Genomic DNA, 60,948 nt, shown 5'->3' with positions numbered 1-60,948 from the left:
TGTAAAAACTGCATCTTGTACATCTAGCACAAGAAACTCAGCCCTCAGACAACCACTATTAGTCTGGCATAATTTCTTTAGGTAGAATAGAGTAGCATAGAGCAAGCACTACACTCCCAGAAGAGAGAATAGGGAAATTACAGGGAAAAATTAATGTGGGCACAAGTGCTCCCTGCAGATTAAGGGAAGAATATGTATTTGCCACAACTTTCCAATAGAGGAGTTGAAAATTAAATGAAATTCATGATGATGGGCCATTAGAGTTACTTTATTGGCATTTTTGCAAGATACTTGAGAAGACTATCAAACTTCTCAAAATAGAAGTATTGTCTTTAATATGATGGGAAAACGTGGAGGATGTGTTCTCTGTCCACCTAGCTATGAGCTAGAACTTGTCACTACTGCACTCACCTAAGTACCAGCCTTTGCTTACAGGAAACAATAAGTTTCCCAGTGAGAAAAATATGGAACCTGTACCCCCATTTTCCTCAGCTATGACCTTTCCAGACTGTTTAAGGTGACTGCTTTTGCCGGCTGCTTCCCAAGAGATGCCACAAAAACATTCATTAGAATTCAAGAGGTTTTTGGCAAATACCATTTTGTAGTCATTCCTCCTAGTGATTCTCCAGCTCAAAAGAGTCCTATAGTAACATGGTTTTGATAAAGAAGTGTGAAACCGTTGAATAATCTGTTTCTCAGGAAGGAGTTCATCCCTTATGTAGGCAGCAACAGTGCAGTCTATGGCTTTTCATGCTACTTATGATTAGGAAAAACCAGCTGTTGTCACAAATTGTAAAAGAAGCTTTCAAAAAAGTGTTACGCTGTTCTTGAAGTGGTAACTGTTACCTCAGCATCAGTTTATAAGCAAACAATGTTCTGAGTTTTACCACATTGGAGTCCTTCTGGGCCCAGGAATGTGCACTCAGCTATACCTTCTGTCTAGGTCATCAGTAAAGGTGTTTGTACCAACACACAGGAGGAGCAGTAGTATCCAGAAGACATGTACACTATTTCAATTACTGACAACAGTCTACTGTTGCCATTATTTTAGTGTGGAGCAAAAATGCTTTGTTTGTGTGACAAGCGGCACCAGTGTCCTGCTATGTCCTCTTACATGCTGTAAAGTATTCACAGCATACGGTGCCATACACTACAGAGTCTGAACAGAAGACAGATTTTTGCATCACCCCTGTAAAAGCTAAGTGGTAACTTGCTATCTCCTGCTACTCCATTCAGTTATCTTTTCAGTTGTTTTTTCTGTAATTGTAAAATATTGTAAAACAATAAGAATATTGTTAAGACATTGGCTGGTGTTTGTAAGGAACAATATCTTACTCATCTGTTCAGACAAAGACTGGTTATACAATTGTTTTAAAATTCTTGTTAAGTCTATTTTGGACACACTTGCTCTGTATCTACATGAAAGTTTAGGAAGCCCTTCTTTGCCTCTCTCCTAGCAAGGCAGGTGTTTTAATGGTTATTGCTGCCACTATCTATATGTAAAGACATGTGAATTGTATGTTTACAACAGATACACAATCAGATCTAACCAGATGTTTGCAAGTAATGATTCAAATGAGTATTAGATCATATCACGTGTATCTTTCATTGTTCTCTATATGTGTAACTGGCTCTACAGAGAATAGTGTTGGCATATACTCCACTGTCATCTCTATAACCAACTATGATAGTAGTAGCAATCTTACCAAGGTGAGGAACATGTTAAAAATAAGAAATGAGAAATAAGGCACACTGCATCAGACCTCCTTTCTATAGTTAGTATTTGTTTTTAAATCAGAAGAACACACAGCTGCTGGTAAGGATCATATTGGAGCAACTTACAGTCTGCTTACACCTTGATTTACACAGCTACTGTTAGCTTTCAAGTGGTCTTCTGTCATCCATGTCAAATCTTGGAGAACTCCTTTGGAACACTTGCCTGGGTTAAGGAATTCAGTGCTCTTGTACAGCAAGCTGTTTTCTTCTAGGAAGGTCCTAGACTGCAGAAACTGCCAAACTTGCTGGCTGTCAGCAGGTTATGGGCAATTCATTTGTAGTGCCAGAATGAGCTCAAAAGTGGGGGTGGGAGCATAGCAGTTGTGGAAAAAAATAAACATAAATGAAACTCTCTCTGATGCAGTTGACCAAGAATCATAAATAACACCTCATTTTAAGTTGCCTACCTGAACTGCAAAACCAAACATTAGCGACAACCAAGTCAGAATTACTTGATTGCATTTGTTGTTAGAAATCAGATTCAAGTAGTATGGCCAGGTGCTACTACAAATGGTCAATTTTTATATTTTTGGATATGCTCATAATTCAATAATCCTTTGAGTGAGATGCCTACCATAAATGAACACAACCCAATTGGTTTCCACTACAGCTTCATGATGAGCCAATTTCCTCAATAGTTCAACATTCTCAAAAGGCATGGGCCAAGCTGTCTGTCTTCACTCAACACCCCTTGTATCAGCTGTGTACCACCTCTGTACATACCTGCTTGTGATTCAGCTTACCAACCAAACATAAGTCAAAGTCAGAAAGCAAGAAAATTCTGTTCTAAGTTAAGCCAACTGAACCATCCTGCAGGAGGATCTGGCAAATAGGGATTCCTGACCTAGGAGTAGAGATGGAATAGGAATGAGATCTCCCAATATAGACAACAACACATCACCAGCCTGGGCCTACTAAATCACAGTCAGAGATTGGAACTAAATGCAGCTGGGTGCAATGACATAAGGGAAGACTTCTCTTAATAGTGGCTTTAAATCCTGAAATTATAAACTATACAAGATTGATAAGAAAAGAAAATTAAATACAGGGGTAGGAAAGTCCATGGAGATAGTTTCACTGAGAGTGAAAAACAGGTGTTTGTTCTAAAAAACAACAAAAATGTTTCCCTTCCACTGTGTTATGGGATCCATACTAGCTGGATATGCCAGAATTGGTAAAAATAAAAAGAGTGAGAAAGAAAAGTATTCTGTAAATATTCTGCCATATCTCTTTCAGGCTATCTAGATCATGTAGTCACATGGTGAAAATACTTTGCAATCCAAGAGTATCTAAAGAGAGATATTAATACATCATCTACTAAAACTAAATATTTTTAAACCAGCATATCTGATAAACAACATCTAAGAATTTAGGAAGTTGAATAAGCCATACTATGGATCATTAATTTTTATTTCAGTGATTCTCAAATACTAGAAAGGATTAGAAGATTAACAGAAAGATAACACCATTACAGAAAAAAAGGAAAAAAAAAAGAAAAAAAAGGTGTCAATCCAAATAACTATAATATAGAACTTGGTAAGAAAATTTTAAAAAGCATTTAAGATAATTAGTGTCAATCATGGATGTACCAAATAAAGGTCTTAAACTAATTTAGGATTAGGTTGAAAATCTGGTTCATAAGAATAATAGGGTCAAAGGAAAAAAGGATTTATGTAAGATGCCTGATTTAGAAGTACACAACATTGGGTTTATAACTAGAGCAATGCAAGAACATAATTACAAAATTAGTCTTAAGATGTAACTGAAGAGGGAATCAACTTTAAACACCATTCTGGTGGATTCCTGCAGACTTCATCATATCTAATATTTCTCCAATTACTAATGTTAAAAAAGCTGAAACTTTGCAGACGAGGTTGGAGGACAAAAAAATAAGCTAGGTCTCAAGTGCAGTTTTTAACCACTTCATGTCATCCAAAATGGCAGGAGGATGCTATAGTATCAAATAAGTAGGGACAAAAAAACATCCCTTTGGGATTACGAAGGATTTTCCTGAACTATTATTAACAAGTCACCCAGCACTAGATCTTGTGAAAAGTCTGCAGATCTTCATGGGATCACAAAAGATCTGAGGCTAGAAGAAACACTGATCACCTAGTCACTTCCCAAGCTCAAAGCAGGGACAAAGACCAAAGTTTTACCAAACTTCCTGCAATCTCCACCCCTGTTTTCCTACATTCATGATAGATCATATGAGTCCCTGAAAGACAATTAAGATGTTTGATATGATTCAGGGACATATTATGGACCAAGTCAAATGTTCTTATCCCTCCAATAAAAGCTCTAGCATGAAGCTGAATTCTATACACTATAATATAGTTATGTACTTGCAGAGAAGATACAAACCTTGGTGGAGGGCACCTAGGCACCTTTTTCTTATGTTTCTGAAGACTTTCCTCAGATAATGCAATGTATCAGTGATTCCCTGTTTGGAGTATAGTATAAAAAGGGAAAGGGACCATTTTTCTGAAAAAAAAGATAGGATCAATATTCAGAAATTTTTCATGGCACATAGATGAATCCTCTCCCTTGTCTCAAGGCTTTCAGAAATTACTTCTGGCTTCAAGTTTCCTGAATAAGTGAGAGAAATCTGAGTTTGAGAGAATTCAACAACCTGTAGTGCTACACAGATGTTTAATATCTTTTAACATTGGGCAGCAAGTAGCTTAGGTGTGTTGTAGTAGCATCCCATAGGTAGTATTAGTTAAAGAAAGGCTTTCAGCTCTAGTGCCTGGATACATCCATGCACAGACATGCACCTGCAACACTTCAAAGAAACAATAACCTGCCTTAGTCCTGTGATGATGAATTACTCAACATGGGAAAACAAACTTTGAGATTGCATGGAAATTAATTATCATCATCTATAACAGCAAAATAAATAGATAAATTAAGCAATATATCAGCAAAAAATCACCTTAGACAAGGCCCCCATAAAAAAAACTCAAAAAAACAAAACAAAAAAACCAAACCCCAAAACAACTTATACTGCATTTATAATGATGTGTGAAAGTACTGGTCATGAATGAGATAAAAATCCTTGTTTCTTTTTTCAATTTTTAAACAAAATGCACTAACACGTTTAATGCAGAGGCAGACACATTAATCTTAATATTATTAATTTACCTTCCTTTAAAATCAATATGGAGGCTATTAAAAAAAAAAAGCTGTGGGACTTGCAAAACCAGTGGAATAAAAACCAGTGATTTGAGTCTATTTTATTCTATCAAACCCTAAGGAGTTACTTCATCTCAGCTGATATGAACCTAGGTAGCAAAATAGTATTCCACGTACAGCAAAAGCGCTGTTGTCAGAAAAAAAGTTGTCAGAAGCTTTCCCCGTGTCCTATAGAGCCAATGCCAGCCAGCTCTGAGAGGGACCTGCTACTGGACAAGGCCAAGGCCATCAGTGACTGTGGCAGAACTCCTAGGGTAACATATTTAAGAAGCAAAAAAAAGTTATTGCACAGATACAGTTGCAGCCACAGGAGAATGGAGGATCTTGAGATCCATAGTCCTGGAAGGACTTGTCACCCTGTGGAGAACTCACACTGGAGCAGCCTATCCCTGAAGAACTGCACCCTGTGGAAGAGGGAACCATATGCACCAGTCCTGGAGAGCTGTTGCCTCTGGGATAGATTCACATTGGATAAGTTCATGGAGAACTGTCTCCCGTGGAAGGGACCCCATGTTGGCGTGGAAGAAGGACTTCTCTGCCTGAAGGGCAGGAACAAAGCATGACTGTAACCCTCGTACCCCATCTCTCTGCACTGCTGAGAGGAGGAGGTAGAGCCTGAGGGGAAAGTGGTTTTAAGATTTCGTTCTCATTCCTCTGCTCTTAATTTGAGTGGTAATAAATTCAGTTAACTTCCCCAAGTCAAGTGTGTTTTGCCCATGACAGTAATAAATGAATGATCTCTCCCTGTCCTTATTTCAATCCATAAGACTTGTTATATTCTCTCTTCCCTATCTAGCTGAGGAGGAGAATTACAAAGCAGCTTTGGTGGGTGCATTGCTTCCAGCCAGGAAGCGAACAAAATATTTATCAAGCCAATAATGTCCAGCACACAACCTCATGAAGTTCTGCTCTATACTTTAATAGAGATACTATTTTCTATTCAATGTGTCAATCCAAGAGGGCCAAGTACAGCATCCTTAGCTCTGATGGATGCTCTTAGCACACTGATGGTAGTGGGTGACCATGTCTCTTGTATAAACATTGATTCTTTCACTAAGATAGATGAAAGCCAGCACATTTTGACCACTCAACTCAATCATTTTTGGCAGTGCAAATATCAAAATGATAGATCTCATTGCATACATCCAAACAAATCCTCACTTCCCTCACACTTGGGACTTGTTCTTAGTCTGAGAATTCAAGGTCTTGCTTTTATTTAAACTATGCTGTAATTTGGTCAAGAATAAAACCAGCATCTACAGCTCTGTAAAACAGATTTGGGTGGGAGCACAAAAACATCTGGATGCAGATCTCTAGCAAACCAAAATACAAATGTCCCAGGTCACACAAAGTAAGCAGTCTGACCTTGTAGCCTAGGAATGAACAATAACTCCCTGGGGTCACAGAATCTCTGGATTGTTTAGATTAGAAAAGACTTAAGGTCATTGAGTCCAACCACTAACCCAGCACTGGCAAGTCCACCTTAAACCATGTTCCAAGTGCCATGTCTACATATCTTTAAATTTCCTGCAGGGATGGTTTCTCAACCATTTCTCTGAGCAGATCGTTCCAATGCTTGGCAACCCTCTCAGTAAAAAAATATTTATTGATATCTAATCTAAATTTCTTTTGTAACAATTCAAGTCTTTTTCCTCTTGTCCTATTGCTTATCACTTTGGAGAAGAGACTGACCCCCAGCTCCTCAGTCCTTTCAGGCAGCTGTAGAGGGTGATAAAGTCTCCTCTGAGCCTCCTTCTCTCCTGTCTAAACAACCCCAGCACCCTCAGCTGCTTCTCATAGGAATTGTGGTCCAGACCCTTCATCAGTTTTGGTGTCTTTCTTTGGTCATGCTCCAGCACCTTAATGTCTTTCTTGTACCTTCTCCTGACCTGGTGCCACTTCCTCATTTACATTTAAAAGCTAAGGGAACTCGGTCAATGTCATACAATCAATGTGGATTTTTTTCCTGGTTAAGTGTATATCCAACCTACCAGTCTTGTAATCCTTTTAAATAAGGGCACCTATGGTAAAATCTTGAACAGAAAATTACATGTGTTCTAGGATTTCAAAAATGCCTTTCTAACACATGGAAAGATTTCCTCAAGTCCAGGCTAGGTCTCTACCTACACTGGATGAGAGGTAATAGAAGATTTCTGCATTCCTCTTTCCTTCCTTCCTCTGCGTGACCAAGGTGCCCTTCTACAGGATTCAATTCCTCACTGTGAGAAGCAGCATAGCCTTCAGCCAGGGAAGGTTGTCTTGCCCCAGACCCCTGTTCTGATGGGTGCAACATGTTGTCTTGGGCTCACTTCCTCATTCCAGTGGCATCACAGCACAGTGCAAGATGGATTTCTGGTGCCACCAACTGAAACAGCTATCATGCCATTCTTTTAAAAATCAAATCCAAGCAGAATAAGCAAAACCAACAACTTAAGATACAGATTCGAGATATGGATCTACCTCTCCTGGCCAAAACAAAGCTATTTGATTTTTATGAGGGTTAATGCATAATCTCTCTGAATTCCATTAATTTTTAATCACTTCTGTCTCACTTCCTTTCAATACTTACAGGGGGCTTATAAGAAAAATGGGTATAGACCTTTCAGCAGGGCCTGTTGCAATAGGATGAAGGGTAATGGTTTTAAATTGAACTAAGGGTAGATGTAGAGTACGTATAAGGAAGAGATAATTTATGATGATGGTGGTGCAGCATTGAAACAGGTCTCCCAGAGTGGTGGTAGCTGCCCCATACCTGGAACCATTCACTGTCAGAAGTGACAAGGCTCTGAGCAACCTGATCTAGCTGGAGATGCCCCTGCTCATTGTAGGGAGGCTAGAATAGATGACCTTTAAAGGTCCCTTCCAACCCAAACTATTCTGATTCTGTGATTCTATGATTTACTAACAGAAATACTGACATTTACTGCAGAAATACTGTTGCATTGACACATCTTTTAGATGGATGGAGCAGAGAGGTTTGGAAAGACGATTTATTAAGAGAAAATGGTGACCGTCAGCCAAGTCATGGACACTCCTGGCATGCCCAGGCTCTGAAGAGAGCAGTCAGCTTGGTCTTCCTATTGTGTATTTCTCTGTTGCTCCTGAGAAGGGATCATCACAGGTCACAAGGATGCACTGCCTGAGTGTACAAATGCCATAGACCCAGGCTGCTGCTGTTTTGTGAGGAGGGAGTCAGTCCCCCATTTATCCTCCTTTTTTGTATAGCCAGCAACCTACTCTTTACTGTGGTTCTTTTGTAGATATCTGCTGAAGAATACAGAATAACTATTTCAGGATTAATTAAGTTTGGTTCCAAAGCTCACTGAATGTTGGCAGCAATGCTTTTGTCATTTCTAAGCCTAAAAGTGGACAATTTAAATAAAATAAATGTTCTATATACTTGTATTTCTAAGTGTAGATCTTTTGAGTCTACCTGACTGTTTTGGTTAAATAAACCAAAATTATCTGGATGACTCTTGGCTTCTGCATCATCATCTCATTTGTACCATACCATCACAGCAAGCAAATAGCGATTATAAAGTGAAACTTACCATGCATTTCCTCCATGCACTCTTCAGCAGCTCCTGCTTCAGAGTATACTAACGAAAGGTCAGCTGTCACTGAAACAAAGCGAGTTGCATCAGCCTCGCTGATTCAAGGATCTTCTACAAAGCTTCAAAACGTGCTGTGAATTATGAACACTAGATATTTTTATGATGGTTACATTTTCACCAAGACAGTTTAGGACAGTCTGGATTCTCTCTCCTTAGGTGTTCAAACATCTGAAAACATTCTGTAGATCACACTTAATGTTTTGAGTTGAAGCACTGTCTTAGCACATCCAGTATTTCACATGTCTAATTGCAACAGCTGTGGTTTTATTGACCCATCTTACATTGCACACAACATATTAACTTCTCTTCCATGCTGTAGAATTTTAATCTAGAAGTGACCAGCATTTAGTCTTACTTGCTGCATTTGTGCCCTTGTTTCTAGAGACCGTCATCTTTAGCAAACAATTCATACCAGCTGTCTTTGACATTTATAAACATGTTTGCTAAATTAAAAAAAAAGAGGAATGCAAAGTTAGTAATTTCATTTCTATTTCACCACATTATTGCTGTAAGTAGTGGCTTCCATCAAAATAGCCTCAACTAATTCCCAATAAATAAATCATGAGCAGTTATATTTCTCTGCTCACCATCCCAAATGGTAACCTTCTTGTCAATGCCTTCATGAGTGTTACTGACTGTAACCCCAGAAATAATGTCAAAAGCAATGACTTTCTGGTAGCTCTGGGTTCTCTGTCATACTCTAGCTGTGAATGCACTGCATTTTTTCATAGCTCTAGCACTGCTTTCCATACCAGTCAAAACTACTTTCTCTACTAGCACTAACATCCAAAAACTACTGTCATACAGCTATGTCCAGTCTTAACATAAAAAACTCTCTCAGTACCTTTCTGTATGGTAAAAACCAATATGGCTCTGTTTTTGCCAAATACTATCACTTACATTGTGGACTTAAAACATGCATTACTTGTAGCTCAACAGTTACTATTTTAAAAGTTTAAAAATAATAGTTTAAAAAAAAAAAGTTATCTTAAATCACAGCATATGGCTCAAGATTACAGTTTTATGACTGCAGTCCCATGGCAGGAATCAACAGCCACTTAATGCACTGAAAACTCATACCAGGCTGAGTCAGAATCTTAAGAACTGAAGAATTATACTCTTTCACACCCTTCTGTCATTATGGAGGTCAAGTCCTTAAGCTCAAGACTATGAGAAATCCAAGTGCTGGATGGAGGGGAAAACCTGATGACAATCTTCGTGTCAGAATAATTTTTAGGTAGATGCTAGTGAACAAGCTTGTTAACTGTTACGACTGACTTTTTTTCTTTTTTTAAGTGAAATTTTTGACATTTTAAGTTTGGTATAAGAAGTATTTACATAAAATAAAAAACTATTTATGTAACAGGAAAAGAGAACATATATCACATCAGTGGTCCAATAATTTACTAGATCAGAGAACCGAAGAAAGTTTAGCCTGACAAAATACTTAATCCAGAAATGTGCTCCACATAAGTGTTTTTATTAATTATTTAAGCTCTATGTTGAAAAAACATTGGAACCAGAATCAGGTATTGGAACACTGACATATAAACATAACTAAATCTCTTTATGTCACTGCTGTCTGACTTCATAAAATAGTCTGATTCTACCTTTGATGCTCTGTCACTCTTGGCAAGAATTAACCTTCAGCTTGTGTTTTTAAACAAGCACAGCTCATTATCTTTTGTTGTTTTCCGACTTTTTAAAAACTCTTTACTGGAATATTTCCCTCATCATAGAACATAGGAATTTATTATTATTTTGTTACTTCCCAATCTCCTTATCATGAGACCCTTCACAGCAGTAAATGAGTGTTATACAACTGAAGCCCTTGCAGTCAATGGAGGTCAGGACATAAAGCAGTTGAGATAGCAAAGGGTCACTAACACTCTGGAGCTTACAGTTCTGGAAACCTCAAAACCTTCTACCCCCTGACAAGCTCCTTCCTACACCCAACATATACACTCTTTGGTTATCAATTCAATTCCAAGTTTTCCTTGCTCTCTACCGAAATGCAGATTTCCTGTGAAAAGCTACAAAGAGTTTTCACCCAATCATACTGTCTAACCAAAATATCTCTCTGTCAAGCAAGACTATAATCACTCTTTTCCCCCTGCCATCTATTTTCCCAGCATTTTTCCATCCCTGTTCTGGCTCATCTTGTTTTGACTCACATAAACCCAAACGGATTCACCCACACCTCACTGGTTACCAGGCTGATGCTAACTACCTGGGCAAACTTCAGTCACATTGCCTTGGTCCTGCCACTGCTACAGCATTTACAAATGGCCCGTCTTGATCTTCCTTCCTGGGCTCCTTGTCTGCTCACACAGCTGCTTTCTTGCATGTCACAACTCTCTCATCTCAGCTACCAAAGCCAGCTTCTTCCTCCTTCCACTGCCTGTACCTGGCAATAAAGCCTCTTCTTTCATTTCCACCAGCTAAAGTGGCTCACCACTGAAGCAGATCTGTCATATCTAGGCTCAGCCTGTCTCTAGCTTGCCTAACAAGTTCCCAAGTGTGTGGAGTAAGGCAAATGTTGTTAAGGGACTACTACAGGCTCCTGAAGCAGAGCCTGGTTCTAGCCAAGATGTGGGTTCTATCTGTGTATGGGCCATTCACTGGAGAGGTGCACCCGAGGATTCTTACGGGCCCCTTTCAACTCAGAATATTCTGTGATTCTGTGAAATGGGAAACGTGCCACCAGCACCCTGAGGGGGACTGCTCGCCTGCCTCACCTCGAAGCCGCGGCTATTTCAGGGGCACACTTGACTTTGGCCACCTAAACCCGACTCCAGAGCTGCGTGCCATAGCCGTGCCCTGCGAGCTGCACCGACACCGACACGGACACTGCGGGCGACCTCCGAGCCGGGCAGCGACGCAGCCGAGCCGGGCCGCCGGGAGCCACGGGCAGGCCGGGCCGGGCCTCGGCCGGGCGGGGCGCCGGGCACGGTGGGGGCGGTGCCGCCGCGCCCGCGCTCCCCGGGGCGGCTCGGCTGGGCCTGGCCCTGCCCTGTCCTGCGCCGTCGGCCGCAGGTGCTTAAATAGCGGCGCCTGCCGCGCTGCTGTGTCCTTTGCTCCGCTGCGAGGTAAGGGCCGGGCGCCTGGAGCCCTTCGCCGAACGCGCTTTTTCTACCGCGGGTGGCTTTTTCTACTGTGGCTGTGCTGCCGTGGCGGGGCGGCCGGGCGGGAGGGAGGCAGACGGAGAGAGAATGGGCGGCCCCGGGCCGGTCCCGCGGGGGTCGGGAGCGGTCGGGGCGCGGGCGGCTCGTCCTCCGGCCGCCTCCGTGAGGGGCGAGGGGCCGCCGCGGGCGGGCGGGCGGGCAGGATCGCTCCGCGTCTTCCCGCGGCCGCCGCCATTCCCGTGTTTTCATTCTTACCGGTGTGTGTGAGAATTATCTGGGGTGTAAGTGTCCTGACTTCTCTCTGGAGAGCCCACCGCTCCCCACACTGCTTCCCCTCTGCGGCCTCAGCCATCCCTGAGGGAGGATGGAATATCTCTGAAGGGGTTCTGCAGTTATTCTGGCGTGTAGTACTCCGATGGCCGATGCTGGCGTGCAGCTGGGACGGCACAGGTGAGGAGGTTCAGGTGCTCCTCCGTCACGGAGAGGTGATGGAGAGGTTACCCTGCATCGCTCCTCTCTCTGACAGGATGCATGGCAGCTTTTGGGGCATGGTTCATCTTCCTGAAGATCTTACTGTGACTAAGACTAAGTGACTTAGAATAGACTCTGCCTGATGGGCTGGTGCATGAGGAGAGGTGTGCCATGGAATGCTGCTTTTCCTAAATGGAGTAGAGCTTAATTGCTTGTCCGTTAAATTGTCTGGCTTAATGCCCTAGGCTAGCCTCAGGAAACTGGGACAGGATGGCTTTAGGTAGCTTTTGGAGCCTGCATCTCCCTGATGGTCTCCATGGCCTGTCCTATGGTCAAAGATCTGTAAATCTTTTTGTCTTGTGTCTTTTGCTGCTTTGAGATATATCAGCCCCCTGGGATAGACCTTCCTGTGAATTTCCAGAAACTGGTCTGTCACGTGTTACGTGTTTGAAAAACATCAGCTCTGTTGTTAACAGTATGTGTCTGCTTTCTACCTAGTCTCCCCGCAGGTTCTCCAGAATATAGGAGCTGCTTTGCCGCAACTCTTGTGTGCTACTAGCGTGCCATGTAAAAAGCATCCCACCAACAAACATGGGACCCTTCAGAGCTCATTTTTGAATCTAGGTGCTGGCCTAGTTGCCTACATGGCATCCAGTCAATGGGTTACCAAGCTGTCCTTTGCAAGCTCCTTGCCGTTTAAACAGACTTTTGGGGTCCTCCTGTCCGACTGTGGTGTCAGTATTCTTCCTGGTGATGTGAGTGAGGGACATTTGTGGGCCCATCTTTCACTGTAGCTGCTTTTCTCTTGTAGCCTGCAGAGACAGGAATTGGCAGCTTTGCAGAATGCAGTTCTGTCTGGCACAGTCAGAATCCCTGATTTGTGCTGATTTGTGGTAAGAAAGATCCCTGTTGCACATATCTCTGGAGAGTGGCAGGATTCATCCCACTGTCTGGAATTTCCTATAGCAACTGCTTTCCAGTACTTCCGCAGGTGGCTCCTGCCCCACCTGCAATGATCATAAATAACTGCACAGCATTACTCTTCCTATACTGTAAACTGAAAAAATAATTTTCTTGACCCTTATGGGCAGAGTTCTTGTGGCATCCACTCCTAGCTCAGAAATCTTTATACATACTGTCTAAATCCTGAAATCTTTTATGCTATCTGAGTCTTATGTTCCTCGAGATAAGAGCACTGTCAGGTTAACCAATTAGTAACTACGTACATAAGAGACCAAATTGCATGTATTTGGCATCTCAGAACTTGTTACAGCTTGTAGTTTTGTTTCTTAAATGTAGAAAACTGAAAGTACATTCTGTTGGGCATTTCCCATTAGGTCTTCAAATAAGTGGTTAAAAACATCATGGGGAGGGAAGAGTGTTGGAATGAAGGTTGCACATTGCAATTTAGTTTAACCATCTGTACTCATGGATGAGTGTCTCTGAATGCTAAGTTAAGAGTCCAGTCCAGGTGGAAACTGGGATTTAATGAAGAAGATGGTGTGGGTACAGAAGCAGATATGAACAAAGAAAGAAATTCAGACATGGGGAGCCATTAATATTTTGATATGGAAGTTAAACTGAATGAAGTTGAGAGCATTTTTCCTTACATGTAGTTTGACCAATAAGGAGTCATGGTTTAATTTGAAACCTGGGGAAAAAAATAAAATATCACCAAAATAATTGCACAGTGGCAATAGCAACTTCCCAGTAGTGGTTCAAAACTTGGAAGCATAGGTGCAAAAATGGAAAAATTCAAGTCCTTTAAAAGAGTGGCTTATAAATTCTAATGGAATTTCCATTGTGGACTAAAACTGACAGAGTATGTAGTTTTTGAAATAACACAGATTAGATCTGAAACTTCTGCATGAAATTATTTGTGTGCTTTTGCAAGCAACAAGAGGGGGAATGGGACTTACTCTGGGAAGGGTAAAACAGAGGGGCAGCAGTGTTTTAATTCTTACAATGTTTTTCTTTTAATTCTCTTCCTGAATTCATAATGTCTGCAAGAAGCTATCAAATTTCTAAGATTAAGGGCAGGTAAATTCATAGCCCTGGTGTTTGCAGTAGAAATCTTGGAAAATATGAACTTTGAAGGCTCAAGAAGAATTGTGGTGGAAGTATTTTTTTAGTGGAGTTGTCCGTAATAAGAAAGTTGTAATACAAGTGTTACACAGAAAAATGACAAGAAATCGTGAAGTTATTTCCTGTTCTATATATCTGGCATAGGCCTGACTTACAAAAAGGTAGAGCTCTAAATAATTTAAGTTGAGCTTATAACCAGACTTCTTTATAAGCTATGTTTCCAATTCCTTCTTCCCGTCATACTTAACAGCTTCTACACTACTGGACTGTGTTCTAATGGCTTCTGAGCTGTTATTTCCATGTCTGCTTTCAGACTTGAGTTTAATATGAAGGGAAAATGCCTTTACATCAATATGCCTGTGGAGATATGAGATCTAGTGGCAGTATTTCAAGCACATAGACAATAAAATACTTGCCTCTTTGTTAAAATACTTTTTCTTGAAACACAGGAAATAAGTTTAATCTTGCTTTGAGTTTTCTGATAAAATTTCATGGTAGTGTAAATGGAAATTAGTCCTTCATTGGATTTTCCAGCATAAAATGCATGGCTTTCATCTCCAAAGCCACAACAGACTGTTCTGAATATTCCTTCTTTGTGGCCTGAAAGAATGAAGAAAATGTGTACATGCTTAATTTCTAATGTGTTTTAGCTTAATCTCATAACAACAAGATTGGTGGAAGAGAAGCAGGTACTGTGTTGGAGTAAGGAAGACAAGTCTCTAGACTTTTCTTTGTAATAGATATATATTTGAATTTACTTTTTTTGCCTTATTTTATTTTGTTTTAATTTGCTTGTATTTAAGACCATGTTTTCTTCCCTAGAGCAAACTGTGAAGAAAGGATTCAGGGTTCTATGTAGAGTGTTGGTGTTATAATGGTTAATGTGCCTCAGCAGAAAAGTATCTCAAGACAGTTGTGTTTGAAACCAGGCTTTGCTGGATTTTATTTATGTCTATGTATGTTTCAGAGGTGTTTCACTCAGCTATGTACACTTAGTAAGTCAGGAAACCTGACCCAGCTCAGATGATAATTTATGGGAATTGGGGCATATACAGTTATCAGAAAGAATTTTATTAACTTAGCAAGGACCACTAAAATTGAAGAGCTGACCATTCCAGTCTGTGTTTTTCTGCCCAGAAGTAGAGCCTTCAGACTGACTACAGCTCATGCAGCATTGAAAGTGTGCTGGGCTAAACGTCTTCAGTTTGAAATCAGTCAGGATATGTTAATTTTTTTAGGATTTTTTCTTGTTGGTTTTGTTTTTGGTTTTGTTTTCTTTTCATGACACGCTGTCCTATCTTTAGTGCTCTTTGTAACTTTTGCCCCCCCTAGAGTGAATTGGACTCTTCTACCAAGGGACCCTCAGTTAGCAGTTTTTCAAACCTATCTTAGTAGAAGGTTCTCAGTAGACTGAATTCAAAACACTGAAGAAGCACTTAGCAGTCATAGTTTACAAGTTAACTGTGCACAGTAATGGGATGCATTAAGGGTTGGTCCCTCAGTTTTGCTGTTGAAGATGGCCAGCTAAGAGACTTGGTTGCTTCCTGCAGTGGCTGCCTTGCTCAAGTGTTTCCTTGCCTCTCAGATCTTGTGCTTTGCTTATTGAGCCTTTCACCTGCGGGATGTACTCTGCGTTCTCCTGTGCTCTTGGGGGCCTGGTTTGATGTTCAGCAGTAGAACGTGTAACAATTTCATCATTCGTGTATCTGCTCAGCCAGTTCTTTGACTGGATTCTACACTTAAAATTGGCTGAGTAGTGACTCAATAGATTGCCTTGCATTGCAGGTAAATAATTGTGTATTTGAGTCACTAGTGGGTTCTATGATTGTGTTTTGTTTTCATCCCAATGGGCACTGCAGTTACTGGGGAGTGACACAAACCTTATTTTGGCTGATACGTGTTCAACAGTTTGCTTCCAGAAATCACATAGTACCTTGTTTTTCTTGTGGAATAAGTGTAAAAGAGGCATATGTAAGGATGATCCAATCTGATTTGATGTTTTATCTTCGAGTCATCTGAATTAGTAACAGGACAGTAGAAGTTGATAGAGAAAAGGCTGAAGGTTAACTAACAAACAGCAGTAACTAAGCTGATTCCCTGTTTCCATCCATGGCAAACTCCACCAGTCTGTACGTATCGGTCCTTATATACCCAAGACATAGGTGAAATTGTCTGTCATTGTCTTCCCCTCATCAGCAGTCATCAGCGACTGCTGATGAGGGGAAGAGGGCGGTGTCAGAACACTGCAGCCTAAGCATGCCTAAGTACTTCCTACACTTGGTAGGGAACAACTTTCTTGTGGTCTATCCATGAGACTTGTTATTTTTCATAGTCTGAACTTCTGCATTCCAAGTTGGCTTTTGATGGATGTTAGCCAAGATTTCCACAGTTGCTAGTCACCATCTGGTGGCTAGTGTCCCTCTGGCTCTGTAGGCCAGTGTGGCAAAGTAGCAGAAATTTCCTTGTAGGTAACAGCGGAGTTTGGTGGTTTTTGTACTAGAGCTCACTGACTGGAGCTCTCCTAACTTTCAGTCAGGTTTCCTTTGCCCCAGTAAATCCACATCCAGCTGATTGGTTATGCATGTGACCATATGGGCTGTTATTGGCCTCAAAACTGTTTTCTTCTATTTTGCTGCTGAATCTAGAGTCTTGTGGGCTCAGAAGTCTTCTGGGAGTCACCTTCATTAATTTATTTTAAAGATCTTTTGAGCAAAGACAAAATTCTCAGAAGTAGGGGAAGTTGAATGGAAATGTAGGAGTGCTATGCTTACCAACTCTAACTATGAAATCAGTGAGACTTGAACTGGTCTTTAGAATGTTTTTTGTTTTGTTATTTCAGAACAGAGCCAAAAATCATCTCAGTATTTGCTTTTGCAGTAGTGTAGGACAGGAATCTCATTAAAGAGAGAAGCAGAAAGGTCTTTACTGCCTGTGGAAAGAGAAGCAAGAGAGAAAGTATGTAATAGAAGATTTACTTGGTTAAAAAGTCCAGTAGTAATTGCTCATTTGCATTAACATAGTATCTCTCACAAGCTGTCACTTTCTGCAGTTCAGCACAAACATTTCCTGTAGCTTTCCCTTTTCACAGGGAAAGCTAACTTGTCCTTGTTCCAAATATTCAGCCTTTCAAAGTAAGGTCCTATTAATCATAAGACTATTTCTCTAAAGAAACAATTTAGCTATGCAACAGCAGTTACAGTATGTTTAAGTTAAATTGTAAAGCAAATTCTGTCTTTCCATTGGCATTTAACAGCAAACTTGAGTAGGCCCTTAATTCATAGTGGAGGTACTGCAGAACAGAAAATACAGGAGCACACGCAATAAAGGCTGAGTAACAAATTTGAAAGTAAGAAATATAATGTAGCTAATCCTGCTGGGTTCTCTTCTTTCAGTTTGTTTATTTTCATGTTCACAGATCTGCTGTAGTTTGCTGCCATTTATTTCTAACAACTCATCTGCTTGAAGAGATTCTGTTGTAATGTATTCAGTGGCTGTTCCTGTGTCAGGAGGTGAAGGAGGTAATGGACAACATGGGAAACTTATTTTTTTCCTTTTTGTTTTTGGAGCTGTGTTGCTCTGTTCTGGATTCCTCCTTTCAGTCTTTATTCTCCAGTCATGTCCATCTGGAAGCTTCAGTGACTGTAATGAGGTCCTTAAGGCTGCTGGGCCAGTGCTGGCTGTAACTGGACTGCTTTGTGTTCTACTGGCACGGTCAAGGGCCAGGATGTATATCAGACAAAGACAATTGCAAAATGAACAGGTGTACAGCCTTGTTTTTTGTCGTGGGAACTGTCAGTTTGCCCAGTTTCTCATATTTGGATTCCTGTTTTTAACTAGTGGAATGTTAATTAGCATCCTGGGCATTTGGGTTCCTGGTTGCAGCCCTGGCTGGCATACGATACAACTCAACCACACTGGCACTTCTGACACAGACCTCCAGGGCTGTGGATTCCTGTCACTTCAAATCTTGGGCCCTTTGATTGTGCTCACTGGGTTGTCTTTCTTCGTGATAGCTCATGTTAAAAAGAAGCAAAACTTATATCTCAACCAAGAATCTTGTGAAAGTGAACAACATCCTCAGAGCCCTGAATCTTTTCAGGTTACATTAGGTGAGTAAAAAACTGAGCTGGAACTTTACACTAGGAATTAGGTGGGGTTTTTTTTTTTTCCACTAATAATTTAATTGGCTGGATATTACTTATTTATTATTATTACTTATTTAATATGAGCTCTCAGCATGTCAGTTCTGCCATGTCAGGACAGATGAAATAGAATAATGTTACTTTGTCTCATATGCTTTCTGTATGGTCAGTTCAGTTACCTTTCTCAAAAAGGCAGAAAATCTCTCTTTGGCATAAAAAGTAATGTCTGACTGTGTAGAGCAACATAACCTGACACAAATGAGTCTAACCCCAATTCTCTTCTCAAACTGTGTAATTGACACTGCAGATCAGACTTCTATGACTATATTTAAGATTTATTTTAGCCTTGAGCTCTGGCCCCTTAAACAGAAGATTCTGATTTGTAACCAATGTCCTGTATTTTTAAATTGTGGTCACATCCTCAGTCGGTAAGAGATATAATTATGAGTTTAAACTCTTCAATTACAGAGTGGAAATTGGTAGATTTTTTTGCTGTACAATATATTGATGTAGTGAACTGTGTATCAATAGTTGTGGTTAGCGTGCCTTGAACTACAAGTAACTTTAGTAAGGAAACTGTCACAGCACACAAAATCAGTTCTCAGAGTCATTAATGACTTCTGTTACAGCACTGCAGTACTTATGGAAAAACTTAGAATTACTTATTTTATTTTTAGGAGGGAAACAAAATACTTTCCTATCCTTAAAATATTTCAACAGTAACTGTGTGCTTTGCACTTTGGCTTCTTGTAGACAGCCAACCATATTTGTGTTTTTTAGCTAGATTAAACACTCCCCCTTGTCAGCTGTATTGTCTAAATTAAATCCTTCATTTATAAATATGCTGCATCTTTATTTTGGGATTATTTAGAATGTACCTCCAACCTACTCCAACAGCCTAGAATGTATCAATTCTGTATATGGATTAATTCATCTTAAAAGCTAGGCAAGTAAAAGTTATAGGATGCTGTTAATATAACCACAGGTGCTCAGTTCTTCAGAGGTAGTAATTGGTGTTCTTTCCCCTAGGTGATGCTGTGATGATATTCCCACCCCCACCACCTCCTTATTTTGCTGACCCTATGTCACCAACTGCGACTCATTGTCTTATGCCAAGTGTTTTGCCTACAAGTGAAAATCCACCACCATACCACTCTATCTTCACTGATGGGTAAGACTATTCATCTCTTTGGGAATCTGAGGTATCCAAGAATTCTTTAGGTTTCCAAGACCCTGTTCTTATATAATCACTGTGAATTAACTACAAGGCATGACAAAGTTTTCTAGTGCATAACTCAGCTTACTTCAGATACTTTACTTGAATTGGCATTTAAATACTGTTGTATACTAGGGGAGCTACAAACTGCAGAGTGTCCTTTATGAGGATTAAATTATTATTATGACTGGAAAGAACTTCTGAAGTTCTTAAATCAATATCCCACAGTAGATTTCTTCCACAGATTGTCCAAGAGAGGATGCCATTGACAGCAGTGTGGTAGTGACGTGATATGCATATTGCCAGATTTTAGGAGCCTCTGTAGAAACAGAGCTGCAAGTATTTTATGACACATACCCACAGACCCTGGGAATGTTGCTTTATCTGCCAGTGTGTTCAGTTCTCCCATGTCCCTTATCTCTGCCTTGAAGAAGTGAGGCCTTGGGGTGCTGATTACCTTCTTCCTGCTGTGGCCATGTGTTGAGATTAAAGGATTCCTTGATATCACAGAAGGCTCCAGCATGCTGATAAGGGAGGCTGCAAAGCTAGTTTCATTTAAAGATGTTGTACCTTACCCTTGCAGGGATTCCTTACATACATGGATTATAACAGAATTGCCTGATATTGACACCACCAGACTCGGGGAGCAGGAGCTGCCAACTTACCAAAGACTTGCCTGTGCCACAGGAACTTGCAGGGTTATTTATCCTGGGTTGCCACCACTAGTCTGCTAACTTGAGGGTAAAAGAAGTCACTGCAAGGGCCACACACTAGAAGTCAGAGCTAGGTGTCACATGTCTAGAGTCCCTAACTTATTTTCAGGCCCTTAATGATTCAAAAAGGACTTGAATTAATATCTTTAGAATGGTCCTACATCAGCCTGGGTTTCAGCTGTGAGTAAGTTATGTGGGACTATCATTTAATGACTTTAATTCACAAGACTGTGTGTGCAACATTGTGTCACTGGAAACTGGGAAATAAACTCTCTGACCAATTTGTTAGGTTACAAAGCCAGCATTATTTTATTAGCAGTGCTGGAGGCATGGGTAATTCTCCACATATCATGTTTGCTCAGTAACCTAACAGACCTAGTTATATTCCTGAAACTAATACATATTCATCACATTTGCTGAATACATATATATATTATTTCCATGGACTTATTTGGATATGCTTCCAGATCTTCTGATGAATCATTTCTCCTTGAGAGTGTCTCAAATCAGTCATCAGGTCATAATGTACTTCTCTTACTGTTCTTTGCTCTGACATACAATCCTTTTTCTCAAAACTAAGATATCAGCTACTACATATTAGTCACTGATATAAGGAAGCATTAACTAGAATAAGACATATTAGTCAGAGATGTAGGGAATTAACACAAGACCACAATAGTGTCTGTATTTGTACTAAGCACTGTATGGGACAAAACTAAGCATTAGCATGAATATAGGGGTAGTGCACTTAATATGTTAAAAGAATTTTCCAACATCTTCCCCTACTGCTGCATAAACCTCTTACAGAAATATAACTGGTTTGGTAATAGTTGGAAGCATCATCACTGCTCTTAGTGATGAGTATGGGGAAAGTTGTCTGGCAGAAAAGGACTTGGGAATGGGGGTCAACAGCACCTAAGGATGAGCCATCAGTATGCCCAAGTGGCCAAGGCAGCCAGTTGCATCCAAATAAACAGTAGTGTGGCCAGTGGGACCAGGGCATCTAAATCCTCTGTTCAAGGGCAGGGGGACAGTTTGCTTGTTCCTGGCAAACTGTGGGATGGGAGGCAAAGATTAGAAGAACAAGATGCTTGCAGGGATCCTCTGCTTCTGAATCTGGAGTGTGCTGGCCACACTGAAGCATGCTTGCAGTCTTACGCAGTTGAGGCAAGGGCTTCTAAGGTAACAGAAGCCAGGAGGAAAACACTGAGAGCTATCTCAAAGGAACTAAGGGATGTTCCTCTAGGAAGGCAACATGGCCAGCATTTCAGCTAAAGTGCCTTTACACCAATGCACACAGTATGGGCAGCAAACTGAAGCAATTGTGAGCCACCGTGCTGCTGGAACACTATGACTTTGTTGCCATTCCTGAAACTTTGTGGGATGAATCCTATTTCTGGAGTGTGACTTTTAATAGCTGCAAGGCTGTTCAGAAGAGAGAGGAAAAGAAGTAGAGGCAGAGGAATTGCTCTTTACAGCAAGAGGTGGATTGAATGTGAAGAGCTGTCCCTGAAGAATACCCATGAGCAGATGGAAAGCTGTGGGTAGGAGTCAGAGACTGAGGCAACAAAGGGAACCTTTGGCTGGGCTCTGCTACAGCCACCTGACCAAGGGGAGCCCATGGACCAAACCTTCCTGCTCCAGCACAGGAGGCATTGTGCCTGAGGGTCGTGGCCTGCAGGGGAACTCACCCACCCCAGCAGCTGTTGGGAAAGTAGCTTGGAGGGCTGAGGCAATCGAGGAGACTCCTGGAATGCGTGGAGGATAACTTCCAGAGCCAGGTGACAGCCCTGCCAGAGGGAATGTGGTACAGGATCTGTTGGTCACCAGTGCAAGTGAGCTAACTGGACACCAGGACTGGAGGCAGCCTGGGCTGCAGGGAACATGCACTGCTGGAGTGTGCAGCCCTGAAGGATAGGGCTTGGACAAGGAGTAAAAGTTCAGCTCTTGAACTTTAGGAAAGCAGACTTCCAGTCCTTTGGGAACCTAGTCTGTGGGAACCCCTGACAGACTGCCCTCAGGGACAAGGGAGTAGAAAAGAGCTGGCAGATCTTTATTCAGTTCTTCCAAACAGCATGAGAGCTGGCAATCCTCAGGAGCAAGAAATCACAAGGAGGGCAAGAGACCAGCATGGCTGAGTAGGAATTTGCTGGTCAAAGTTAAGGGAAAGAAACCAGGACAGGTGACCTAGGAAGAGTTTAGAGATGAAGCACAGTTGTGTAGGGAAGTCGTGGGAATGCCAAGGCAAAACTGGAACTGAACCGGGCAAGGGACACAAAGAATAACAGGAAGGGCTTCTACAGGTACAGTACATTAACCAGAAATGGAAGGTCAAAGAAAGGATATCTTCCAATTAAACAATGCTGGGAAAATTATGACAGTGGATGAGAAGGCCAATGTACTCAACAACTTTTTTACCTCTGTCTTGAATGGCAACCTCTCCTCCCATTCAGGGGTGGATGGACAGCAGGATAGGGACTGAGGGGGCAAAGTCCCTCCCACCGTAAGGGAAGATCAGGTTCATGGCTATCAGAGGAATTGGAATGTACATAAGTTTGTGGGACCCGATGATCTGCATCCCAGAGTCCTGAGGGAATTGTCAGTAGATGTCAGTCATATGTAGTTGCCAAGCCACTCTCCCTGATACTTGAAAAGTCACTGCAGTCAGGGCAAGTCCCAGGTGACTGGAGAAATAGAAAAACATTGTACCCACCTTTAAGAAGGGTAGAAAGGAGGAATACTGAGAAATACTGACCTGTCAGCCCCACCTCTGCCTGGGAAGATCACAGAACAGATGCCCCTAGAGCTGTGCACACGTAGGACAGGGAGGTGGTTCAGGACAGACAACACAACTGCACCAAGGGCAGATCCTGTCTGATCAAGCCAGTGGCCTTCTACAGTGGAGTGATGGCATCAGTGGACAAGAGAAGGGTTACAGGTGTCATTTATCTTTATTTTACTGTAAAGCCTTTGGCACAGTTCCCCACAACATCCTTCTCTCTTGACTGGAGAGAGATGGACTCGGTGGACTGTTCAGTGGAATTGGTTTGACAGTCACATCCAGAGGGTGGTGGTCAGTGACCCAGTGGACTTCAGTGAGAAGTTGTGTCCCTCAGGGGTCCATATTCAGACCAGTGTTATTAAATATCTTAGTAATGACATACGTGAATGGATTTGCAAATGACACCAAGCTAAGTGGTGTAGTTGTCAGATTTGAAGTATGGGATGCTATCCAGGGGGACCCGGACAAGATGGAGAACTGGGTCCATGGTGATCTATGTGTTTTAACAAGACCAAGTGCGAGGTGCTGCCTGTGGGTCAGAGCAGCCCTGGTACCAGCACAGGCTGGGGATGAACAGATCCCAGCAGCCCTGCCCAGAAGGAATTGGGGGTGCTGGTGGCTGAGAGGCTGGACCCGACCCAGCCATGGGCACTCCCAGCCCAGAGAGCCACACGTGTCCTGGGCTGCATCCAGAGCAGTGTGGGCAGCAGGGCCAGGGAGGGGATTCTGCCCCTCTGCCCTGCCCTGTTGAGACCCCACCTGCAGGGCTGCATCAGCTCTGGGCTCCCAGCACAGGAAGGACATGGAATTGTTGCAGTGAGTCCAGAAGAGGCCACCAAGATGACAGAGGTCCGCAGCACCTCTCCTGTGAGGAAAGGCTAGGAGAATCAGGTTTGTTCAGCCTATAAAAGGGAAGGCTTCAGGGTGAACTAATTGCAACCTTCCAATACCTGAAGGGAGCCTACAAGAAGGAGAGGAGTGTATTTTTTTTTTACAAGAGCGTATATTGACGGGACAAAGGGGATTGGTTTCAAACTGAAAGAAATTTTAGACTAGAAACTAGGAAGAATTTCATTACTGTAACAGTGGTTAGACACTGGAACAGGTTGCCCAGGGAAGTTGTGGATGTCCCATCTCTAGAAGTGTTTAATGCCAGATTAGATGGGGTTCTGAGCAACCTGGTCTAGTGAAAGATGTCCCTGCCCAAGGCATGGGAGGTTGGAAATAGATGATCTACAACATCCCTTCTAACCTATAGGCTATTTTGTGATTCTGTGGTTCAGTTTTGGATCCTTCTTGGTGAGAAAGAGTTCTGGAAGTGTGACAAAAGAAGATCAGTACAGCTGGTGAAGGATCTGAAGCACAAGTCATGTGAGGAGTTGCTGAGGGAACTGGAGTTTTTCAGTCTGGAGAAAAGGAGGCTTGACCTTATTATTCTCTTCAGTTGCTGGAAAGGGGGGACAAGATATGTTGTGACAAGATGGAGATTGGCTTCTTTTGCTAGATAACAAGTGGCAGGACAAGAGGAAATGACCTTACACTGTGCCAGGAAAGGTTTATCTTAGCTATTAGGAAAGGGTTTTTTTGTGGGAAGGCTTGTAAAGCATTGGAACAGGCTGCTCAGGAGAAGTGGTGGAGTCACTATCCTGTTGGAACATCATGTGGATATGGTTTAATGCTTGTGTGGATTTCTTTGTCTTGTGAACATACATACACAAAGAAGCAGTTTTTTGGGATAGTATCTAGTGGAATGGATAAAACACCTCAGGCTTGGATACTGAGCCCAGAATGTCTGACCTTGCCCTTTGGTGTTTTCTGATGGGGATGCTCTAGCGGGTGCCCTTCTGTGCTTCCCAGCATCCTCACAGAGACCTGCTGAGCTGATGCCACCTCTGAGTGTGATACTACCTCAAGCCTGCTCTCTTGTGGCTCAGCACTCGTTGGCAGTTAGGGCATCTTGACTTGTGCAAGTTGCTTCCTCAGCACTTTCATGGAAGAGGAGCAATTGGCCTCGTTATTCATAACAATGCCATGGTTGAAGATCCCAGATATGGCAGGGGATACACATTTCACATGTTGGTGACTACTGGACAAAGGTGATTTGCCTCTTCAATCCATTGCTCAGTGTTCTGTCAGCAAACACAGTGCTGCAGCCTGTGCTGGATGAGAGCTGTTAGTAAGCTGAGTCATGGTCTCATCCCAGAACTGCTTGCATTTTTCCTGCAATCTGTTGCATAGCACCTCAGCACTTGTCTTGTACTATTTCCCTCTCCTTTGAAAACCCTCACAGACCAGTAACAGCATTGAAGATGAGGTGACTGTGCTCTGTATTTGTGCTCCTCACTCAGTATTTATATGGATACAGATGTATGAGTCAGCTCTGGGAGTGAATCATGAGGAGCAACCAGGTCTTCCCTTTCCTTGGCAAGCAGCTGAAGCAATATGCTGAGGGCCAGCTCCAGGGTGAGATGAGCAAAGTACCAGAACAATGTGGGTTCAACCAATTTTAATACAGTTATGATTGTTAGAGGAAGACGGAGTACTTGGCTGTTCACCTTGAATGTCACTGGGAACTTTGCAATATGGTTGTGTTCAGTCTGCCATGGATTGCTGGAATGCCTAGTAAAAGTTTGATTGCCTTTCATGTAAGATCTCAAAAGGCTAGGGAGAGTGATTTGTTTTGGATGCAGTTCTAAGTCTAGTAACTGTCTTTCATAAAGGAAGGGGACTGTGTATGTGATACACTACAAAAGGGAAGATACATTAGGAGCTAGGGATCAGAAGATTTAGTAAGATTGTGAAACAGCACAGCCAAAAGCAGCTAATACCCATAAACCAGGCTGTGACTGGTGATCTGAAAGGTTAGAAGGGAGCTTGTTTTGCCCTTCCCCTCTGAAATTATAGACTTTTCATCTGAAGAGTCATAATGTAGCCCACAGAATGAAATCTTAATGCTTATGCAAGTTCTTTGCTTCAGGGATTTTAGGAAGTGTGTTCATGTTTATATAAATCAAGTCAAATTTCACTCACTGTAGATAAATGAATTATGCTAACACATAGTTTTGTGTTTTATAGAGCACAGCTTGGGGATGATGAAAGAACAGTTGCTGTTAGAGACTATGAATCCGTATATACAATTTCTGGAAGCAGCTCACCTTCAGATATTTTACCAATGCTATACCTTTCTTCTGAATCACCACCAAAATATGAAGAGAAAGCATCAATTACAAATAATGAATATTCACCATCTTCTTCCTTATCTTTTTCATCTGTTTCCTTAGCCACATCTGACACCAGCTTCTAAAGGACTGACAATTCACTTAATTTTTAATAAAATGTACACAGAGATTTACAATTTTTGAATTTATTTACATTTTATAATAAAAGTAGTAATGTTGGCTGTGTCTAATTTTTCATCAGGAAGAATAAACAATGAACTTGGATTTCAAGAAATACTAGAGAAGCCTGGGCCTCTGCTAAAGTAGTCTGAAGGGAGTTCACTGCAAGAACATTAAATTCTCATCTTGTTCTGTTACAGCTTCAGTTTCTGTTTATAGCTGTTCTTTTTATAATGAAGCCACTAAGTAGAGACCAACTTTTTTGTTTATTTTAATTAAATCTGTTTGGAGCTTCAAAGAAAGAAATAATTAGGAAGTGTTTTTATTTCTATTTTTGCATTACTTTTGTGGAAAATACTTGTTTGCAGAGTTATGGCCTTTACAAGTACTCAAGGAGCATTCACATATAGGGATGTTAAGGTTGCTACGAAGATGCCATGATGCTATGAAGAGCTTCAATGGTTACCTTTTGGTCTGCCTGGTAATGAACGCTCCATATTTAGGCTATCTCTGGTCCTTATGTAAGTATAATCCCTAGGAAAATCAGTTTTAGCTGCAGTTAAGAGCCCAAAGGCAGCCCTGAGGATAGATAATAGGCTAACAGTTTAACTGTGGTAACCACTGGTTTCAGGGGGATTATTCTGCTGTTTTATATCATTATTCATGGATTATACAAGGAGTGCTTATTGTGTGAGAGTGAGTGCCACAAAGCAATGCTATCTTCAAGCTGCAGACGTTACTTACCAGCAGATGTGGGAGAGGCAGTTTCATGCAAACCCATGCAACAAATGTTTTTAAATGACATAACACTTGACAGATCCATCAGAAATACAACCCTCTTAGCTCTTCCATCCTGCTGCAACCCTAGGGTAGTGATAGTGGCCTGTGTTCAGGGTGGAGGTTCTAATGTTATTTTGTGTTTGTTTGCACCTGTTCCCAAACTGAAGGATTAGCTTGTAGTAGGTAAAGATAAGTAGGAAGAACTGAGTTGCTGCTATCTTTGACATCTTACAACTTGCTCTGAATGCTGTTTGAGAAAAACAAGTTGGATTCTGTGCTCAGAAAAGTGGCAGGGCTTTGGGCTTGGTTCAGCCTGGTGTATTTGCCAGCATTAAAACTTTTTGCAAGAGTGATCTCTGAATTGTTCAGTTGAGTCTCTGAACAGCTGTGTGCCTTGGGACCCCAGTTACATCTCCACTTGTCATCTGCTATGCTGAATTTCAGAGAACTTGAGTGTAACAGGATGCCAGACTATGAATTAAGAACTTAAATTCCCTCCTGTGCCTAGGGAAAGGTGATTGCCTTTTTGTCATCTTGCTATGAACGTGCCTCTCACCTGCTGACTGCTTTAGAGAGATGTTCAGGAGCTCCTGCATTTGCCATTTATTTCCAATTCTGTGTCATTCCCTCAGTTACGCCAGGACAGTTCTTTGTGCAGCCACACAAAAACAAACCAGCCAGTGAGGGAAGTGTCTTTAGCCAGCAGTAGAGCTGAGGGGCTTATGCATGCAGAGTAATGAGCAAACACGGCACGGAGGGGGATTTAGTATGTAGGAGCTGATTAAACTGGCGTGACTCAGCCATTGGAAATGTCTGTATGAAGAAAGGGAATCCAAAAAAGCCAGTAGGCATTTTGTCCTCTCTTCTCTCAAACATTTTTTACCTAGTGAGTTTTTCAAGGATGTTTTTCCTTATATGCAATCTGCAATACAAGCTGTAGTTTGCCATCTTTGTGATTATTTTTTAAGCTTTTGCTCCTAATGTTTAAACAGTGGGGCCCACTGCCGTGTATGATTCATGCATACATGGCTTTGCATGTGTCTAAGGAGCCTGTTTCAAATTATCCTTCTATCATATAACAAGAACAGAAGCTGGGGTATTTTACTGGAAATATCCCATGCAACAAAGCCCATGTTAGCTTTATCCTGTTCTTTATCCAGAACACTCATTTTCTGAAAAGGCTAAATATCAAAACGTGTTTTCACAAATCTGGAAATATTTCACCATCTTAAAAAAAAAAAATCAGTTGCATCTGGTAGTAAAGTGAAAAAGTATCAACCTTTTCTGCTGCCTTCAATTTGCTCAGTCGGTTGTTCCCAAGATGTACCCAAGAGACCAGACAAATCAAGCATAATATGTTGATTCATCGGAGTTCTCTATAACAGAAACATAATCTTGTTTTCCTTCAAGGTTATTGTATTCTGATCATCTACTGCAGAGTCTTCAGTGTGGATCACTTCATTTCTAAAAAAGCAGTCTTCACGTGGTTCAGAAAGCTGCTGATCTGACTTCAGACTTGGCATCCTGAGAAGGTGTTACCTCTGAAAACAAGGATTGAAAACAGAATTTATCTCTATATGATTTTGAGAAGATGCTTAGGAAATAGATCTGTTTACAAGTCTATTAGTGTCTTCTATTTTTGACTTAGAAAATCATTACTTGAAAACTCAGTGGATGTGCTAGGTGGCCCTCCACAAAGTGCTCAGCACTGAAGTGGTTAACATTGCCAGTGCCGTAGTATTTGCCGACTGTGCTGTTGAAATCTGTTGCAGCAAGGTCAGAAAATGTGAGTAAGAGGCTAGCAAGTCTGCCCTCACCACTGAAGGCTACCACTGGGTGAACAGCAGTAGAGGGAGGAATTTTTGATGTGAGGAGTAGGAGTGAAATGTCTGTATTAGAAAGGAAGCAACACCTTGTAAAACTATAAAAGTAGCTTAAAATAATACAGAATAGCATTTTTATTGAGGAAGTGAGATACTTTACTGTCCCACTAATGGTGCTATAACCCTCTTTCTACTCTAAGGTTAGCTTAAGTGTTTGACATACAAATGCTAGTGAGCAAATCAAGTTGGTTACTGATTCACACTTACTTAAACAGGCAAAGTGGGAGGTAAGGGTTGCTTGGCCTCTCTAAGTGAAGGTCTTTCTTCCTTGCTGCCTGCACTGACACTGCTCTGCTTCTAACTGCAACACTGCAATCCTTTACATATGAGAGATTCACAAAAATATAAATTAATACCTTTTCTCTAGGAAAAGTCCTTCCTACATCAACAGCAGCTAAAAAAATCAACAGTTAACTCATCTGAAAAACTGAGATTGCACGGGTCTTTGCAATGTTGCTATGTTTTTGTGATAGCAGCACTTGATATCACAAGGCGGTGATTGCACCCACCCCATCTTTGCCCTTTGTGGTTTGTGTTGCTGTATTCATTTATCCCTTTTCCATCCTACCTCTTCAGAGTCATGACTTGTAGTGTGAATACCTCCACATTCTGCACTGAATATGCCAGACTTCAGTGCTCCTCCCTCTATGGGAGGGGATGCATGCATGCATCTCAACAATTAGGCATGGAAAAACCTTCATTTTGGTGTGCCTGCTCACAAGACAATATTTTCGGGAGCATATAAAGCCACCTTGCTGGTAAGTGCAGTTGTGGACAGCTGGCTGAACCTGCTCCTCACAATTTATTTGTGCTTTGAGGCTGGCAGTGCAGTAGTACAGTGGTGAAAGGCACACTCACAGTGGTTCTTCATGTACTGCTCTTATATGTGTAATTGTTTTCCACTAAAGACACCATCTGCAGTTAGTTACCTTTCTCTAGGAAAAATCCCACTAACTCAAACCACTGACTCCTTAATCTCCCTAAATTATGGACTGATAATTTGTACTTACTTATTTTAATGCTAATCAATGTGCAATACCCTGTGTTATGCAGCTTCTTTCGCATGTTCTTTGACTAAGTCCCTGCTTATATAACTGGCATGTAAGAAAATAAAACCTTCCTACAAGAGGCTGATAATATGAACAACTGTGTAAAAGAGGTAACATAAGGAGAGGAAAAAAGGGTTAAGTGATAGCCTGTCAGCGTTCACTAGGATGACTCATCAAACAGGTTAGAGAACTGAGGGGTTGCAGAGCACCTGCTTCCAGCAGCAAGCACTGCAGGCAATATTTTCTATTACTACTTCCCCTGGTAATAGAAAACTAGGTGGAAGAACAGAAAGCAAAGCAGTGCTTGTGTTCAAGGGTAAGGTCTGAAGCAGATGAGAACAGACCTGTATTGAGATCTGAAAACAGCACTCATTCTAAAAAACCTCACTCCAACCAATTTTCCTTGGTTTCACAAAACTCTTTTGCTTAGGAGTCATAGCAGGTATAAGGGATGCATTTGGTAAATTGACATTTTTAAGTGAGTCCCCAGAACACACACTTATTTGCAAAGAAAAGCACTGGTCCTAAAAAAATCAGTGTGATCCAGTAATTTCTTAAGACCTTGACAGCTGCCTGACTGCAGCATTACCACACTCTGGGAAAATAATTGGAGAAATATGGGGATTCATAGAGGAAGCTGTCTTACAGAGGGGGACAGTTTACAGGGAAAGGAGTAATTTTAATGTAGATCCCAGCACAGCAAATAGAGAATGTTTTCCATCCTATTTTAAAAGTTCAAGTGGCATGTAGGTTTGGAAGGAAAAAAAGAATCCTGTGCTCTCCAGCTCTACTGTGCACTTGCTCAACACATGAAGTCATGTCCTAGACCAGAGGAAAAGAGATGGCTGTGGGATGACACAACACCCAGCTTGGAAAATTCTTATTCCAGACAGGATCTAAGGACCACTCTGTGGGATTGAGGAAGTGCTCCAGTACAATCCCATTGCAAATAGCAGTTGCAGAGTTCTTGAATGAATGAAAGGAGCAAGGTGACACTCCATCTGTATAAACTATTAGCTGGACAGCTATTATAATATAGTGCTGCTTTTAAAAGGATGTTGGAAAGCCTGAAAGATTCAGCAGTGGCATGGATGATTCATAGTATGGAAAAACCTGACTTGTAAAGAGCAGTAACAGTTCATTCCATTAAGTTTAACAAATGTAAGGTTAAAGGTGATTTAGACTTTGGCTATAATTGCCAGTGCAAGGACAGTTTATGTAGTATTTCAGCACTTTCTAGTTTAGTTGTCATCATACAAAACCACTGCATTGCAAGACTGATCTCTTTGCTCAAGAGGTGCAGAGAATCCTGACCAGACTTAGTGTTGTGGTAAAGGCTGATCTTGAGTGTATTTGTCAGAAAATTTGTTGACACCCTGGGTAACAGGGGTGACTTAATAATGCTGCATTTGGAAGCTTCACAGCTTTTTTTTTAAGGAATCCAGCACTAATATTCCTCAAGGTCTGCACTAAAAAATGAGAACAACATCTGCAATTGCATTCAGCATCAGTTCTAAAGGTGCCAAATTTGGTGAATAGCCCTTTCCAGGAAAGCGCTGTTGTCACACAGTGTGATGTGAATGCACAGTAGACTAAAGGCACTTTTACTGACTTTGAAGAAACAGTCTAAAAGGTAAATTTTCTAGTTCTAGAGCTATTTTTAATTTTACAAATTTCAGGATAAGTTTGCTTCCCCAGAGCTGCTGGTAGCAGGAAATTACATTATGTGTCCTACTGCCCGAGCAGTAATCAGTGTCCTGTGTGTAGTACCCTGCCATGCTAGTCAAAACAGGCAGAGTAGTTGGAGATTTTTCCTCCTTAAGGAATTATACAAAGACATTCTACCAGAACTTTTCAATAGGAATTGCTTTAGTCTGAAACTGTTGGAAACAGAAAATTTCAAAATTCAATAATCTGTTTAATATATGAGACATGAGTTCAGCAGAACAATTCATTATGATATGAAGACGTATCCTAGGTACCTGTGAGTATAGGATAAGATTCCTCACTCTGTCAAGTTTAGCGTTACAGGACGTGCTTTCTCTTTCCTGCAGTGATGTTCTATTCAGGGTATTTGGGCATTATTCTCTGTGAACCTTAAAACCTACAACAAAATATGTCCAGAATTAAGGGGAAATTATAGAGTAATTTTACTACTTCAACCCGCTGGAAAGCTTTGGCTGTCTTGAAATAATGTTTCTTCCACAGCAACAGTTCTCCCAGGCTTCTCAGCACTCACCATCCTGTTGCCACTTACCCTCCTGCTCACCTCCTGGTTGCCCCAGAAAAATATCAGAAAGCATACTTTGATATTTTTTTAAACCATGAACTGCAAAATGAGCTGCAGCAGACGTCCAGGCATGACTATAAATGTCACGCTTCAGAGCATGGAAAAGCATTCCTAGCAATGGCCATGTGGAATTTTCCTGCAGAAAATTGAGCAGGAAGTGGAGAGCAAGGATCTCTTCACTGCTGTTGACTAAACATATGCTGTCCATATGTTGGATGCATCAGCTAGCTGGGGCCAAGGAAAAGCTGCAATAGCTTCAGCTTGCTTTTTCTGCTATCCAGAATGAGCACGGTATCATGGGTGCTAAATTAAAGAAGAAGAAACATAAGGAGACAGGCAGTCATGCAGGGGTGAATCCATTTCGGAAGTGATGGTGGTAATTCAAGAAATCTTTAGTGATCGCTTCAGGCTTCACTTCCCAGACCTTTGTTCTTTCAAGCAAAGTTTATTCTTTCACATGATGGACTCTGTTAACCATATACACACAAAGTTCTTGTATAACTAACCTGAACCTTCGACTTTAAATGCTCTGCCAAGTCCTTTACAAGCCCCCTTTCTCTTGAAGGAGAGGATACATTATAGTCAGTAATGGAGCAAAACAACAACAACAATGTAGAAGATTTCTCCTTGAATGTTTTTTCTGTCACTCCTTGTCAGCCAAGCAGATCTGATGCCCTGGTGTCAGATGGGGATAAAGCTGGCACCACTCTGCTCTTTTCAGGTGTGTTTTTGGGACTGGTGGGGATCACTTTCACTGTGATGGGATGGATAAAATATGATGGCATTACACACCTGGAGTGGACTCAGTTACTAGGGCCTATTCTGCTGTCTGTCGGGGTGACTTTTATTCTGATTGCTGTTTGTAAATTTAACATGCTTACGTGCAAGCCCTGTAAAGAAAGAGAGGAAAATACGTCGGAACTTGACCAGGCTGCAAGCGGACAGTCCTTTGTCTTCACTGGCATTAACCAGCCTATAACTTTCCATGGTGCCACAGTGGTACAGTACATCCCTCCGCCATACCCATCCCAGGAAGGCGCTGCCGTCAGTCCCGGCCACCTTCACTCAGGGCTCAGCTGCTGCACTGCTGCTCCCCCCAGCACCTCGCCACTTCTCGCCTCGGGCTCTCCTCACTTCTGCCCTGCCTACACCCTGGACAACCTGGCTTTTACTGGAGATGAGAGCTACACTGCTTATCCTGCAGAGAATTCCAGGAATCAGAGGTACATCTTCTGAAATGCCTTAGTGTGTTTGGACACAGGCTTCTGAATATTTTAAGTACAATGTGTGGTTTTCATAAGAAACTGCAGCTAGTCCAGGGTATTATCCTTCTCAGGCTTTTTTTTGTCTTGGTTAGGAATTTTTCTTGAGTGAGGAAACATACTTTTCCTGCAAAGTGTTTTTATACAATTTAAATTCACTTATAAATGCCTTTTGGTTTTCAGTAAACGAAACCTCTTGTTACTTTTTAAGATCTGTATGTTCCTGTTTGTGGAGGTTTTCTTATGTTTATCTTGCCACCTTTTGATTATTATGTGTATGATACCAAGACGATTTTTTGCCTTTTTTTAAATATACCTTATATACATAAATATATATGTTTATATATATATAGCTTCTATATATCCTCAGTATTCTTAGCAAGCATGCTTGTAAGAATACTGAGGATATATAGAAGTTTTATATAAGTCTGATAACTTAGCATAGCCCTAGTATTCTGCCAGGCCAGGAGACCAAACATCCTAAAGGCCTTGTTGTGGTGGTAGGAGGCCAGAAAACCCTACACTGTCTTGGGAAACCAAGATCCTCTCTAGAACACATCCTGTAAACTAGAGATTTGGCCCGTGCAGGGGGAATTCCACAGATGGGGGAATATCACACCATTCATCCAGGCCTCCCATTGGGGCACCCCTGTTAGATATGCTGATTTTTAAGGTCTATAAATTGTATACACCATCTGTCGTGGGGGTGCATTGCGGCACATCCCACCTTGGTGAAGTGGTGCACCACAAGGATCCTTACTAAATACCGAGGTAAAACCCCTTGTCCCTTAATTGTGTCTGGCTCTCAATTTTTAAGACTGGGAAAAGGTATCATGTAGGGCCAGAGTCTTCCACTCAAACTCAATCGTAACACATGAGTCAGCACACAAACAGCATTTCTGCAACAATGCAAGAATCAGTCTGGTACCAGATGCTCTCCCTCCTAAATACACCTGGTCACAACATGCTGCTGTCCCACTGAAACAACCTTCCAGCTCTTCCTCTTTTCCTAGTTTTGAGGTATAAACAATATTGGTCATGTTGCACAGCAGTATGGAGCTGCTCAAATTGTACACAAAATTATTTTATATAGTTCTTTGCTCCAAGGAAAAATATTCTAATTATAGGAATTACTCATAATTATATCCTCTGTGCAACACAAGTCACTGTTAGTTCATTTATCAAAGTATTTCTCAAAAACTGCTGACTAACTTATTGTTCTCAGCAAATATGAGTGACAGGCATGGGCAGGGTGGAGACAAAGGTCACCTCCTGACACTGCTAAACTTCATGAAAAAACCACAGCAAACAGCTGAATATCAGTAAAACTTCATCTCATAGCATTTTCTCCATAAGCCAGGAGTACTTTTCCCAGATAAGGCTGGGAGGATGAAACACTGAAATTACCTGAATGCTCTGGTGAATTCTTTTTGTATCTGCTCCTCTTCCTCTTTTCAGGTCAGAAGACAGTTCTGATGAACCAGAAGGACTGCTGGAAGACTATGCCCGTAATAACTTGTCACCTCCACGTTACGAGGAAATATACCCTTTTTCTTCATAAAATCATCATGGACAAGAGACAACAATCCTAGGAGATGCTAGCAAGAATCCCAGAAAATCTTTTCTTTAAACACTTTTGTGATAAGACAGTGTGAGCAAGTTCTTGATATTCATACACAGTATCACTGAAGATATTTAACTGACCCTTTCCTTTTTCTCTGTCAAAATTTGTTAGCCCTTTGCAATGCAGCTTAATAGCAGAGCTATTAATTATTCAATGGCTAAACTATTAATAGCAAAGGTATTAAACTCAAGGATCCAAATCTATATTAGGATTCCCCAACAAGAAGCTTGATTTTCAGACTTGCTGAAACCAGGGAGAACTGTGAATGCACCAGATGTTTGTGGAAGATCATGATTGCTCCTGGACATTCAGCATCTTTAGAAAATACTTGATTTTTCGTTGAGGTATTTTCATTCTTGATTGCTTGGGAAACTTTAAAAGTACTCAAGTGTCTGATCCATGAAAGTGCATTTTATGTCTTAATTTTGTCTGATTCTTTAGCAGAGCTTACTCATTAACAAGTCCAGTCTACAGATTAGACTTTCTCAGCTTGCTTTAGCTGGACAACCAGTCCTATTGCACAACTCAGTCCTGTAGGCATTTTTTTAGAGCATCTTGCTTGAACCACAGCATCTCAGAACAGAGAAAACAAATAGTGACTTATGACAACTTTTACATAAGATCTCTAAGACACCCTGCATGCATCAAATTCAGTTCCTTTCCCCACCTGATGGGAGGCAAAGCACAGTCTCCCACCAGGAGTCCTAATAACTATGAAGTTAATATCACTAAAGAAAATGGCATCTTTCTGAAGCCTCGACAGAGATGTGTGATCCTGCCACTGTTAAGGACTTTGACAATCACAGCTGCTGCACCCCACTCTGTGGGAGGGCTGTGGTGAAACACCTCTGAGGTCCCTTCTTATTTGAATGTGGTCTTAGGCACACAGCCCAGGCTGCAGGTTGCCCCCAGAGTATCTAGGCAACTGTAGGCGGTAGTAAACTTGCTCAAGTTCAGCTTGGTTCCGTGAATTGAATCCACAACAATTTGAGATACGCTCATTTGGTTAGAGAATGGCGTCGCTGAACACCCAGACTGTGAGTTTGATCCCCAAATGGGCCATCCACTTAAGATTTGGACTTGATGATCCTTGTAGGTCCCTTCCAATTAACAATATTCTGTGATTCTGTGAAATATATTTAACTGTATTTAGCTGTATTTAACAAAAGATGAAGTGTATTAGCTGTGAAATTTTGCAATCCAGAATGAAGATCCAAAGAGGCTTAGCTCAGGAGCTTTTTAAACCCCAGAACAATGACGATGCTACAAGTCCCTACATTTTTGTTTTGTTTTTCCACATATATTTAAGGTTCTGCTTTTGAATGTGCCAAGAAGTGCAACAAGCCAGTATTTCCCTATGATGATCCCATTAGGTTTGCTCATCTCCCTCAAAGCAAAAGCTGATCTCAGCTCTCACCTGCTGGAGTGGGCACCACACAAAACGCCCCAGAGGGCAATGGTAACTGTCCCAGGTAACCAAGCAGTGCACTGCTGGTGTGCCTGTGGATCAGTCTCCTGGCACAGCACAGCTAAAAGCAGGCATCCATTATGGAATATACCAACTTTCTCTTACTTGTTGATGCAGCTGTCTTAGCTCTTGCCAGATCTCATTCCTGGGAGCTGGAGAAGCTTGGCATTTGAGCACGGATAGTTGCACACCAATCTGATGTACCTGACAGCTGGCAGGAAATCTCGGAGTTTCTGTGCAGCTCCTCTAGCAATCAGGAGACAGCTCTGGATGGAGATGTGCATTCAGAACATTGTCTAGCTGCATGGACCTGCAGGTGCACGCCTTCCTGTCCTGTGCACTTAGAAGTTGCCAAGAAATAAAGCGGGGGGGGGTGCACAAAACAACCACTGTCCTCCACAGTGATGAACAAGACACTGACAGAGGTCATATTTGGGATGCAACATTTAAACAGACTCAAAGCTGGATTAGCAACTGCAGCAGCAGCCACTGAACAGTGACTGCAAACTTTGTGTGAGGTTTTTCTCATTAGAGAAATCTGGAACACACTGTTTTTCAGCAGTGATGGCCTGGTGTTAGCAGGTAGTTGGAGAAGGGGAGGCACGTGTTTTTGGAGAAAGGGAGGCATGCTGTGTTCAGCATGATCTCTATGGGATTGAGTGAGAGAACAGAGGATCTAAAAATAAAGGCAAGTTTATTTTATGGAAGTGTCTTGCTTCTTTTCTGGAATTTACACAGAGGTGAATTCATCCTCCCTCCACAGCAGGAAACTGGATGGTCCCAATTCCCCAGGTAGTTCCACATGTACAGAGCCCTGAACTTAGCACATAGTTGTGCTGAACCCAGCAGGCACTGCAGTAGCACAGAGGTCAGGCTCGATGGATCCAATTGCAGGACTAGGGTCAAAATTTCTGCCCAGTCACCCTCCCCCACCCCAAGAAAATTCCTTCAGTCAGACACCACAGATTTTTTCCTGCTTCTCTTCCTCCTGCCCACTGCCCCCCCCCCCAGCATAAATTTCATTAGGTAATAATATCTTTATTTTAGATATTAGATAGACAGAATAAATGGAAGAAAACTCAGAAACTCAGAAGGGTGCACTGTGGACTGCATATTGATTTTAAAGTTTACTTCTAGCTGCACTATATTCATCGTAGAGAATTGGAAGAATCCTGGGTTTCTCTTTAAAGAGGATATTAAGTTTAAATAGCTATATTGAAATTACCTTGACCCATCAGATTAATTCTGGCTGAATTCTGTGGGAGTCTTTTGAGAAACTCGAGGGTGGTAACAGTCCCTTGTTGTACTGAGTGCTGATGATGGATTTTAAGAACAGAGACATGTACTATAAAGGCTTTTACTTCCTTTTCTTCCTTCCACCTTCTACCTTCATCCTTTTTTTTTTCTGTTTTAACCACAGGGTTTGGAGGGGTTGCTGCGTGTGTGTGTATTTTCTTTGTATGTTTGGATTTTGGAGGGTTTGTTTGTTTGTTTTTACTGTGATATATAACCATCACATGAACTCACTTCTTAGCATTAAGAATTCTTTCTGCAGTATGATGAGTGAAAGAACAAATCTTTTTGGCCTTCAACCAAGGGCAACTGTCACAGCCCTTCCAGATTATACTGATGTAACTTCAGAAAGCACCTGGAAGACTGTATTTGAGATTTTGCTCAATCCATTTTTAATTTAAGATGGTGCTCTTTAAGCAAAATTGCATTCTCCCACATTGCAGACCTGCAGAATATTGGGGGTTTAATAGTTTAAGGTGTCTTGCATTCTAGTCATAGTGATAGAATCTTGTCTGTACTTTCAGCTATGTAACCCTGCATGGGCTTTTGGGATTTTTCCTAATATAACTCTATTTATACGATTTTGCTCATAAAATAGTTAATGTATAAAATCAGTAGAGGCATGTCTATTGATATGAAACTGAGCATGATCTATTAATTTCAGTAAAAACTCTACAAAGAGCTTCTCTAAGATCGAGGAGCTATTTCCAGACATTGAATGCCACACGGTGCAGCGTGCGAATTTCTTCTCGGATTAAATCCGAAGTCTGCCGTTTCACAGCGGCGCTGCCGTACTGCGGTCAGTGCGGGGGTGCAGCAGGAGGGTTTGGGGCGCGGTGCTTTAGCAGCACTTTCCCCCAGCAGCCGAGTTTCCCCGGCTGCTGCCGTGCCCGGCGCCGGTGCTCCCGCGCCAGGGATGCTCCCCAGCGCAGAGCACGCACGGGCGGGGGCGCTGAAATCCTTCTGAGAGCTATTTTTAAACTGAATCGGGATTTAGGAAATCTGGGTCTCGGGGAAAAAAAAATAAACCTGTTAAGTAGGGCTCGCTCCTCTCCAGAGAGCCCTAGTGACGCACACGGCGGGCCCTCAGCTTGGGGCCCCTCCCCGCGGGGAGGGCGCTGCGGCCTCCATCCCGCGGGGAGCCCGACCCCCGCGGCCCCGGGGCCGTGTCCCAGCCGGAGCGCGGCCGAGGCGCTCCCCGCAGGCCGGAGCGGGGCTGGCCCGGCTGTCCCGCCGCGCCGGCAGCGCCAGAGGGCGCCGGGGCCGCCCGGGAGCCGCCGCGGCTGCGGAGGTGCTGTGCCGGCGGGCGGCTCCGCAGGCGCCCCCGTGCCCTCCTCTGCTCACCCGCCCGAGGTAAAACTGTGCGGCTTTAAGGAGATTTCTTCCCCCACTGACCCGAGGGGTGTCAGAGGCGCAGAGCTGGCAGTTTGTAAGCGGCCCCTCGTTGTGAGACACCCGGCATTTCAGCCCGGGGAGCCGAAGCTTTTGTCCTTTGCTTCGAATACTCAAGATGCCGTTGAAAAGTACCCTGTGCTCTCTCACAACGGAGAGTTGGCTTATTCAGGAACAAAATACTCGTGGTGACAGACGCAGTGAAATCGCCGAAGAGCAGGGTACCATGTCCGCCCTCACAGCAGCTCTCACACCCCTCCCTGTGTGAGACACTGTGCTGGAGACATCTGGAAGGACTGCAGCTTGGGGGTAGGCGCTGCACAGTGCACTCGCATGCACCCCCGTCTCCTCCTCCTCTCCGCTGTGACCTAATGGGACAGGCTTCTGTCTGCATGAAGGAGCAGGGGGAAGTCCAAGGGTCATTTGCAAAGAACTAGGGCATGCTGTTTGTATACAGCACCTACGATAATCTGTGCCTGCTCCAAGTATTATTACTGGCTCCACTTTAGCTGTCAGGGTGAATAGACATCAACAGGACGTGCTGAACGTCGCTGTTGCTGCCCCATCCTCAATGTGAATCAGTGTGTCTGTCAGAGAAGCATAGAGCAGAGCCAGGTGGGATCCCATGGGCTGTGCCTGCATTAGCTGAGCAGAGCTGCTCAGCAGGAGAGGGCTGTAAAGGGAAACAGCAGGTGCAGAGAACCCGGTAACCACATGCACTGCATGTTGGAGAGATTTATATCAGACTTACTCCTTTGGACTTGATGCTGATCAGAAGTTTAAATACACATTGTTCTCCTGTGGTGTATTTTCTGGTACAGATTTATCCAATAGAAATTATTCATCTCACACCTGCAATGTGATATGATATGATGTGATGTGATGTGATGTGATGTGACAATGTGATGTGACGTGATGTGATGAAAAGCTTCACAGAGCAGGTGAGGAGTGTAGGGAATCTCTTAAATAGCACCTGATTTATAGGCACTTGTTGCCCTGCAGACTGGGATGACTTGCAGCAATTGCAGGAGTTGCATGTTGTAGAGCAGAGAGGCTTCTCTCAGCTTCCTGACAGCAGTGAGCTCATGGGAGAAACTTTCCCAGTACTGACAGAGGTTACTTTGAGAGGTCTCACAGTGTACTCTTGACACCTCCAAAGGTACATATAGTCTAATTTTGAGATGTAGCAGGTTTGTGCCTGCTTGAACAACAATTTCAGAGTGATGAAGAAGTTTTCCCAGGGGGAACAGGAAAAATTACTCCCTAGCTCTTGTGGTCTTGTACCTCATTCCTTATGTGATAACAGCAAAGGGTCAAGGGTAAATCAGTAGTGGCATGATTGTATCTGTGTCGTGTGTGGCATCTCTAATGAGCAATTGATTATATCTACACACGCTATTTAGCAAACACCATGGGACATGGTCTAGCAGAGTAGCTGCAGTACATCTCTTATAAAATCCTAGGATGAGATTAATGCTCTCCTGTTTGGGTTGTATCATGTCAGATTTCTAAAAATTTGTTTATTTTTGTAGATAAATCATCACTCTATATCTAAGATGCTGTGCTTGGTTCTTAGGGAACAGGGCATGCTATTTAACAGCCCTGGGTAGATGACCCAATAATTTCATGTTTTGCATAGCTGCAGCGTCCTCTTTACTTACAGTTCAGCGCGTCTGCTCAAGAGCTTAGCTCTAAGGTAAAGCTTCATGCTCTGTCAGCTGAAGATATACCTAAAGAAATACAGAGCAATAATGCAGTCCAAGGTCATGACTTTCAAAACAAACTGACAAACAATCAAACCCGAAACAAAGAGGTGTGCATTTTAAATTTCTAACCATGAAAGTGGCTATAGCTTCCATGTTAGTGGGCACTCTTTGGGGTACCCTTCTTGTTTCTCTGCTGCTCTGCAAGGCAAACCCAGCCAGAAAAAGTCAACACTGGTGTTCAAAGCAGCAGTGACTTCTCACATTGCTTTTTGTCCCTAGGCACCTGCCACACATCCCTGTGGTCAGCTGACAGAGCATTGCCTCACACAGAGGCCTGGCAAAAGCTGGCAGTTAGAGAAGGCTGTGATTTGCACCTCTTTGCTATTTTTGTTTGTCCCCATTTGTTTTTCACCATTTAACATGCCACCTTCTGGATTTATGTAGAGCAGAACCACAGTTGCCACAGCACACGCATATTGAAAACTGTTTAATTATCTTTTCAAAAACACATGCATTAGATAACCATTTGGCCTCATTCTGCTTAAACCCTATTAAGGGAGGGAAGAAAATAAACTAATACTTCAGCAAAAACTAATCTCTTCTGAACTCTAGAGGTGCTGTAGGATTCTTTTTTTGCCACAAAACAGCAGTTCCCTGCAAAATCTTTCATGAAAATGTAAGGAAAGAGATAAATTTTTGGAAATATACATACATAATCCATCAATATGTGGTCTTACTTATTTTTATAAAACATTAAGAGAAGATAACTATTTTATTTCCTGTATCAGTCCAAACAAGGCATTATTCTTACTCTATTCCACTTCCCCAGATTTTGCTCTCAAACCAGAGATACTTGAGTGTTTTGCAATGTGCCAACACTGCACTATTTTAGAACTCTCTATGTTGTTTTGATCTTTTGCAGACTGACAGGTGCTTTGTCCTCTTGCCCTCCACACTGACTGGACAGGGACTGATCAGCACAATGCTGCCAAAAGAGCAAATATACATTAACCCAGCACACACATGTGAAGAGTAGAATGACTTGCATAAAATCAACTTTTTAAAGGGCTGTGTCAGTGGGAACTGGACTAATGTGCCAGTTGATGAGAGAGTGCAGCACTGGGAGCATCAAAGTGGAAAGGATTTGTACGACTCCTGCTGTGGTAGGCAACTGCACAAGCCCTTTCATAAATTGTTCAAGCTCCATTTTAGAGTTAGTTAGTATTTGGTCCTGCTTTTAATGGAAGGTAGGAGAAAGTCAAAAAGAGAAAGAAAGACTCAACATGGAAGAGAAGAGAAGAGAAGAGAAGAGAAGAGAAGAGAAGAGAAGAGAAGAGAAGAGAAGAGAAGAGAAAGGAATAAACTCCTTTTACATATTATTATACCTGTTTTAATGCCTTTGCCTTCTCAGTCCATGCTCTGTATGTTGCTCTTGACAGTTAATCAAAATCAAGCAACAAATGTGTTAATCTTTTATGTTTATTTAGCCATACAATCCAAGGTGGCGACCCACCACCTTGGGTAGCATTACTAAGATGGGTTTTTTTACGTTACATGTTCAAGTATTTTATGTTACCTTCCTGTTATTTTCACAAAAACAGCTTCTCCTCCATCTGTTTAGGAAAAAAAAAAAATCCAAATGAGCTGCAAAACTATGTCCCTGCTTCCAAACAAGTAGTGAAATTTTAATGTGAATAAACATGCCATCATAATCAAAGACGTGTTTGTGATCTAACTGGATAATTATTCACTTGTAATATCATCAGCTCAGAATGAACATCAGCGTAAGTATTGTTGGTGCAGGTGTAACTTAATGAATTCAGGCTCATTTTATCTAGCACTTAGTTGCTTATATTGGTGTTGGGAGCATTAGGTCCACCAATTTTTCATAACGAGCAACACCATTAAACTGTCACAGAGCAACATAAATCAGAGATTTTCCTTAGACCCCATAAAACAACTAACAAAAATGTTATGGTTGCCAGATTCACTGTGTGCTTTTATACATCCAGCAAACAGAACTGATTATAACCCTTTTTCTCTGCCTACTATTTTTGCTCTTGTTTCAATAGTGTATGAAAATCTATGTGAAAATGTAAGTAGGCTAGCCTGAAGAACTCACTGTCAAAGGCATAGAAGTGATAGCAGGCTCCTAAACACAGCACAGGATCTCTGCTGCACTGGACACATATTTTAGTCAAGTTAAATACACAAACAATGAGGTTAGAAGAAAGTGTGTGATTGCAGAGTCGTGTCACGAGCCCGTTTGAAAATCATGGGTTGTATGATTGCATGTAATTGATAATCACATGCGGACATGCCTCAGATGCTCACCTCTTGATTTAACCTATTGACACAGGTCTGTATTAAGTCACTGAAGACTGAAAAGCAAGAGACTAAATACTAGGAAAAAGTATCCATTGGTGTTTTTCAGAAGGTGATGTTATTTTTCATTGTTCATTATCAGAGGAAAAATTATTTTCATTGTTCTTTTAATGGCATCACAATACATTTTATAATAATATATGTAAAAATATTTCATAACTTGTACCTTGCAGATGAATTTCCCATCTTTCATTTACTAAAGAACCACCTAATCCTAATTTGACACCCTTCAATGACAGAATATTATGTTACACAGCTCTCCTTCCTCTCACCATTGTGAGAATAAACTTTGCCTGACCTGCCACAGAAAACTGAGAGAAATCCATCTGTTTCAAAAGTGACAAATTACACACTGCTCTTCATGCTTCATACATGAATATGTTTTTTCAGCCTTATGTAGAAACTTTTAAGATGCTCATTATCAGCAAAATAGGAATAAATTCAGGTATGATTCCATAGGTGCAAACAATTAAAATAATGTCATTTGCCCACAGTGACATCACACGAGGCTGATGCAATACATCTGAAAAATAATTACCTTCATATCAGGTATTTGTTGTCATTTGCTAGCCAGCTATAGGATCTGAAGAATAGGATGAATGCTTCAAGCCAGTTTTAATCAAATGGCTGTCAGAAAATGCCCAAAACAGAAATCTTCACTGCTTTTATAAGCACTTTTTAATTAACATATGAATAAACTGCATATTTGAATTTTCACCAACACAACTGTTTCCCCCAGGAAATCACAGTTAAAAGCTGAAGTGAATGTTCCTTTAGAAAGTGCTCTTTGTTTATAGAAATAGTCTTAGCAGTTAATGGTTGGCAAGACTTCAAACTTAGAATTACATTACATTGGTAATTTTAACTTTGTCATCTTAAATAGATCCAGTTTGGATGTATGAATACAAGCAATGTAGGACAGCCCTCAAAGAACTGCCTTTAAGCGGGCTTTATTCTATCCCATGAAGCTTTGTAATTCCTTCTGTTATTATTAATAGCTGTTAAGTGCTGACAGCATACTTGGCACTGAATGAAACGCAGGAGCAGACATGGTTCTTGTTAAGGGTGGCCCTCGGGAGGTCATTTACTGTGTGTAACAACAACAACAACTTTATTGGAGCAGTAACCCGCTAGCACAGCTGCAGCCCGGGTATCAGGAGGTGTCGCTGTTTAGACAAAATAGTGTTGTGTACGCACATGCAGATATGACTCCTTTCACACGTTAATTTTTTCACAGCTGACAAGGTTATCAGCTGAGCAGGTAAGACATTTGGAGGCAGCCGAAGAAAAGCTATGGTCCAGAATGCCTTTTTGCAGGGTTTCCTGCCTGCAGCCAGCGGGGGTGCAAACTATCGGGACAGGCCAAGCAGTTAGGGATGCACTGGGATGGAAGGACAATCCTCTGCTGCTAGATCTTATGGCAGGTTCAGACACAGGATTAAAGGAAATAGTAGAAAATGACCGGCAAGAATTTCAGGCAGAGGGAACTTGAAGATGTCTTGTGTAGATGGCTTTCTTTTGAGCCAGGAACTGTTGAAAAATAGTGCCGAGGGAATGGTGTGGAAGACAGCTGCAGACCCTGACTCCTAACAGAGAGCTCCTGAATCCCTGAATCCTCCTAGGGGGAGCTGAAGCACCAGAGCAGAACAATTTCTGCTCTTCTGCTGCAGGTAAAGCTGGCATGCCCAGCAGACACCATCTGTCTACAGTCACAGAGACAATGCCCAACTCCTGACCTTCAAGGTCCTATTAGATTTAGCTAAGCCAAGATGAGAGCTCTACTGCATCATCACATGTGGAGGGTAGAAGAGAGGGAGGAGTGGCAGTGGCACCAAAACTCACCAAGTTCACACTCCAAGATGTATGTGAGCCAGGAGCTTTACAAGTGACCTCATCAGGTGCTTATGCAGTGCCCAGAGCAGAGGAGAAGGTGACTTACTCCTCTCCAAAGATGACTGATCCCCCAGCAATGTCACTGCTGAGTCTCCCCACTCCACATGAGTAGTGCCCACATCCATCAGTGTGACTGACCTGACACATAAATGCCACAAAGGCAGGCTTGTCTGTCCTCTGCCTTTGTCCTCCTCTGTCTGTCTTCTCTCCTTTGGATCTGCACTAATACTTTGTACCAGCATCCAGGTACTACTCTTGATTTTGCAGCTGGATTCATGTTTGTGTCTTCTTCCCCAGGGCTCTGCTCTGCTACTCCACCCATGGCCACAAACAACCTTGCATCAAGTAAGGCTGGCTGGGGGTTTCTGACCCTCAAGCAGGTGGATAAAGCTCCACATAAATAGATGCTGCACCATGCAGAAGGTAAGTTACCACTAGGTGTACAGATGCGGGTCAATGATAATGGCAGGAGAAAGTAGGTCCAAACAGATCAAATAGTTCTCTCAAAACTATTTATTTTAGTTTCATTTTAATCACCTGGCTGTCTTGTTTCCTGCTGCACAAAACCTTCCCACCCCCTGCAACATCACCTACCCTCAAACAGATACTAACAAGTCTCCTCCTCTCTTTGGTGTCTGCCTCCTAACACTAATTTTAGATGCATCTGCCTTTTGAGTACCTCTGTCACAAGCAGAAAAACTGTCAGAAAATGCTCAATAACACTCTAAAAATACATAGTCTTAAGGTCTTACAGCTGGATACTCCAAAAATATTAATTTAAAGTCATTAGTCACTTGTGACCATTTGAGCTAGATAATATAGCAATTAAATGGATATTTTTAACTTCCTAAGGAACAGTCCTGCTTTTCATACCCTCATATGCAGTGTTCTCCATGCTGTTAAAATCTGCTTTTCTGTAAACCCACTGATTCTCTTGTATTAACACTTGAGTTTGCAAAGGTTGTTCCCTGCACAGTGTTTACACCCACTTGCCTGTGATGTACTTTTAAAAAGAGCATTGGAGTGGGTGGCACAGGGGAATGTCTGCAGGAGCTGCATTTGACTGTGCAGAATGAGCTCGTTTCCATACCATTCCTTGGCTGGGAATGTGCCCTCAGACCTCACAAAAGGAAAGTTGTGACAGGGTGATTTGCTGACAGGCACCATGAGGTAGGCATTTTCCAATGCGTGAGAGCAATCTGAGATCATAAGTAACCTGTCCAGGCTGCTGGTCTCTGTGACTGCATTATAAGAGGGAGAGGTTCCAGCAAGGCTAGAGCTAGTTGCCTCAGGTACTGAAATCATGCAGATGGAGCAGCATGGAGGGATGAACAAACTGTTTGAAAAGCTAAGTAAATATTCAAGCAGTTCACCCATGGTGCTACAGCTGGACTATGAAGAGTGTCACAGATTTTTTTGGCTGTGCTGCATCATGTTGCAGTGGCTATTAAATACATCTCCCCTGGCTTTTTGCACCAATAGTCTACGAAAAGATACAAAGATATAAAATGCTGGTCAATCCAAAAGTGTCTCATTTTCCAGAAGATTATTATTGCAACAGAAGAAATAATATATCTGTTACAAGACAGTGAATAGCAAGCACTTCACAGAAGGGACTGTTCTCTACATTAAAATCAGTATTTACATATCCCTGGTTTCTCCTTTACTTTCAAATAAAAATCTAAACTAAAAAAATTGTGAATGCAGAAGGTGTTTTTCTCCCCCTCACTGTTTACTGCTAATTACTGTGTGTCACATACTACTGTTCTTTAAGCCCAAGGCCATTCCCTGTCTCCCTCCTCAACCACACATCCACTTCACATGTCACCTCTCACTGCTCCCTGTTTCCTTCTGAACTCCTGCACAGAGCATGCTTGGTTCAACTGCTTTTTAAACATTAACTCCTACGCTGTCAGAAGAAGAGAGCAACTTTGTGTATCTAGCATAATAGTAGTCTTTTCTTTTTTCTGCTGTGTTAGTAAATCAACCAGCATTTCACTTTTCCAATGCCATTGCAGATAAGATTGTCATAAAGGCATTTTCAAGCAGGCTTTGAGAAGAATTAAACATAGAGTTGCAAAGCATCCTAATTAAGGCACAAAATAGGCCTGGCAATCTTTATAGTACTTAATATGTCATCTTCTTCCTATCTCTTAAACCCAATAATGTGCAAACCACCACTATATTGGAGCATTATATCTGCTATAACTTATGTCAACTTGGATCACACACCCCCTCTTTCTTAAACAATGTTTGGCAGCCAACCTAGTGTGGAAACTAGACTGTTTTACATTAGCCAGAAGTACATTTAAATCATTCTTACTAAATGATTTACTGTGGATTACAAATTCTTATACGGCATTTTAAGTTAATGATTAGGCAAAGTAATATATCACTAAAATGATTGGGTGCATATGTATTTAGCTTCTATGATTCTAAATTTCTCTTTGGTTTGGAAGACTTCCTTGAACTTATTTTCCCCAGCTGAAGGGGAAAAAAAAGGAGAAAAGAGTAGAAGAATCTAACATTTCTGCCTGTCTTCTTAAGCTATTGATAAAGTCAAGAGAAATTTTGTCACTACAGAAGGGTTAGGTCATGAGGAAGCACTAGTAAGTTGGTTAGTGCTCTTCGGACAGATATTGGCAGGTGTCAGTATTGCACAGCATTTCCTTACCCTATTGTGTCCCAGTGAGAGGAGGAAAAGCTTGACAGAGAACTATTAAGACTTTATATCAAATGGAAAAGTGAATGAACCATCTACAAAGACAAGATGTTGTGGCAGAATATAAAAACTATCTCACAGGAAAACTGGAACAGGACAAAACAAAGCAAACAAACCCACTACCAACAAAAACAACAAACAAAAAAAACCTGTACCCATTCTCCATGCACAGGCATTTCTGTGGAGTTCTAAAAATTGTAGGGATCCTATGTGAAAAAAAAGGGATTTGCTGACTCTGTCTAGCAAGTGGACTTTGAAACCCAAGTGAAAGAAAGGCAGAACACACTAATAAAACATGGGCTGTTACACCAGATGCTCACAGGTGACTGGAATTCTTAAAAAGAAACTGTGACATACAATAAATTATTTGTTTAATTTATTGCTAAGGGCCAGGATCCTGCCAGTGCTGAAAGATAACAAGCAACTTTGCATTTACAACATATATGAAATAAGGAAGACAATTCCCTCTGCTGCAGGGGTAATAAAAATAAAGGAAACCATTCACCAGTGCAAAGTTACTTGTGTAAGCAAATCAGGACTCGTGGCCATCACCCTCTGGTCTGTTGCATGCAAAGAGCTACCCTGCTGGTTTCGCTGGTGCTGTGTGGGGCTGCAGTGATTAATTCATTCATATGAGCCTTGGCATAGCAAAACCAGGCCAAATAGGCATTGCATGCTCAGTTTGGTATCCATCATATCTTTAATCTGCAGTTTCAGATTGATGACAAGTAACAAACAGGATTATTGCAATATTATTGAATTCATTAATGCCCTGAGGTCTCAAAAGCATATAGGGAATAAAAAAAGGGCCAGACATGAAGGAGTGATCTGATATTCATTATCGACTTCTGCTTGGATTTCCCTGGCCAGTCCTCAAGTTTCCAACATATTCTGTAACAGATCAGGCTCCATACACTTCTCAGAGAAGTCTGCCTAGGGAATACCACAAGGCCAATTTCTGCCACCATGATTCTTCACTAAAAGTTTTTAAAGAAAGGTACCTCTCCTTGTACCAAACGTAATGATGTTGGGTCTTCTTCCTCAGCCAATGCCAACACTCAAGAGGTGACATGAAAATCTGGGACAAGATTTCAACTCATCACACAAAATCAATGCTACCTGTTGGCCTTAGGACAAAACTGACAATCACTGTCAATCATAAATCATAGGCACAAAGTTTTTTGGTGGAGAAGTAGATTGAAATGTATGATGTTTGGAACAAGTGTCCAGGAAGAGGATTCAAGAGAAATCTAATCCTGAAGCAATCCATGTGCAGGGATATATAGCAATGGGCAGCCTACTTGGGGTAAATAAAAATCACAGATTCTCACCCAACAAAATCTTGAGACTACAACACAATAAAGAATGAAAGCTGACAGAAACGAGGGAAACACCAGTCTGTCTGGACTGAAATCCAAAATTCAGGCTAAATTGTCCAGGTTTTCTCGACAGTGCATATACACCTAATAAGAGGAATAAGAAGAGGGTCTAAGCAGTTACAAGATGAGAACGCTGAAGGGGCTCACAAAGAATGCTAGAGACAGGGGAGCACCCAAAATCCTATCCAGCCTTTTGCTGTTTAAGCACCTGATGCATATATCTGTAGGAAACTGTCTTTACCTGCATAGGCAATATGGCCTAATACCTCCTATGGATCATATTGTACATACACAGAGCATGAGGTTACCTCAGGTGAAGAAAATCTTATCATTAGCTATATAGTTGGAAAAAAAAATCTAAAGAAACAGATTGCAGCATTTTCTCTGGAAGTAGGAAGGATGACTTCATTTCCTTAGCACAGTGACTGTTGGCTCTAACCTGCATCTGCCTTATCCATAAAAGCACCAACATTCCTTATTCTAGCTATGTGGAGTGAAGAATGTAGGTTAACACAGAGTAAGCCCGGCTCAACCCTCATGAATAGCATCATTTGGAAGGCATAGGAGCTCTGGGACTTTGAGTCCTCTTCTGAGATATTTAAAACAAAAGCATTAAATTAGAAATATTAGCAGAATGGGAAGCAGGTACCAGAAGCATAACTGAGTGCCTGAAAATAAAGGATCCAGAGTTGTACTCCCCTTGCACTGGCTGTGCAGTCACATTAAGGAGGGTAATGGCTTAGATATTCTCATGACAAATGGGAAACATAGATTTCATTTTAAAATTTTCAGCCTCTGAGACTGAGAAGGACATTGAACTCAGGTATCTCACTTCTGTCACACTGTTGCATATATAATGAGTTACATCATGCAGTCTGGTGTTTCAAGCTGGCATCTGGCAACATACTTCATCCAAAATAAATAGATCCAAAGTCAGATCTTTCTGGTGTCTCCTAGATGAGCTTAGAATTCCCCTGCTCTCATAGGTCACATAGGAAAGTGCTGGTTAGGGACAAAACTGACAAGAATTTATATTAATATTTCAGTGTGAAACTGAAGTCTCAGGATTGCATTCATCACCCCTTGGGAAGGGAGAGAAGAAAGAGAAAAACTGGGTAGTAACCTTAAGCAAAATTATAGAGGCACCCTTAAAGATGGCAAGCCCTCCTACACATCCAGGGAAGCCTGGTATTGGCCTGGACACTCTGGTTTCCGGATTTTCAACAAACTTATGTAAGAGTGATGGTGTTAGGGTTTAGAGTAAAATGATTTATAGTAGGCATGTAAATTTCTACAGATGTTACACAGCAGCCTAGTCTAGAATGTAAGACCCAGGGGGAATTGAGTTCTTTCTCAGCCCTTTCAAAATAGCATTGTATACTACCCCAAGAGATTGCATAAGTTGTCCAATGTTACACAACCGGACAGTGATGGTAAGACAATTCTAAGCATTAGTATGTGTTGCTTCTTCTTTCAAAAAGGTGACGTCTGGGACATAAGAGTTTTTGTATGTACTATTTTCTGAGCTAGAAGAAAAGCAATCTTTGCTAAACAATCTCCTTATAAAGACCCAAGATACCACCATCATAGAACTTATTTTCTTCTTCCAGCTAAGACAGCCGGATTGAGCCTTAAAGTATCTTTGTTAAACTAGTTAATAGATTATTGTCCAAAATAAACATATTTCAGTAAGTGCAAGACTGTTTTTTCCTCCCTCTTTCTGTCTTTTGTTCAACTTCAGCTCAGCTATTTATGATTCATTTCATGAGCCACTAGGTTTTCTCTAAAGGCACTAAAAAGGGCCAGAGCTATCAAACAGTTTTAGTGACTAGTGCCAACAAGGAACTGTTTTCCTCCATGCTATAAAGCAGGCACTGTCAATAGACTACAACCGGCAATAAACTATTAAAAAAGGAATTTATGATGGCTACTTATTATCCTCCTGAAATAATGTTGTTACAAGGCTGCCCTTTCCAGTCCTCCACAAGGATCACATGGCAAGTGCCTAACAAAGGGAAAGGCCCAGATCTGCAGGGACTGTCTACAAAGAGCCCAGGAATTGCCCCATGTTATGTGGGCAAACACACCACACCAGCATTTGAAAGCAGCAGACAAATTGTCCCACACTGGACTTGGGCTTGTTAGAAATGAGCATTTGATTTAAGGTGGGGCCTTAATTAACTTATATCTAGAACATGTTGCATTGTTTTAAGACCTAAATATCAAATTATGAAGGAATGTCTATTATTGTTTAGCGAGGAATTGGGAAACCACAAGGATAAAATAAGAAATGGCAAAATCTCAAATGCAATCAGATCTGCCTCTTATTTTAGATTTCTAAAACCCCCCTAATTGTAACTCTTTTCCCTTCCTCTCCAATCCTGTAACAGACTTTCTTCCTTGCTGAAATGTCTGTCTCTGTTGACATTTGACTATGACACTGATCTGTAATTGCTATAAACTGTGGTATGCCGCTTGCATTAATAGACTTACCCTATCTTACTCCAATTAATGAAATGTTGCCCTCAATAAATATTTTAGACACAAGGAAATGCTACAATTTAAACTTCAGTGTCATTTGGATTGACTCCTCCTTGTCTGGACCTTCATACAGTGTGCCCCTTGAATCCTCAGTACGTCAGATTGGAGACGTACAGACTGTGGTCAAGGCTGAAGGCATAGCCCTGAAAGGATGTCTCCTAATGGCAAGTGGGTCTCAGAAATTACAGAGAGAGTCCTAAAAGTGTGTAGAAAGATGAAAGGTGTGCTTTGAAGAGCTTAAGAGAAAAGAAATATTTTCATCCAGAGAAGGGAGGGCTAGGTTGAGCTGAGAATAGAATGAAAACTGAGGTGTGGCAAAATGGGATGGAAGGACGCCATTACTGAGATTTGGATTAAAAAAGAAAACAAAACAAACAGACAAAAACAACAACACAACAAAAACAAAAACACCCCAACCAACTACTAGAATACATTTGCAGCATTAAGATTTCTCAAAGTCCTGATCACTTGCAGTAGAGTTCTCCTCTTTCCCATGTTGCCGCAAAAGAGTAGTTGCCTTATATTATGTTTCTGAACAGTGCATCTGGAGGAGGTGATATTATCTGGAGGAGACTATATTATTTAATAGCAGATTTTTTTTGAGAACACAACACTTATTCTCATCAAGGGATTATTTTTAAATCCAGTTTTACTAATTTTATGAATTCCAAACAAATAATGTACACAGAAAGTCATGAAATACCACATATAGAGACCTCAGATGAAAAATAACCATTTTAATAAGAGAAGATTTTACTAATAATATCTGTAAAGCTCAGGTGAGCAAGAGTTAAACTTCTGCTGAAACTATAACACTGGCTTTGCAATGTTTTCCTTTACTATTTCTCAGCGAAAGAGACAATCCTGCCTGTGATTGTCTCTCACTGGCTTCTTGATTTTACTCAGTTATAATCACAACTCTACAGTGAGAGGAACAACTAAATACTGAGTCCATGAGAAGCCATAAATCCTGCAAAACCACTGAAGTTGCTCACTTCAATCTCAAAATGCCTGTTTACATAGAAGAAGAAGAAGAAGAAGAAGAAGAAGAAGAGGAGGAGGAAGAAGAAAAATTATCCATATTCTGTTTCTACAGCACCTTCTGCCCCTTGTGACACTCCCATATTCTACAAGCATTCACCCAGAGAGCTAGGGCGTGGAGGGTGAGCACAGACAGTGGCTGGCCACACAGAATATTCACCCCCTCCCTATGAACCCCTGCAGTGAAATATGGTAATTAATCATTATTTGACTCTTTTTTATCGCATATGAATCATCTGAAGTGAAACCATCACCTTTCACTGAGCCCTGAGAGGACTGCAGCAAAAGAAAAACAATTTTTTAAATTTATGGTTTGGCAGCATTTTTTAAGCGAAGGGCTTTGGAGGCAAGTAAAAAAGAAAAGTGTCTAAGTGTGCTCGAACAGAGAGAACCATTTAATTAAAAGCATGAAAGGAGACTAAAGACTACGTTCATTCCTGCTTTTTGGTAACATATGCCTATCCCATAATTGCCTGTAAATAGCCACTGCAAAAGCAGCTCGGATTAGTGGGTTTTCTGGATGAGGGATGGAAACTCTGGCGAGTTCAGCTGTCGAAATCTTACATGAAGTAGTACTGTAGGGGGACGGTGCGGGGGGGAGCGGGGTGAAAAGGGGAGCGGTGGATAAGGGAAATTAAAAACAAAAACAAAAACAAGCCCCCAAAAAACCCCTAAACCTATAGAAACTCCGGCTTGCAGAGATATTTTTCTAATTATCACCTTGGCAAGATACCGTTCCGTGCTTCCAAAGCCAAGTTCTCCCTCACCAGCACGGGTTTTGCACTCTCACAAATGTTCTCCACTTCCGTCTCTTCCTCTCTCGTTCCCTCCCTACTTTCCTCCCTCCCTCCCTTTCTCCCTCCCTTCCTCTCCGACCTTTCCACGGGTTTGTAGAGATCACCCACAAAAATGCCCCCGGGTGTCGCTTCGCGGTGCTCGGAGCCGGCGGGCGAAGGGGGCTGTACCGGAGGTACCCGCGCCCGCCGCTCGGCCGCAGCTCCTCCGCGGCACAGAGGGCAAAACTCGCTCTTTCTGGGCCACCTCATGTCCTCCACACAGGCTTGAAACACCTTTTTTTTCCTGTTGATAGGTAGCCCTCTGCCAGGCTCCTCGGTAAGACGCCGCACATTTTAGGACAGAGCCGCAGAGCGGTCCGCGAGGAGAAAGGAAAGCGTCGGAGGAGGACAAAAAGCAGGGGTGTGCCCATTGGGACCCCTGAGGATACCCTCACAAGTCCGCTGACCCCAGAGCGGACATAGCTGAAGCCCCGCAGAGGCGAGGTCCCCTCCAGCATCCGCAGAGTCCGGGTGGAGGCGGAGAGCTCGGGGCTGAGGGTCTCCGTCCCGGAGCCACCGGCACCGGTGTCCCCGAGGGGCTGGCGGAGCGCCGGTAGCGGCGCGCTGAGGATGCGAGCGGCTCCGCGGGGGGAGTGACAGCAAAGAGAGTTCCGTGCGCCCCTCGGGAGGGTGGGGGGCTGCGGAGGGGCGGCGTTCCAATTTCTCAGCCGTTTTGTTAATAATAACGCTTTAATGCTTTGGTTACAGCACACTCGCCCTTCACGGTATCTTGCGCTGGGCTGATTTTATGAGGGACTGAACCGCGACACAGGGATTTACACTGAATAGTTCTTATTGTCCAGTCTGATGTATTAAACCACGCCAAGTTTCATGGCTACATCGACAACTCGTTTCAGGCACAAATACTGGGATGTCAAGCTGTCACAAATTCCATCCCCTTCTCTGACCTGCGTCCATGCTATCGCACTGGGACAACGGCGGATGCTCGGGAAAATATTTGTTCCTGAAAATTCATCGCCTGCACTTTCCCCTCGACCTCCGCCGGCCGCGTGTGAGCACCCGAGAGCGGGGAGCGTGGCACCGCCACCTCGGCTCCCCGCCTCGCTCTGGCGCTGCTGCGACTCCCATCGGCTCCCCGCCGGCAGCCTCCGAGCCCGAGAGCCGCGTCCTCGGTGTGAGCTTCCTCCGCTTCCTGACAGGCACCGCCGGGGCGCTTCTGCTGTACGTGCGGCACCGGGCAGACCGGAGAGCAGCGGGGCAGGCAAACCTCCTCCGTGGCATCTGACGGCGAAAATTTGGCTCTGAGTTTTCCGTTACCTGTTGACTGGGATCACGCATATAGGGGAAGCTTTCGATATAATGCTGCTTTCGCTCACTGTAAATCCCACATGTTGCAGTCAAATTCTTACCAGCTGGGAGGGCTAGAGCAGTAAAATCCAGCAATTCTATTTCATTATAAATCAAGTTTATGAACTGTAGTACAAGGTATATAACTCCGGAAGCTGAACTTTTTTGGTGGTGAATGGCTGTTGAAATATTCGACTGTGACATTGTCAAATTCCCTTTTCCACCTAAAACTTGACATAAGCTAATTCTTACAGTTATCGGTGCGTCTTGCTTAATTTGAAATAATACCACCTGGCATAAATTGCATTAGACAAACAGACAAAAAGTAAAAAAAAAAAAAAGTTAAAAAGTAAACCTCGCACTGTAACATTTAGAATAAAAACCACAGGTACTGATATAGCCTACGGTTCCGATCCGCATATTTGTAATCAGATGTGTGCAGGAGCCTGACCATAACACACTGTCACGCAGTGGTAGTCAAAAAATAAGTGACCTCGTTTTAAAAGGAAATGTAAAAGTACCCGTTCAAATTTCGTTTTTTAAGGCTACTTTCCTCCCTCTCTATCCTTGCAATAAGCATAATAAGATCGGAAGTATGCCCGCACAAGACAAATGGCATTCCAGTCTTATCTCCTCCTTGCTTTTAATTTCTTACTGATTTATTCTAGAGCTTCTTAGGAGCAGAAAAGCTGAAGGAACAAACCCGTGGTGTCCTCTCGTTTGTGCTCTGATGCTGATTTGCAGTAGATTGAGAGGACTGTTGTTCCTCCCCTAGAAGTCAGAGTACCATCTACACCGAAGTTCAGCGTTTCTTATTTGGGGTTTGGTCGTGCACTAGGTAGGAAGGTTGCCCAGCAATATCTGGAGAAGGGTAACTCAGTGCATTATTTAGTGCCAGTGTTTTCAATACCTATGGTTATGATTTCTAATTATCTTTCAGAACGAACTATGGCATTTAGCAAGACACTGATGACTGTTGCCATTATAATCACAACCACGAATATTGCACCGACTACCAATAAAATGTATCGATACAGCAGCAGAGAACACAGTATTACGGCAGCATAATAGAAGATTCGGGTAGACTTCTCTGGCTCCCGGGAGTCAGAATAGGGTCTCAATCAGAGCTCTTCAGCTTGTCAAAACTTGTCTAATCAAAGGAAGTGAAAGTGAGGAAGAAAAGAGTTGGGATTTCGCCATGTAACTTTGGAGATGGGAGACGGGTCAGAGATTGAATCACGCCTGTGAGATAGCAGCGGATATTTGGGCTAGAAAGTAACACCGGTAAGCTGTTAATTTTTCTCCATAGAAATCACCCAAAAGATTCTTGTGAGAAACAGCTGTCAAGATTTTACCCCTGGGGAAAGAAAAAAAGAAACCACACGCCACACACCCACACACTACCGCATATAAATAGCGACCTGTTATGTAATCCAGGACTCTCGAAGAGGTGTCTCGTACACTTAAAACAATTTAGAGATACTTTAAAACTAAATATTGTTTGGTTTAATAATTGTTTCATTTCCCATTCATAGATATCTGCAGCCGATATAAAAAACTACGGAGATGTGCTGCATCTCTCCCCGTGATACCGGGCTTGCATTTTGTGCTGTAATGTACTTATTTTACTGCTTCTGCATTCGAACTTCCACTCATTATTTTTGTGCAGCTGAAGAAAGAGAGTAACAATTTAAAAAAACCCCGAGGATGCCCTCACTAGCAGTGCCCGTATTGATAAACCATATTTCCCTCCAGAGTTTGCTATCCTGACTCTTGCGTGGGGCTGCGGTGTTGCCGGTGTGGACGGCGTAGGCGACGGCACGGCAGAGGCAGAGGCAGAGGCAGAGGCAGAGGCAGCCTGCCCAGCGTGGTGCTGCGCCTGCCTCTGCTTGGGGGATATGGGACCACGGATGTGGGCAATTTACATGCCTACTTGTTTTGGAGCTCTGGAAACAGACTGTAATTTTATATGTCTTTAACAGTTTTATATCTGACTTTTTTTTTTTTTGTCAAGTATAGACTGTCTATCTCTGAAGAGAGATCTGGATTAGCTCCTAAGAATGCATAAAATCTGGGATAAATTGAAAGAAAATCTGCTATCATTTGTAAGTTTGTCTTAACACTGTAAAATAAGATCGGGAGTTAAAATGCCTCTTATTCACGTTATTTCTCGGTGTATTGTGAAGTCATCCACATTCCGCGTGTTTGGGATTTTGCAAGGAAGCAGCAAGATTTACTCTCTTTTTTCTGTCTCTGTCTTTCTTTTCTTTTTTCCTTTTTTCTTTCTCTCTCGCTCTTTTTTTTTTTTTTTTTTTTTTTTTTTTTTTTTTTTAACGGAACTGACCTCTAGCAGTGGAGTCTGCTCTGCTGGAATTAGATATGTTACCATTTTCCATCCTCGCCTCTTTTTTCCCGTCATCCTTTAGACCAGTTTTGTACAATAATCCATGTTCCAAGTCAGCTGTCAACTTGCAGTAGTACCACACCACCTAATCTATGACAGTTCTAAAAAATGTATCTTGATTTACGTTTGCAAACGGCTCGGCCACAGCAGTGGTGCTGCTGCTTAAGACCTAGTTCACAAAACACTCTTGCGGAGCCTCATTTTTCTTCTGGAGGAATATAGCTCCATTCTCATTTCCGCTTCACAGACGAGAGACCACAACTTTGCTTTACTTCCCCAGTAAGTAAAGCACAGCATTTGCCTGTTCTTTTATTGTTGAACGCCTTAATCTAGTGTATAGACCATTAACACACAAATATAATCTGTTCAGAAATTCATCTGGCGCGATTAGGCCAGCAGAGTGCTGGCTGAGCCGATCCTGATGGGAGCAAGTAGACAGGACCGGGCGAGAGACAGAAGGCGACCGGGAATAGCTCTATTAGATAAATGTATTAATCTGGATCCCAGCTGTATCTGCAGTGTTTTCCAAGACTCCTTTCAGAAATCATTCTAGTCGGATGTGGGTTTCCCTAATTAATCACTCATGCCGTTGTATACATTACAGCTCAAGAGTGTAATTTTAGTCAGTTGTTTTGAAGCGCCTTACTGTTCCCATCTGATCCGCATTTGTCGATAAAGCGTACAAGGAACGTAACACTTGTAGATAGGAGTCCCGATATGGGCTCCCCGCGGCACCCGCCCGACCCCGCCGCCGCTTGGGGCCTGTCCCGGCGGGGCTGGGGCCGCCCGCAGCGGGGCTCGCCGCGCCGCCTCCCGCCGTCCCTCCCGCGGTCCCGATGCCCGGGCCCGAAGCCAGGGCCGGTCCCACCGAGCCCCGCGGCCATCCGGGCCCGGCAGCCCCCGCGGGCGGAGCCGTCCCGGGGCGCGGCCAGCAGCGCCCCGCCCGCCGGGGCAGGGCCTGAGGCGGGGCCGCCCGGCCCTCCGGCCCCGGCCCGCCCGGGCCCGCCCCGCCGCGCCGCGGGTACCCGGGGACGTCTCGCTTCATCTGTCACCAGCTCTGTTCGCCTGCCCAGCTGTCAAAACAGGGGGTGTCTTTTTCATTCCAGCTCACAAAGTACCAAAGAGGAAAGGGGCTTTAATGCCTGTGTTTGGACACAAGCAATTATCCCTAATTATTGTTTTTCTTTTGAGCCTGCCCGTCCTGCTGGAGAGCCAGCAGATGAGCATGCCCTAATCCTCCCCAGTCGGTTGATCTCAGTGGGTTTTGCGGGACAAACCGGGCGAGAAGGCTTCGTAGCTTTCATCTCGATGTGAGTTTTGAACTGATTGAAACTCATTGCGATGGAAGAATTAACCTCGGAGCCCAGGCTTTCAATGGCCCCTGATAAGAGATTATACGTGTTGATGGCAAGCTTTTCTTGGCAAAATGTTTTCAAAGGGCTCGGAGCTGTTAAATCAAAGCCCTATTGAATTGCTGGTAGGCCCCTTAGAGCTCTCCCTCCTTCTTCATTCCCCAGTACTGTGTGTTGGTAATTACTGGCAGGGATGGGAGAAGGAAAACAGAAAATCCCCTCGAAGGTACACACACATGCGTACAAAAGTGATGGGCAACATCAGGCAGAGAACTACGAGGAAGACAGAGGAAAATTTCTTAATTCCATGGAGGATAGTTCTATAAACAGGCCTATATAGGATCAGTGCAAGACTGATCCTTTTCTGCTGCAGTCTCCTCTCATATGTCTTCCCCATGATTTTGTAAGGTTGCAATAGCATTCCAAGGAATCATGCTTCCTTGTTACTTCCTTAATAATTCATCCTCTTAAATGTATGGAAAAGAAATTGAAAATAGGAAAACCCAAAAAAAGCTAGAAGCTATGAGGATCTTTCAGCCGCACATATCTGTGGATGTAAGAAAACCTAGGTAAAACTTAAGAAAATGAAAAATCATTATGAGTCCTTTTCAAAGGAGAGATACTTATTTTTCAAGTTTTCTTCTTCCTCACCTGTACAAAGTGTGTGTCCTGGACTCTTGAATTACACATATTGGTAAAGAATTACCATATTTATGAAATCTGGGTCATATTTTGTTGAATACTCTTTCTTCCACTGTCTCCAGAATGGGAACTTTGAAAAAGCCTGCATGCAAAACTGAAAGTTGTTTGCTTCCACCACTCTTATGACTTAGAGAATCTTTGTTTGATGCACCCTAGCTTTTGTAAATGAATGTGTGTTTGTTCAGAGGCAGATCTGGGGTAATGGGTGTGATTCTTATTTTAACAGTAAAAGACTAAGGTCTAACAGAAGAAAATCTTCCAGGAAATAGAGGTAGGGATAAGGAAAGACAGACCACTTCAAGATAAATGCCAACAATGCGCCCACTGCAGAAAAGTGTTGAGCTTGAGAAAAAAAATCTGCTGTCAGACAAGGAGAGATGTTTGGATGGCCCAGATCATGTTTACTTACTATGCAGGACCATGGGACAATGTTATTACATTGACGTGCTGATTGTTTGATAAGAAAAAGAAAGCATTGATATCCAAGACCAGAAACATATAAACAAGAAAATAAATAAATAAATAAAAGAATTTTTGGAATGCTACTGACAGTAAAATATTACCTTCTTCACTAGATTAGCCTGTAGTGGTAAGGAGAAGATAGTGGAAGCAGTGGCAATATGAAGTTAGACAAACTACATATTAGGGCTAATATGAAGTTAGACAAACAGCTTGATGGATAAGATATCTGGAATATGCCTTAGAGAGAGGAGATCAGCATGGGCAGGAGTTGGAGTGCTGCAAACCCAGACAATAACCTATGGAGGTATTAGAGCCAGCTGCCTCAGCTGATGCTCCAGCCAAAGGAGGAGGCCTAGGTTCCAAGCTATTCAAAGTGTGGGCTGCAGGCTGGTAGTCATACTACCCAGAGCATCAGTTTTAAAATTTACTGTTTATGGCATTTGCTTTTTCTCTCTAATAACACTTATATTTTTAGAGCTCTATGTTTAAAATATTTTCTTATGAGGGAACATATTTGGGTTTAGAATGGTCTACTGAATACCTGTATGCCTTGTCTTCCCAGATCCTGATCCAAGTTCTAGCCACAGTAATTTACTGAAATGACCTTGAGATCAGCCCTTTATAATCCTTGGTGTTTGCCAGAACACAAACATGCAATATTTTTTTTCCTTCATTTAGAAGCTTAAGCCATAATAGTTAAATAATATAACTAAACTGCA

At 42.2% G+C, this 60,948-nt stretch overlaps 2 protein-coding genes and 1 long non-coding RNA gene across 4 annotated transcripts; all 3 read left to right on the top strand.

The window, feature by feature from the left end:
• The first annotated feature begins 11,589 nt into the window (after positions 1 to 11,589).
• TMEM171 (transmembrane protein 171) lies at positions 11,590 to 26,517 on the top strand. 2 transcript variants are annotated; one of them, XM_054517950.1, is made up of 4 exons: positions 11,590 to 11,674; positions 17,682 to 17,784; positions 19,438 to 19,579; positions 26,195 to 26,517. In XM_054517950.1, the coding sequence occupies exons 2-4, from the start codon at positions 17,745 to 17,747 to the stop codon at positions 26,421 to 26,423; spliced, it is 411 nt and encodes a 136-aa protein (XP_054373925.1). In that variant the 5' UTR covers positions 11,590 to 11,674; positions 17,682 to 17,744; the 3' UTR covers positions 26,424 to 26,517. The 2 variants fall into 2 exon arrangements, with proteins under 2 accessions (XP_054373925.1, XP_036259532.1); XM_036403639.1 differs by having other exon boundaries at positions 17,682 to 18,375.
• Positions 26,518 to 26,594: 77 nt separating this feature from the next.
• Positions 26,595 to 37,515, top strand: TMEM174 (transmembrane protein 174). The gene is made up of 2 exons (XM_036403640.1): positions 26,595 to 33,682; positions 35,180 to 37,515. The coding sequence occupies exons 1-2, from the start codon at positions 33,048 to 33,050 to the stop codon at positions 35,280 to 35,282; spliced, it is 738 nt and encodes a 245-aa protein (XP_036259533.1). The 5' UTR covers positions 26,595 to 33,047; the 3' UTR covers positions 35,283 to 37,515.
• A 2,070-nt stretch (positions 37,516 to 39,585) lies between these two features.
• Positions 39,586 to 42,921, top strand: LOC118699344 (uncharacterized). Its single transcript, XR_004982057.1, has 2 exons — positions 39,586 to 39,807; positions 42,127 to 42,921. It is a non-coding gene; the product is annotated as an uncharacterized LOC118699344 (long non-coding RNA).
• Positions 42,922 to 60,948: the final 18,027 nt, after the last annotated feature.

This window comes from Molothrus ater, chromosome Z (assembly GCF_012460135.2).
Source record: "Molothrus ater isolate BHLD 08-10-18 breed brown headed cowbird chromosome Z, BPBGC_Mater_1.1, whole genome shotgun sequence".
In the NCBI taxonomy this organism is placed as follows: Eukaryota; Metazoa; Chordata; class Aves; order Passeriformes; family Icteridae; genus Molothrus; species Molothrus ater.
The sequence above is the reverse complement of the archived record's forward strand: the minus strand, read 5'-3'. Positions and strand labels throughout refer to the sequence as shown.

Bases quoted from the DNA above. Each gene is read 5' to 3' on its own strand.
- TMEM171 (XM_036403639.1), top strand. From the start codon at position 17,745: ATGTATTCAGTGGCTGTTCCTGTGTCAGGAGGTGAAGGAGGTAATGGA. The intron at 18,376-19,437 runs GTGAGTAAAAAA...TCTTTCCCCTAG, and splicing joins ATCTTTTCAGGTTACATTAG to GTGATGCTGTGATGATATTC. The intron at 19,580-26,194 runs GTAAGACTATTC...TGTGTTTTATAG, and splicing joins CACTCTATCTTCACTGATGG to AGCACAGCTTGGGGATGATG.
- TMEM174 (XM_036403640.1), top strand. From the start codon at position 33,048: ATGGAGCAAAACAACAACAACAATGTAGAAGATTTCTCCTTGAATGTT. The intron at 33,683-35,179 runs GTACATCTTCTG...TCCTCTTTTCAG, and splicing joins GAGAATTCCAGGAATCAGAG to GTCAGAAGACAGTTCTGATG.